Genomic DNA, 72089 nt, shown 5'->3' with positions numbered 1-72089 from the left:
ATTAAAGATTAAGTAAGTATATTCCCCAGTAACTCTTTTCTAATCTTACTGTTATAAAAGGCACCTAAACTTCCTTTTATTCTCATTGACACAGTCGCAATTTTTTTTAAAATTTCAGAATATTACAGGGGTACACACATTTTGGTTACACAATTTGTTTTTGTACAGTTTTAGTTAGAGTTATAGGTGTGTCCTTCACCCAGATAGAGTGCATTTTACCAGTTATGTATGAATTTACCCATCCCCTCCTCACCCCTCCCACCAGCTCGATTTTCGTTGAGTTTTACTTCCATATGTGCACATAAATGTTGATTGATCAGTTCCAATTTAGTACTGAGTACATGTGGTATATGGAGTACCACTCAGCCATGCAAAATGGTGATCTAGTATTGTTTGCAACAACCTGGATGGAACTGGAGACCATTCTTCTAAGTGAAGTATCACAAGAATGCAAAAATGTTTAAGCAAAGATGATGTAGTTCCTGAGAATTCTAGAAACAATGGGACTCTTTCTCATTGTCTTAATTTATGTTTCAGTTTTCCCAAGAATGGAGGGCTAGAATATTATGAGATTTATTATAAAAAAAAAAGATAGTTTAATGATCCATTCGAGTTAGTCCTAATATTTTAAAAATTGTGTTGCTATAAAGGCTGACAGAAATCTAATAATTCATAAAAACACTAAATCAGATTTATTGAGGATGGCTATTTTGTTCAATTGGCTAAAATTTGTTAAAAAATTTTTAATAAAATTAATTCTTTAGCATTTTAATTAACATACAATCTAATTGCAAATTCTGGGTATATTTTAACAAATAATTTCAGTTTTCAGTGAGTACACAAAATGTCTAAAGCTTTAGTAAATAAGTCTTCTATATTCTGATTTAAAATACTCATTTGCTTAAGAAATCACTGTTCTTTTGACTTTTAATCTCTGTAAAGATAAATTTTAGCCAAGGCAAATGTTTATATATAATTTAAACTACTGGGATTAGTAAAGTCATGTATTGAAGCCAAGCAATACCACAATGCCTTTGAAGTATGCATGATTACCAATGGTAATAGTTGATATTCATGCGCAACTGTACATGCCCACCCATATACACACATATGTGTGTGTGTGTGTGTGTGTGTATGTATGTGTATACATATGCCAACCTCACAGCTTTACTGAAAAGCAGGTTTTATCATTCCCATTTTACAGAAGTGGTCTTAAGGACCAAAGAGATTAAGTGACTTGGCCAAAGTCACATAGTTTGTAAGTGAGGGAAACAAGACTAATCCCAGGTCTTTGTAGTTTTTAACAGCCTAAGTCTTTTCCATTATATCACAGTTCATATGTATATATGTGTGTGACTATCTCTAAGAAAGGGTATACCCTCACCAGAACATCTTTGTTAGTAGCAATGTTCTATTTCTTGACTTATGTGTAACACAGTTGTTTGGATTATAATTATTATTCTGTATAATTTTCTGTTTTTCTGTATGTGAAATATAATTTTATAATAAGATGGTAACATAAATAGTGCATATTGTAGAGAAAGGTCTTTGTGACAAAGTCACTTTCCTATTGGTTTGATTTAAAAAATAATTTTCTCCTAATAGATAGGGATGCAGCCTCCAGCCTCAGCAAGTCATTGGCTATTGGAGGAAAGCAGAGCATTGTGGGAAGACCTCATTTCTGTTAATTTGAGAGAGGATCTGGGCTGAGTAACATGGGGAGTGTGTGAAAAAGGGAAACATTTATTGATCATCAATAGTATGTGTCTAAGTGCATTATCACTCATTTAATTCTCAAAATAACCATTAACGTCAGTTATTATAAAACCCATTTTAAAGACACAGAGGAGTTTGGTACATTTCCTAAAATTACGTGGCTAAACTTTGATTTAGATATAGATCTGTCTACACAGTTATCGAGGGGAGCAAGGATTCAGGAATTAAAAGCTATCAAATAAGTTGACAGATAAATGGTGGTGAGCACCAGGCATTGGCCCCAAGGCAACCATACTGCATTCCTCTCTGAGATTTTACCTACCAGGGATCTGAAAGCCCTGTTATATGGAATGGTGATGTGACGTTAAAACAAAACCAGTGGCAGAAAAGATGGCTGCAAAATGATGCTGACGGAAAAACCGCCGTCTGTATCTGGGCTGCCACTAACTCATGATGGAGTATAGTGGTCATTTGGGCAAACTGTGCTGTATGATCAGCTCTGTGTCCAAGTTCCTGTGTGGCTTTGGCCACTTCAATGAACTGCCCTGGAAGTTAGTTTCTTCCATATTTAAAAATGGGAGAGGACTGCATGTGAACACATTTTGACAATGTAAAGACCTTTGCAGACACTAGACATTCTGATTTTAGGATTATAGCGCCCAACTTGCAACAGGGCCAGCCATTTTAACTACATTGTTGCTTTTCTAATTGATTTGTTGAGATTCATTTCACTTGTGACTGCTGCCCAGGTATATAAAAGATAATAAAAGGAAAATGGAGCTTCATATATCTAAATTAACTTTGGTGTAGTCTTGAGGAAATACACACACTGGCTATAATGAAGAGTTCAAATATAAAATTTAAAAGCTAAATTTCAGATTATGTATCCAGCCTTTCATTTGCCTTACATAGTTTGCCAATTTGATTTAGTTCAGGTTTATTGAGTATTTGGGGAGAGAATTTCTGGATAAGAATCCAATATAATGGATACTAAGGTCTCTACTTCACTGACCTATTCTTATTTATAGTCTGTAGAGTGGTTTTTCTTACTAGAATAGCATCATTTTTCATTATTTCTTTACATTCCAGCTTATTCCAGACAGGATGTAAATAGAGCTCTTAGAATATCAATTGAGGAGAAAAGAAATATGGAGTGACCATCTTAAGTATTTCTTCTGTCATTCAAAAACTCTAGCCAAAGGAAAGTGACTGCAAAAATGGTTATGTTGTTTGTCACCTCCCTTTGACTCACTGCCTATGGAGAATAACCTTGCAATGTGACTAAGATGTCATGAAATGAAATTTAGAAATCTGTTTGTTCAAAACACCAACTGGACAGTAGGCTGAGAGTCATGGGCACAGATACCTGCAGAGCAAATTTGCTTTTTGAATCAGCAGCCAGCATTCAAATACACCAGGCTGTCTGAAACATCTCTAATATTTACACAGTAATCTGATTTGGGAGCCTCCTTACTTTTCTCTTTTCCACTAATTTGTCACCCACTAGCAACTTCACGCGTTCCAGCAGGGGTCAGGAGCCCCAAAAGCAATTTGTCCTGAAATCACAGAGAATCAAGATGGAAAGTCTTTATTGGTACAGCCAGTTCATACCCAGAGAATTGGGGGAGCAGACTGTTCACCATGACGTACTTTCTATTCCTTTGTGCAACCTGGGTTCATAAACCTCCTGGGAGACTGGCTGAATCACCTTCTTGGAAAGGGTCATCATTCTGGTAGACTTTCTTGCCAGGAAGTTCTATTTTCAACTGACATTTTGTTTTCTTCAGTTTCTGGCTAAGTCTCCTTGGATTATTATTATTATTATTCTTTTTTGGGTTTAGAGAAAGATGCTGGTATTCTTAATGGTTATGCCTTCCAGATAGATCTGAATTCATATTTAGCACCATGTTGGCCTTCCTATGCTCCAAACTACTTGCAAACATTTTTCTACCTGGAAGGTTTTCCCTGTAGTTTGGGTCTTGAGTGTTGTTATATTGGAAATAAACTTTACTAGTCTTTTAAACAAAATCCAAATTTTCTGGAACTTATTATTGTCAAGCTCTATGGGAATATATTGTTGCTATTTCCTTAATGGGATGACCTTACAACAACAGACCCTGTGCCTAGTTGCCTTGTCACATGTTAAATGTCTCCCCTTATCTCCTGAACATCCCCGTTGTTTTGTACTCCAGATTTGCCCTTTGTTTGGGATTTGTATTCTTTAGGGATACCCTAATAATAAATTGTCTTTTCCATTTCCACCCATTCCCAGGATGATGAATCTGAATAAAATTGGAAGAAGACCCATTATTTTTGAACAAAAGGAAGTTTAGAGCATAAGAGAAACAACCTATAGAGGGCTCCCACTATGTGTCAAACCTAGGGAATGGGGGAGCAATGGCTAGACAGCATCAAGGAGTTGGAGGTATAGAATTGAACAAGGCAGGGTCTCATATCATTTAATCATAATGATAATTCAAGATATTTATTATTATATTACCACTTGTTCCCCATTCTTTCCCCTTTATAGTTGAAGAAATTTAGCCATTGGTGCAAGACCATTCTGTTGCAGAGCTTAAACTGAATCCTGGATCTACCTTATTTCAAAGACACAGTTATTTCTATTATACTACATGGAGCTCACCTCCTTTCACTTTCAGGTAAGCAAAGCTTGAATGTGGTGTGCCTTCACCTTTCCACGTCTGCTGAGTATTCGTCCACTCTAAAATTTCCTTCAGTTCTCACTAGTCCCATGTGTTTAGAGGAACCTCTAGGCAATTGTTATACTCAGTTGCCATATGCTACTCTTAGGTTCTGAGCCATTTTGTTCTGCTTCCTACAGTTCAGACCTAATCACAAAAATAACACAAAAAGTTTTCAGGGGAAATTATACCTGGATTTAGAATTTCTTAATATATGTTACATATAAACTATAGCTTATATTCTTTTCTAGGATGATTCAGAGTACCCACTTGTATCAGCTCAAACAGAGACATGGAATAGATAGTGTGGCAAAACCTAATGAACACTGGTCAGTGAATCAGGACTTCTGGGTTCTACACAGGGAATGTATGAGCAGGGAAAGTTCCTTAACTTCAATTGGGCTCAGATGAGGTGGTTGGATATTACTATTAGTAGTCATGGACCTTCCCTTGAATAACTGTTGATTCCTATGGTCCTAGATTTGTATCCATAATACAGGAAGTGCATTTGGAAAATTATATTGAAGCCAACAGATTTACCAAGTGACAAGAAAGGAGAGACAAAAAGTAAAACAGAAATGGGAATAGAAGGACAATCCTTAACATTTTGGCACAAAACTGTAATTACTACCTTTTCATTTTCCTAGAGCTTGGCTGGTATGGTTCCCTCACACAGTCCCAGAAGAAACAGCTCCTGTCATCACTTAAGCCACTCTGGCCTGGGAACCAAGGAGGAAATGGAAGAAAAAGCTATTGCTATTCTTTTGTCTAGGGTAAGAAAAGCTTTTGAGATAAGGACACATTTATTTTTACTATCTCTGTGGGTTCCATAATTTTGTTATTCAGTTATTGTGTACTTTTTATCATAAAAGGCGTTGGGGAGAGCTTTGTGGTTTCTGTGAAATCATGGAACTAGTTTTAATTTAAACTCGGTCCAAATACAACTTGTCAAAATAGAGACGTGTTTCTGCCAACACTTCTTTTTATTTATTGTGTGTAGTCAGAGGAAAAAGAAGATTAGATGACTTTGACAAAACAGTCATGATTACAGGTAGACATTAGAGAAGAATAAACTTTCCCACTTGAAGATTCAAATGCTCTTTCACATGAATTATGAGAGGATAAAACTATACTGACTTAAAGAGGGAGAGTTAATGGGATTTGGCTAGTTGATACATGTGCCTCCTTCAAATTGTTTTGCTTTTAGTTATCTACATCATGGAAAGCCACTACAAGGTTTGAGTTATGCATATATAAGTAGATACCAGTACAAATATATATGTATATATGTCTCTACATAGAGACCTATACTTATTAGTCAAACAGTAAAAGAAAATCCATTCCAGTTACAAAGTGCTCAAGCCAAATTTGTCACAGAGTTGAGGGCTTACTTTATTCTTTGAATCATCCCTGAATGACCTGTGTACAAATTACAAAATCCTAAAGAGTTAAAAGTGTTTGTTTCACAGGAAATTGGAAGAAATTTATGTGCGCAAGTGAAGCTGAAAGGTCGAATGTGTGACTCACATCTATTGACAGATGGAATGAGCATAACATAAGCAGACAGTGACTAGAAAACAAGCCGGTTGTGTGAAAGTATTTTTGGAGACTAATTTCTACCCAGCTGTGTCATCTATGAATGGGAGAAGTTTGAGAAAGTTACCTAGGGGTGTCTGAGCTCAATCAACTGAAAGTTAATGATTCTGATTTGGCTTAAATATTCACTTCAAACTTTGATATGCAAATGGAACTAGTATTTGAACTAATTTCCAGGGAAGTTGGATTGTTCCTTTATCAAAATGACATAATTCTCTGTATTAGGATCTCTCATGATACCTGAATTTTTAACAACATAAACAATAATGGCTCATATTTATAAAATACTTCACAATTTTGACAACATTTTCATATACCTGTGAAGTATATGGCAGTGCTAATACCATTACCACATTTTAGAATAGAAAGCTAAAGTCAAGGGTCCCTAAGTCACTGACAAAATTCAGAATGCTACCAAATGGTAGAAGTAGTATAAAGACCAAGATATACTGGCAACTAGTGTAAAGGGCAATGTTTAGGTGTATGATCTCTTTACTCAGAATTCCTGGTATGAATTACAGCTAAGCTACTTAATACATAATTTTGGATACTTTAGTAAGAATTTCTATGCTTCAACTTTCTGTTCTTATTGATAAATTGTGAATAATAATATATGTTTCTCTCGGAGTTATTCATTGATGAGCCCTTCCTAAAGGTCACGCATTTTTCTAGGTTAGGGGATAAAAATCCCTGCTCTCATGAAGTTTATGTTCTAGTTGAGAAGGAATAAAAAATAAATAAATGAATATATGAAAATAAATATATCAAATAGCAATAGATGCTATGAAGACAAATAAAGCAGAAAAGTGATTTATTTATGGAAAGGACTACCCAGGGGGTTGTTGCAATTTTAAATCAATTTGAGAAATTGATACATGCTATATTAGTAACAGTAAAGTCCATGGGAATTAATATTTACCTCTTTAGTGGGGTCTGGGCAGTTCAGGTAATTTATCCTCCAGGCAACAATGATTGATTAAAGAACAAGAGCCTAAAGCCAAAATGCTCCCGTTTCTGTGAGTTCTCAGAGATGTACTGGAGATACCCAGAAGATTCTGGGAAATCTGAATCTTGAATAACTCATGACTGAAGGCTTTGGCATCTGTGTTAACGCCTTGTGGAACCTGAAAATAAATTCAACATAGAGACAAGCAGAATCAAGAATAGAGGCTATGTTCTTATGACACTGAGTCTCCACCTCAAATCTTACCATATTTGGTCTTTTTGGTTATTTAAAACAATAGGCTCCCTTTATTAATTACTTGAGTTTGAGCTGTGTTTTCCGTCATTTGCTATCATAAGAATCCTAACAACCATTAGCACAATGAAGAGTGGGCAGGATTTCTGGGCAGATAGAAGATGCATCTCAATCATGTCAAGTAGATCACTGATACTACTTGCAAGGAAATTGATTCATATTTCCAAATAGGTGGCTCTAGAATGTGGGTAAAACCTCTTGGCTTTTCCCCCTTCATCTCCAAGTTATGTCAGTAGACATTTCAACTTAATTTAAAGAAGACTCTAAAATGAGAAAATATTTGTGCTAAAAGGGAATTAAAATTATTAAGTCCAACATACTCTTGCTTCAGATTAGAAAACTGAGACTTAGAAAAATGAAGAGACATTTTCCCCAAGTTACAGGGCTATGTTGTAGCAAAATATGCCTAGCTTTCTGTCCTCCAATGCATTGTTCTTTCTACTTCAATATTAATTCTGCCCCCATTTTCTCTCATATCCACCTCCCTATTACAGCAGTATATGATTATATTTCACTTACTGAATTATATTTCCATAGAAGGAGGAACTTTGAAAAGATAAGACGATGAGTAACTACTGATATCACTACTATTACTTGTCACATTATCTTTTATAATATAGTCTTCAACTAACTTCACTAGTAGTGTATGTCTCCATATGATTCTTTATCTATTTGATTAGCAATAAACTACACCTTCTTCCTTATATTTTCTTCAAGAGAAAAAATTTGAAAGTTCTATGATTTTTCTTCTTTATCACATATTTTGTGATTTTGGAAACTTACTCTGTTTCTAAACAATAAGATATTTAACTCCATGTCTTTAAGCTTAATAAATCAAATAGTCACGCTCATTTTTTTATTCTTTTATTTAATAAATATGAAGTGAGATATGTTTGAGAGAGAAGCAATATGAATTACATTCTTCTCCTAACAGTTGTCTGTCTGCACATGCTTGTTAATGCCTTTGAGGTTCAGTTTCCTCATCTATAAAGAAAAAATAATCATGTTTTCCCTACCAATCATTTATATTTGCTATTCAGGTGCAAAAAAGAGACATTATATAAGATAGACTTTCCAGTGCTATGCAAACTCAATGCCTCATTGTGATTAATCACTGCAAACTTGTTAATTTCTTACCATTGTTTTGAAATTATGAATGGCGACTGAGGTCTTGAGGAGCCTCTGAATAACATAGCAGAACACTTTAGTACCTGCGTAGAGTGAAATCTCTGTGCTGATGAATTTTTGATGAAGAAAGCACCTCAGCAATTACTTTTTCTCACATTTTATAAAAATCTATGTCCCTTGGAGCTCTCATAAGTTGTTATAGTATAGGAGGTGAGGAGAAGTCCAATAGAACAGGTTATAGGTACCTTTGCTTCCCTTTCAATCAGTGTAGCTCTCACTTTAATCTATTTTTTCCCTTTTGGATTTCTCTTGAGATACAGTTAGAGGAAAGAACTTCTGGATATTCTCACACATGCACACACACGCATGCATGCACCAAAGGTTGAAAACTCTGCATGGAGTCTAACCTCTTCATTTAACAGATGATAAAACTGAGCCCCAAAGGAGATGAGTAATTTTCCAAAGTTAGCCAAGCCCACTTTCAGTGGCAAAGTGAGGATTAAAACCTAGGTCCTGACTCCTCTGCCTTCACTATCTCATCACACAGCCTCATCCTGTGACTCAGAAAATTTTCAAATTCAAGAGTATCACTTTTGGTTTTGGGGGACACAGTAAATGAGCTTAATTATAGGATTGATCCACATGGGACTAGCAATCCCACAAATTTGGCCTCGAATGATTCTCCTCTCAGTGTTATTTGCTTTTACTAAAATAAATATGTCTAGTTATTATGCAGGTCAAAGCATCAATCTAGAAGTTTCTATTTAGGAAAGATTCTTCAATATTAAAATTCAGATAATTTATTCTTCTGTATATTATTAGCAATTTTCCCCTCTCTTTTACACAAAAGCTAAAATCATATAGAATTTAATTTTTCACATTAAACTTCCCCAGTCCCTTACTGGAAAGGTGGCCATAGAAAGTATTGTCAAATAAGGACAGTTTTAAGAATTAATAGAACTACAACTAATAATTACTCTGAGAACATTGGTATAAATTGAACCTCTTCTGAGAAAACTGTTAAGTTTGAGCATTTTGTTCATTAACCCTCGTATAGATGTGTTTGAAATCAGTGAGGGTGAAATATCAGTTAATTGAACATGATTTGCAACTATAAATATTTAAGAATTCATACTAAGTACTTTTCTTTTCCAGAAAGAATAGTGGATAACAGTTTCAGAACTAAAACACAAGAATAATAAGTTGATTCATATCTCTCTTCCTCTCCCCCAACCAATCTCTTTCTCTTTCTCTCTCTCTCTCTCTCTCTCACACACACACACTCATTTCTGAACATTGCTCCTCCTCATTTTGGATACAAACTCTAAAAGCCATTTATTCTGAGGAGCAGGAATACTTTTCCTTTAGAAACAAAATGTTATCAAAGAATACCCTTGATGCAAATTATGTAATCTGTTGAAACAAAGACTAAGATACAATTGATAATATCTCCACAATTATCCTTTCAAAAGTATAATGAAACAAAACAAAACAAGGCTGGAAAATATAGGTAATAACAATAAATGATGATGGTGACTCATAATCAAAGTTTATGAGTTGATGCTTTGGCTGAAAAGTTCTTCTCTATAGGATTATCAACTATTTTGCTGATATTGATTCATTTCCCTTAAACTACTTCATAGTTTTTTAACAATAAAATGAAGCAAAAAGATGTTTATATAACTTCTTGGTCTATCAGAATACATATACATACACACACAGTGTCACTCTTGCCTACTTGATGACTGCTTTGATATAAAATATATGGGATAATAAAATTTATGTGCACCAAGAAGTAAAGAAAAAAACCACTTGAAATATTGCACAAGTATTTCTTCTTGTAGTTATTCTCTGCACTTGAACTTTTCAATGCAAACTTCTTGAGAGTAAGGAAATTACCTGTTTTGTTTACCATTGCATTACCCAGGTCTGGAGTGGTGCCTGACAAGCAGGCAGTCAGTAAATATTTGATAAACATATAAAGACGTGAATGAATGACCATATTAAATAGCTAATTCATATGTTCTCTTTCTGAGGGTCTCACTAATCCAACTGGATCTAGAGTAGAGTTGATTTCATCTTGGGAAAGACCAACTCACTAATCTTTCAGTCATGGTCTGGCAGTTTTTTTAGACATTTCTTCCAAATGTAGAACAGCTACTTAACAGCAAGTTTTAATCTAGGAGACTCAGGCCAATGTTTTGCGTGATAAGTAGGTTGGAACTAGACATAGGTCACCACAGACCAATTTTAAAATGTTTTCTCATGTGAAAAAGGCCATGAGGAACACTTTCAACTATATGTAACATTCACTGATGTCTTTTCTCCTTTAGCCCTGGACAGGATTCTCTTATGGGCTGAGGTGCCAAAACTCACCATACGATCCCCATTGGTAAATGCTCACGCAGAATGTGTCCTAAAATATCCCAGCAAATGGGAGATCCAGTAGGAATGGCCTTTCAGAAATAATGAAACAGGAGCTGTCCACCACCATTTTAACTATTTAGCTGCTTTCAAAGGGTTGCTTTTATCTTTTCTTCTACCTCCTTTCCCTTATACAGATATGAAGAAGAGAAGAATTGACATCTCTAGAAAATTTGGCTTTATCACTTAAACGTAGGGCATCCTGAAGGGATAATAGATCCTTTCTGTGTTATCTGTAGAAGGAAAGATATGATCTATTTTAGAAGTAAAATAATTTTTATTGACAAATAGTACCCTAATTTTAACCAGTTTATAAGCAACAATCTTATTTGATTAATAATTTTTATTTTTCCTGGTTTACAATTTGCAATTTTTATCTAGAAGTCTCTTACTATAGTTTAGAGAAGTAACTTCCAACTTTTTTGACTGAAAACCAGGAAGACATATTTTTAATTCATAACCAAGTACATAGACATACACACAATTGAAACAAAAGTTCATTGAAGCAATAGTTACCTTATTGCTTATAACTTCTCATGAAGAAAGCATCCCAATATTTCCTATTTTATTTTAACATATGACATTTCAATTATTTAAAGTACTGGTCTTTAAGTTGCCTGCTACTAAACTAGGTTATGATACATTAATGAGTCATATAAAGCACATATTTAGGGTAACTCTCCTACCTATAATCTAAAATAACAATAAAACATTAATTATATTTATATATTACTATACTATATTAATTATTGTTAAGTCCTTTAGTCTTGCCAAGAAAATCCAGCACAATAGAATTCTCATAAACAAAATATGAGGAAAATAAAAGACTGTAATCTTCAGTTTTTTCTGTGGGAGATTGAGTTTTCCAACTTGGTCACAAGGAAATATCTCATTCTCCATGTTCTTCTGACATTGTGACATTCACATCCTGCTATTAAGATATGGGGTCTCTGGTCCCTTGGGTCTGTGTAGGTCTACATCTATGGCAACAGAGACCATGTGACGAGGTTATAAAAGGAGAGAGATACAACTTCTGCCTGGAAGCTCCCTCTTGGAATCCAGTCACAAGGCTGGAAAGACGTTGACATGGAAAGACCACGTGCCCCTGGTCTGTCTGACAGCTCCCATGAATTCCTGTCAAGAGCTGACCTCAACACCTAGACCTTTGAGAGGATGAGCCCTCAAATGATTGCAGCCTAACCTTCATGTCACCTCCTGTCTTTGAGTCTTCTCAGACACTGTAGAACAGAGATGAGCCATCTGCACTGTGCCTTCTTCAAATTCCTGACTCACAGAACACATGAGTGTAAAAAAATGATTATCGTTTTATACAGTTCAGTTTGGTTTTGTTTGTTATGCAGTGATAGCTTACATTAAGAACCTCTAATTCTATTCTATTCTCAAAGTATTATATATTGACAGTCTTTCCATAATAATATTATTGGAATGTGTAAGGAAACAATTACTACATTGAATCAAATTTTAGGAGTAGACCATGAGCTAACTATGGCCAATTTTTAACTGTAAAATATCCTTTTCATAATGCTAAATTTTCTTATTTGAATTACCCAGTTATCATTAGAAGAATCTTCTAATTTTCCTTAAATAATGGGACCATAGAGACAATTAGATGCACATATGTGTGGTGAAAGAGTTAACATATTGCCAATATTACTGCTGGAAATAAAATGTTTATGTACTCCTATGTTCTTAGTATGGGCATACAGAAAGAATAGTTGGTTAATTCAAAATCAAGAAACTGTGTCTCTATACACTTTGAAGCATAATCATTGTTAATTTAATAATGGCCTGATTTTGATTGTATGAGGGATTAGACTGTGTCTTATTCACAACTATATGCTTAGTAACTAACACAATAAATATTTACCAAATAAATGAGGAAAATGCTGCCTGAAGCAACCCACAAACCACTTCTCCCTCTCCCCCAACACTGGCTTATTTCTGTAAGGAAGTGTGTAACATAGCTAAAATACAAGTGTAATCCCTAATCATTTTATGAGTACAAGTTATTCTAAAGAAAGCATGATACCTTTTTTGAAAAGTGAAGTTTGTTTATCTACAGATGTATAAACAAGGCCTCAATTAATTTTTCAGCTATTTGTAGATTTATCTTTCTTTTATATTACTTGGCTTAGTCTTTTCCTCTCTATACAGAAAAAGCTATAAGCATATTAAGCATTTTGACATCCACATGTCCTCAAAATCAATCATAGTTTACTTGTAACTTCAGTATTTAAAAACAAAACATTGATATATTTATTTTTTAAAATATCATTCATTTGATAGTAACTCAACATATACTGATTTATAAGTATAAACACTTTTAGAATATGCAGAAATCAGAAAGTACTGTGTATTATTATTAATACAGTGTGTCAATAATCGCTGATGTTTTTCAATCCTTAATTCCTACTATGCAAATATATTGGACTTTTAGTTTATGTTGAAGAATATTTTTGAATATGATGGGAAATATGAAAACACAAGATGTTACATTACAGAAATACTCCATTTAAAGCATCTTTGTGGATTTTAAACACTGTACTTTCCTGTACAGTTTGTGTATTATACAATTCTGTTTATAGTGACTGTAGAAGGCTATTTTAACAACCATGTTTTCTTTTCTCTACTGTAAGTCTTTGCAGTGCCCAGTATCCAGTATAGAATGATATTTGGAAAGAAATATGTCTACCTGACACCAAGAAGTTTGATTGCTTTAATTAATCATCTGGATAAGTCAATGGCAAATCAGTCACTTCAGAAGAAAATATCACACCAGCTTGTTCAGCTCCTGATCTCATTGACCAGGTAATTGAGGGGAGGGAAAAGATGAGAGGAAAGTTCAAAAAGAACTAGGTCAACACAACAGTGGATGTTGATTAAATAATTGTTTTTAAGTGGTTGTAGTCAAATTGATTTGCTTTCTTACATATAATTTAAAATAAATTCTTAAGCATTGCATGTTTGCATGCAATGCTGATCTAATGCTCATCCATGGCTTGTATGGTATTGTTCAATAAATGAAACTTCCTCAAACATTTCAGAATAGGGTTAACGAGAAATAAACTTCAAAATTATACAGCATGTTCCATATGTAACAAAGGAAGTTAACAAGAATGATGTTATATTTCTAAAGGTCAAAGAGGGAGAAGATGAGCTGGACAGATAGAAGGGAGTGCTTTGAATAGGGGAAGCAGGCAAGGTAGAAGTTGTCATCCCAAAGCGGAAGTTTTATCCTCTTCTTAGATTGGGGAGAAGATAGATGATGGGATGGCAGAGACTGGTGGCATGCCCAGCACCCTAGATAAAGGAAGAGCTGTTGGACATCAGGTCAATAGGGGGGTTTCTACAAGGATCATCTCAGAGACAGCTTAGAGCAGCAGTTTTGTTCTGTTTTTTTTTGCCAGCTTAATTGATGTATAATTGATAAATAAAAAATGCACATAGTCATATCCTACATAACATTTCAGTCAAACTCCGCACGTTTGATGGTAGTCTCATAAGAGTTTAATACCATATTTTCACTGACCTTTTCTAGTTTAATTATGTTTAGATACACAAACACCATTATGTTACAGTTGCCTACAGTATTAGGTACAGTAACATGCCGTACATATTTGTAGCGTGGGAGCAATAGGCTATACCAGATGGCTTATGTGTGTAGTAGGTTGTGCCATCTAGGTTTGTATAAGTACGTTTTATGATGTTTGCACAATGACACAATTGAGTAATGACAAATTTCTCAGAATGTATCATTGACACATAATTGTATATTTAAAGTACAATGTGATGTTTTGATACATATATATATTGTTAAATGATTATCACAATCAAGTTAATTAACATGCACATCACCTCACATACCTTGTGTGTGTGGTAAGAATCCTTAAAATCTACTCTCTTAGTAAATTTCAAATATATAATACATTACTATACGTAGTGACTATATTCACCATATTGTGCATTAGGTCTCCAAAACTTATTCATCTTGTACTTAAACATTTGTATCCTTTGACCAATATCTCCTCAATTTACCCACCTCTCTGACCCTTAGTAATCAGCTTTCACTTCCACTCTGCTTTTATGAGTTGGACTTTTTCAGATTTCACATGTAAGTGAGGTCCTGCAGTATGTTGACATTCTGTGCCTGCTTTATTTCACTTAGCATAACGTCTTCCAGGTTCATCCACATTGTCACAAAGCTGGAAGAACACCAGCAGCTTTAAAGGGCCAGATGGCAATGACTGCCAATTGACCATAGCCTCATGTGGTCAAAGATGCCACCATTAACATGACAACCTCCACTGATTAACACTTCAGTCACCTCCATGTATAGATCATTATAGGTAAACAAGCCCTCAAATCACTCAAAGTCAAATCCTATACATCACTGCCAAGAGCTCTGAGATACTAAATCTACTTTTAAAAAAAAAAGAACTATGATATCTCTTGCAACTTTTGATTGTGAACTAAAATTTATATACCTGCTACATATATTTACATGCATATCTACATCTGTACTTCTCTGAAAATATGATTAAAAGATATGTAGATATATATCCCTAACCTTAGAGTATCAAAGTATAGGTCATTATTAATAATGAAGATTCTTCAGAATATAAGTGTAAAACATACAGCTCAAGTCATAAGTTTGGTCATTTTTTTTTCACTGTGTTAAAGTTACTTCATTTTATCTATAACAAAACTATTCATATTTCTTTAGAATTTATTTTAATATGATATAAGGAATTCCACTTGTCTCCAACTCAACTGTGTCAAGGCAACTTGGTTCTATAATTTTATTTCTCCAGGGGAGCTATTAGGCTATCAAGACCACCAAGAAATTAGAATTCAAATATCATACCAAACTGCAAAAATATGAAAATGTTGTTAATTGATATATGCATCACACTTCATATGTCAAATATAAATATGTTTTTCAAACTCTAGTTTGGAGAAACAAAGGCAGGAACCCTGTCTTGTTTATGATTACATGCTCAGCTGAATGCCTTATATGAGTAGATGAATTAAAAATTACTCCAATTTCAAAAAGAATAAATTATTCTCTACATTTCTAGAATGTTAAAATTGCAAGGACCCATTTTATAGTAACCAACACTTGCATCCCTAGGCCTTTGCAACCCTTAATTTTTCACATGTGCTTTAACAACCTGAGGCTTCTTTAAACACCCAGAATGGGGATTTCCACAGGTCAACTCCCAAGTGAACATCTGAAACTGTTCCACGCAGGTGCTGTTTTTCTGGCCAATACAACAGTTTGATCAGTGTCACCAACTTGGGCTATGTTGTCTTTGTCATTATTTAAATGCTTCATTCATGCTTTGCCCTTAAAAAGAGTTAAAGGAAGAGGGCAAGTTGAGGCTAGTGTTGAAAGAGTAGGTTTCCTTAATAAAACAGAGACAAAGGTGAAAATCATTAGGCTTCCTGAAAAAGGTGATTCTTTAGCCTCAATTGAACTCTCATTCAACTTACCCTGGTTGACAGTGTTCAATTTGGGATCAAAAGAAGAAATGAAAACATTTATTAAAGAAGTGTTACTGAAAGTTAAAGTCAAGTAGAGATTCTACATTTTAATTCTATACACACAGAAATGCTCCAATAACATGCACGTCTGTTGTCTTTTTGACTTTACTCCATGCTTTTAAGACGTTCGGGGAGTTGAAGCTGCCAGTCTCTCAATGTATCTACCTTAACCTAATAGATAAAGTATAAACAATAAGGGCTTTGAAGTCAGGAATAATTTGGTTGCAAATCCTGACTCTTTACTCATGTGAGGTTGGCCATCCTAGAAAGTGTCTTAGTAGCAGCTTTTCTAGGAGTTGTGGGGATTATAGGAATGTTTTTAAAATGGATTGCATGGTACTTAATTGTTGGTTAAAACCAGTATTCTCTTTGTACTGCAGACTTATTTGTGTTTCAGTGAGAATAGTGTTCCTTCTTCCTTTCTGTCTATCTAAATATTACCCATTTTGAAGGGATTCAGGATCATCCTGAATCCCTCTGTTTTAAAACACATCCCAGATTACACACACACACACACACACACCCCTTTTATATGTGTATATATATTTATATATTATATATATTTATTTAAAATGTTCTTGCTATTCCTATCACATTGTGTATATACTCTCAGAATCAAAATAAACTCTTTTATTTAATGGTTATCTTTGAAGGTTGTATGTTAACATATCTTATCTTACTGAAAAGACTATTCATTCTTTGAACGCAGTACCTATGTCTTGGCCAATGACGTGTCTTAGTCACTCTGGCCGACTAACACCAGCATTAAACATGGTAGTCGAAGACAGAAGAAAGCTCTTTGGGGACCCAAGGACTTCCTGGGGGGGAGGGGAGAAAAGATACTCTGTGCAGACAGATTGTTACTCACCCAATAGTGGTGATTTGGCCAGAAGGACACATGGATAATTGCATGGATTCTTTATTGAGGAGTCCCCATAGCATGCTAACTATTGTCTTGGGTATAGTTTCTCCCCAATGTAGGCACTAAACTGGATAGCTCTGGAGAGAGACAAGAAGGTCACAAGGCTGACTTGGCTAATTCATTAAGAAAAATTACAGTTAAAATAATAATTTTCAAAAACCCTGATTTTTCTGGCTTATTTATCTACCTAGGCAATGTTCATAGGAGGCCCCATGCAGGGCAGATGGACAAGGAGGCAGGGATGTGAGTTTAGATCTGATTCTGAAATGACTCAGCCCCAACCTCAGCCTTGGCTTTTGTGGCAATGCTGAGTGACTCATTTTTCTGGCACTGTCTTTGTTAACTCCTGGGATCAGAAGAAGTGTCCTGTTTACATAGCCTCACATATGGCTGCTTGCTTCATTAATTTATTTTATTTTTTTTTTTAAAGGTGCTATCTGCGTCCATCCTGCGACTGTTGGGTGGTGTCATGGACCCAAGAAATGATTGGCTGTGCTCCCCTCCCACTCCGTGACTTGCTCCCCCTCTTGCCAATCAGCTGACCTTTCCCCACACTGTTTCCTGCAATCCCTCAAGGTAAAAGTAACTATTTTTTTTTCTTTTCAAAGAATGTATTGAAGGTTTAGATTGTTTACGTTACCTCCTGTAGCGTGTTCTTAGTATGTAATTATTTCCTAAGATACAGAGGTGGATATGAACACAATTTCCAATTCTTGCAGTCTGAAGAGTATCATTATTTTTTTAGGAATGATTCCTAGGCTTTAATTCGGATGTCATACAAACTTTGGACCTCTACTAAAGTAATATTCACTCTGGGAAGGAGTAACAGGCTGGTAGCATTGGAGTCTCTAAGGACAGCCCCATCAAACAACCTAGTCAGGGAGAATATTTAAGATCCCTCCCCCACTCCTCCCCTGACAACCTGCTCTCCCCGAAGCATTCTGAATTTGCAGTTCCTTGCTCCCCCCGCCACCCTAACAGAATAAAAATGACAGGTAGGAAAGTGCTCCAAGGCCCACCCACCTATAGCGAACTGCCTCTGATCATTCTAGCTCACTCTCATCCGACAGTGGTCTTTGGGGACTCTCTCCCTATTGCAAAGTCATTATTCGAGCCCCCTGTTGCAGCGTTTCCAAGGTAAAGAATAGCTTTCTCCCTGACGCTTTGGACAAGCTGTCCTGATTCAGCAGGAGAAATCTGAAAATCGTGATGTTTGTGTACTTCCTAATCCATTATTCAAATCCATAGACACTCGTAGCATTTAGAGAGGAGCTTCCTCCCCGCGCCCTCTGGAGAGAATCACTCATTCAAGTGACTGATGTAAAAATCAATCCCTTCACTCTTTTTAAAAGATGTCATTTATTCCCCTTTCTGGCTTCCTCTGCATTCTGACGGTTGCCAATTGCAATGGGTTAAAGATAGAAATTAAATAACATGATGTGTTGGAGGCTATGGGATACCCTGACATTCTAAAATCCACTCCCCCGCCCTGCCGCCACCTCCAATGGCCCTTTAATTAAAATGCAAACTGTTATGCTCTATCAGAATAAGAGAGTGCAAGTGCTAATGACAGCCTGGCTTCAGCATTGAAATCTGAGGGATAAAGCTGCAAATGTGTGATCACACGGCAACTCTCAACAACCCCGGCATTGTAAAAGGAAAAATAGATTATTTATAAAAATCAGGCTTCTGTTTAAATTAGTCTTACCTATGAATATACCTTGTGGAGCATAGTAATGGTCAACTGCCATGTCACTGTAAGGGTATTCACATGCAGGCACACGCAGACACACACACACACACACACACACTTACACAGAGCTTTGGCATTTGCTAGGATGCTGGCTGGTGTACTTTCAAAGAGGTTAAGAAATAAACAAAAAAAATGAAAGAAGGGAAAAAAACACAGTTATACTCTTACCTAGCCATGGAAAATGCCACCTGCTAATTAATGTGAAACCAGGGTGGGTTTCTTTTTTCTGTGTGTGCAAGAGATGGGGTTTTGCTATGTTGCCCAGGCTGGTCTCAAACTCCTGGCCTCAAGAGATCCTCCCAAAGTGCTGGAATTACAGGTGTGAGCCATTGTGCCCAGGCTTGACTCTCATTTTTTAAAGAAAAATGTAAAAATTGAAATCTAGCTTTTGACTCTAAAACATGTTTTTGACTCTGAAAGGGTTTCTTTAGTATAAATTTAGAGTGAACCATTTCTCTCTCTCTCCAGCCCAGCTCTCCCAATGGAGGGGGCTGTGAGATCTTGCGTTAGAGCATGCATAGACAAAGATCTCCTGTTTAACAACCTAAGGTTATGTCGTGACCCTGTTTCTCTTCACACTAGTCCTAGTGCCTTTTCCCTGGTCACTCATTTTTCTAGAAAAGATTATACATCCCTAAAGAAATGACAGAGGGTCACCTGTTAGACCTTGTCAGGTCTCTCCTGCTTCTTACCTGATTATTTACATTTTTATTAGGGTGACCAGCTCTTGCAGAAGGAGAAGTACTGCCTTCTCTGCTTTAATGATAATAATAATGACATTTGCTTTTTATTCATTACCGCAACCAACTCGTGTCGAAATAATTAAATGTCTTGCTTTTACTTCACTGACAAGCATTTCTCTTAGCAGACTGGGCAGAGTAGATGCCCTCCCTAGTTCTGGGCAACTCCCAGGAGGAAGGAAAAGCTTGTATGTCATATTTATTTCCTGACTACAGAGAATTTGGTAGTTTGCTCTTCATTTCACACACAGGCTTTGCTGACATGAAACAATCGTATTTTCTTGAGAGGAAAATGAAGACAGTGATAAAAATTGAATGCTGTAATTACACTCACTCCATAAAATGGTGCCCTTCCCAGTGACCTGGAGAAACCTGAAATGTTAAAGGTTGCCTGGTAGAACTAAAAAGAGCACAGTGAGAACGTGTACAGCGAGACTGTATGTATAGGTGTAAAAACAGACACATGGAGAGTCTTGTGTTTTACAACCCTCTATACACAATGGTCAGGTTTTTGTTGTTGTTTTTCAATATCAGCTGAATATCAATGTCAGCTTACTTAGCGGAATAGGTCTTGCTTATGAGAATATGTGAATGTATCATTATTTCTGTGACTAATTTTTAAAAATCAGGCAGTTGAAATTTTTCCTTTTTCAAGTGTTCCATCCTCTTGACTATTGTAAGGCCCAACCTGGACATACTGTAGAATTTTCTCATTTTCTAGTTTAATATCTTATCATACACTTTCTTTAGTATCTAATTATAAACTTAATCCTTATCTAGCTGAGGTAATTTATGATGACCAAAATAATAAACACACACACACACACACACACAGACCCCCTCTGATTTTGTTATACTATCTAACTGGATGAGAAAATAATAGTTGTGGACATGGTAAAATCATTTAGCTAAATTCTTGCATCTTTTTGTTGCTCTTTTCTTCCTAGACATTTTGCAAAAGCCCCTCCCTTCCATTGCTCCTGTCTTCTAGGCTTACTGGGAGGCTTCTAGGCTTACTGTGTTTCTTCAAAGTCATATGTTTCATGTTGAAGTTTCTTTTATTTAAAGAAAAGAGAACCAGAATAGAAAAGATAAGGGCTTAGGGAAAGTGGCTACAAATAGAAGTTGAAAAGAAAATTTAAACAATCATTTTAGAAATGGTTAAACATCCAAATCTGGCAGTGGTGCAGAAAACAGCAGTCTCATTCCTTGCTAATGGAAATGAAAATTGTTAAAGAATTTCTGAAGAAAAATGTGGTAATCCATTATCAGTGTACTGAACTTGCATACCTCTTGACTCAGCAATTTTTTTCCTAGAAATCAAAGAGGGAAGGAAGACTTTTGGTATACAAAAATATGGCCATAAGGATATTCTTATAGTTTGCTTCTTACAATAATGAAAACAATGAAATTAAATTTAATGTACAGTCATAGGAAATTAATTATTTAAATTTATGATGTTCCATATTAGGCAATATCATGCAGCCCTGGAAAATTATTCCACGAAAAATATGTGATGGCATGGAAAGATAAACACTGTATATCTTATTCACAAAAAACAGTTTACAATATAATATTACTGTTTTATCCAGTATTATAAATAAAAAGGTTACCTTTACATAAACGAAAGGATGGAATGATATAAATCAAAACAAAATGTTAGTGATGTCTATTTTTCAGTAATACATATATGAACAAAATTTAAAAAATCATATCTTTATTTTTTAGTTGTTAAATAAAGAATTCATATTATACCTATAATAAGAAAATGCAATTTTTTAAGTGAGGAAAAAAAAGAACCTTTTGAGTAGCAAAAAGTTCATAGGTTTAGGTTTTTAAGACATAAATTATTAGTATAACATGTTGGTCCTTTTTATCATAAGTATACATGTAATTATTTCAATTGCAATAATTATACACTGTGCCATCTACCTTAGAATTATATTAACATGCATTTAAAAATGCAATGTTAAAACAACAATGGAGAATATGGATATAAAGTATCACTTATTAACACTTGACACTAATGAATTGAACCTTGCAGGTACTCCACGAGTATTACATATACTTATGTATGTTTTTAAATTGGAAATATACTTCTGAATCCCCCATCCTCTGTATGAAGCAACTGCACCGGTTTCTAATTTTCTAGATTTGTTTTCTTTTTACTCATCTTACTGTGAGTATATTTTTTAAACATGGCTCCTGTTTTGCATCTCAGTGGCTTTTTGGTTAGCATCCTGAGCAATGAGAAAATCATATGTAAGACATGTAGCTTTGGAGCAAACTAAATTAGGAAGTTGAATCACATTTGATTGTTTGGATTTAGGATTTATGTGGGGATAGGGTAACATGAATCTGAACGAGGATCCTAACTCAATGTGCTCCATTACTTTCATGATAAGGTCTAAACTCAAAAGGACCATGGCTCACTAGTAGCTACATCATGGTCCTTTTGAGTTTAGATCTTACCATGAAAGTAATGGGTTTTAAGCCCTAGAGTAATAAGATCTTATTTATATTCTAAGACTATCATTCTGTCTACAGAAAGGAGAATCCTTTGATGACTGAATTGAGGAAAAACCAAGAAGGCTATTGTCTTAGTCAATTAGGGCTTGTATAACAAAATATTAATACTATAAACTGAGTGCCACTGCCTTGACCATGGACTTTCCCAGCCTCCAGAATTGGGAGAAATTAAATTTCCACTGTTTATAAGCCAGATTCCATGTCTAGTAAGGACCCACTTTCTGGTTCATACATGGTGCCTTCTAGCTATGCCCTCACATGATGGAAGGGATGCTCTAGCTCTCTGGGGTTGCTCTTATAAGGGCACTAATCCCAATAATCAGTGCTCTACCCTCATGACCTAATCACCTCCAAAAGGCCCCACCTCCTAATATCAACACCTTGGGAGTTAGGATTTCAACTTATAAATTTTGGAGAGATACAACATTCAGACCATAGAAGCTATTAAATGGAATAAAGCTTAAAAATTATGGACCTCATTTAAGGCAATACAAATTGAGGTAAGGATACAGATATGAGAGAAATTAAAAAGTATCATTATATGCTTTTACATTCTACCTGATGTGGGGTGATGAGGGAGAAGAAGTTTAGATATAATTGCCAGCTTTTTGGCTTAGGTAAATAGCTTGGATAGATGGGAAATCTTCTCATAGTCCAACTTGTTTATAAATATAATTTTAAAATGATTTAGGATTATATACCCTCTTGATTTTCTACTACAACTTTTGTTAATACTAAGCCCTATGTAAATTCCAATATTTACATTATGGAGAAAATTTAAAAAACTAGATTAACCAATTATACAATATTCGTGCTCCAAATCTAGGATATTAGTGCTTCTCAAAAGCATTTGATTTAGCTCTCAGTGACTCTTCATTCACCTCACCACAATAGCTACTCCAAACTCCTCCTTCTCTCAGATTGCTAACTCCAAATTCCCCAAAATAGTTTCTATATAACACAAGTTTCACAGGATGCTTTGCAAAAAAAGAGTTCTACGGTAAAATAAGTTTGAGAAATACTTTATACACAATGAAATATAATGACATGCCTGGTAACTTTTAGAGAAATTCTTATCTCACAGATATTGGCTTATCTCTCTTTTCCAAAATTATTTAATTTCAGTCCTTGTATATGTATGTACATGTGTATAAATGCATATGTGTATAAATATGTATGTGCATGTTCAAATGTGTGTATCAGTTAGGTTTCTTCAGAGATATAGAATCAATACTACACACACACACATATCTTATTTATGATGATACATATAGATAGATGGATGGATGAATAGAGAGATTTTAAGGACTTGGCTCACTTAATTGTGGGGGCTGGCAAGTCTGAAATCTGAAGGGCAGGCTGGCAGGCAGGAAACTCAGGCAGGGGCTGTATATTATAATCTTGAGATAGCATTCCTTCTTTTGTGGGAAGGTTAAGTTTTTGCTCTCAATGCCTTCAACTGATTGGATGAGGCCCACCCACATTATTGAAAATAATCTTTAAAGTCAGCTGATTGTAGATGTTAATGGAAAAATATCTGCATAGCAACATCTAGACAAACATTTAACCCTCACAGTGTATGTAAATGTATATACAACTTATATCTACCTTGTGGGAACTATTATTTTGTAAAGCACAATTTAGAAAAAATACAATTCAAACCCAACTGCATCTTCATGGCAAAAGTCAGTTTCACCTGTTCAGGTCAAGAACTTACAGTAGAAAATGTGTTAGTTTCCTTCTCACTCTCAAAACATTTCTCTATTATGGTATTTTCATTTGTCTTTATCTCTTAAGATTCACTTTCCCATTCTTTCCTATTTCCTTGGGAATTCCTATAGAATGTGAACAGTGGCCTGACATGAAATTTTCTAAATGGTCTGCTTGAAATATTTATCAAGTAGGTCATTTTCTAGAAACAGTTTCTTACTTTTTAACTAGGTTAAAACTGCTGAGACTTATCTGATGATTTCAGATATTCTCCATCATTAACTGTCATTCACCTAGGGGGAATGGGCCAGGATGTATGCAATGGTTATCTATTACTGATAACAAACCATCCAAAAACTTAGCAGCATAAATGACACTATTTTATTATATGCATGGACTCTGTGGGCCAGAATTCAGCTTAAGCACAGTGGGAATGGTCTATTTCTCATCCACAATGTATGAGACATGAATTAGAAAGTCTAAGAGGTAGAGTGATTGACATGGCTATGAGCTGAAATGTCTGAAGCTAGGGGATCCATGTCCAAGTTGGCTTCTTTACTCACATGAGTACCCCCTGTGCTGGGATTACACAAAACTGGATAATATGTTGATCAGAGCAACTACCGCTGACCTCTTGATGTGGCTTGGGCTTCTCACATCATGGATACTGGATTCGCAGATGGAACATCTCCAGAGGGGAGCATCTAGAAATGAGCATTTCGAGAGACAAAGCAGGAGCTACATGGCCTGTGACTTAGTAACGTAAGTCATATGGCATCACTTCTGACAAATCTATCAGTCAAAACAGCCACAAGCCCACCCAGATTAAAGGGGAGGGGATGTAGACCCCAATCTGAAGGGAAGACATCAAAGAATTTAGATCTATGATTTAAAACTGAGTTCCCAACCTGGGTAGCAGACCAGAGGCCTATTAGGGACCAGGCAGCAGAGCTCCACCCTTCCTCCTCCCATCCATGGAAAAATTGTCTTCCATGAAACTTAGGAATGGGGCAGGTAGGGGATGGTGGTGTGGGCAACAGCAGGAGGGTGAGCAGCAGTGGGCAAGCCAGCGAAACTTCATCTGTATTTACAGCTGCTCCCATCGCTCCCGTCACTGCCCAAGCTCTGTCACCCCTCCTCCATCCATGGAAAAAATTGTCTTCCATGAAACCGGTCCATGGTGCCAAAAAGGTTGGGGGCCACTAATTTAAAACATCCATACTTATATTCATTGACAATAAGTTTGAGGCCAGACTATAGATTAACTAAATAGGAAATCTGCTGAAGGAAGAAGTTGTTAGGAGAATCTGAAGAGTGTAAGGATCCTGGATCCTTTAGAAAAAGGATTAGAGGAATCCTTCAATATAAATTTATAACCTGTTCTTGTAAATGTCTTAGCTATTGAATTTTCAGGTATTATAAATTGGAAAATAATACAGTATTTCCAACCCATCCAAAAACCCTAAACAATTTCCCCAAATGGTACTAAAACTCTCTTCAACACTAGCATCGAATTATCAGATTATTTAACATTTCATGAACTCATGTATCCATGCAGTAAGTTACAATATTGTATAATAGCAGATATTAGTTAGGTTTTCTTTTTTTCCCCTGCACTGCAAGGATATTTAAGGAATTAAAAAATGTTTATGTAAACAATGATATAATATTAAAGATACGAAAGATATTATATAAATTGGAACTGGTTGCTAGTATCCTTAGGCCTGGCAGAAATAAAACACCTGGTACTCTGAAGAATAGAGTCTTGAAGGAAGAGATGGAGATGCTGATAGCAATGATACAAACATGTTAAACAAAAGCTTTCCTTGGGAAAGCAACAACTGAGTTATGACTGCAGGGGACTCAATATCCTCTTGTCTGAACTGGAGGGCAACTGAAATGTTTTTTCTACTGTGACCATGTGAATCTATTAGGGCTGATTTTTCATTTCAGATAGCAAATATTTAATAAGAACTTTTACAAATATTTATAGTGATTTTTTTTTAAAAAAAAAATATATTGGCCGGGCGCGGTGGCTCACGCCTGTAATCCTAGCACTCTGGGAGGCCGAGGCGGGTGGATCGCTCAAGGTCAGGAGTTCGAGACCAGCCTGAGCAAGAGTGAGACCCCGTCTCTACTAAAAATAGAAAGAAATTATATGGACAACTAAAATATATATAGAAAAAAAAATTAGCCGGGCATGGTAGCGCGTGCCTGTAGTCCCAGCTACTCAGGAGGCTGAGGCAGTAGGATCGCTTGAGCTCAGGAGTTTGAGGTTGCTGTGAGCTAGGCTGATGCCATGGCACTCACTCTAGCCCCGGCAACAAAGTGAGACTCTGTCTCAAAAAAAAAAAAAAAATATTGAGATATATCTATATTAGATTAAAACCTGATTTTCCACACATACATCTTAGCAAGGCAACTTAGCAGATATGAGTTTTGGCACAATATCTTATCCTAAGTTCTTCATTTATAAAATAAGAATAGCAAGGATTTCTTCCTGAGGCTCCCTGTAATATACGTAAAATATCTTGGCACACAGTATATAGTCATCAACTATTTCACAAACTCTCTCTTTTCAGGCTTTAGTTTTCTTATTAGTAAAAAGGGAGAGCATGATCTCTAACACTTGTTTTAGTCCCAGAGTCCAGGGCAATAGCACAAAGAGCTAAGTCTTGATGAGGACAGATCAGTGGTTCTCAATGGAGTGATGTTGCTGCCCAAGGAGACATCTTTGATTGCCAGGGGCAAGAATGGTGGTGCTACTGACATCTAGTGGCTAGAGGACTGGGTACTGCTAAACAGTCCACAATGCACAGAAAAATCTTCAACAAAAATTGTCCGATGCCAACTGTCAATAGTGCCGAGGTTGAGAAACTCTTGGTTAGGAAGTTCTTCATAAGGAATCTAGATAATGTCTAAAGCAAATTTGATTTTACAAATCTGTGATTCATACGTATTGGCATAGTCTCCTGATCCAAAAAGGTGAGTGGATCTTGATTTCGATCTTAGTTCTGCTTGTTTCTAGGCTTTCTCTTTTAACATCAAAGCTTCAGTACCTGCCACCAAGAAGGCTGGTGGTGATATGCAAAGAGGCACTAATTGAGTCCTCTTTATGTTCTTATTAATTTGTGAATGAAGTAGATGGAAACCAACAAGGCAGAAAATGGTTGTAAATGTAAATGCCAATGTGCTTAATGATCTGGGGAAAGAAGTTCAATTGCAGCTTGTCAGACAAAAATTATTCTGTTGGTTGACCAGTCCATAAACAAAAAAAGGCTGGGAGGCTGTGGAAGGCTGGCGAAATACCAACACTAGCTGAAGAATGACTTAATTAAGTAAATGAATGTAAATTCTGAGTAATGAATCTTTAAAGTGATGAAAATTCCCTGTTCAAGTGCTGGTCTAAAAAGCAACTATGGAGTTACTGTTACTTGGAAGAACTACTGGCCCCCTATGTGTCTTCTGGCACAATGTTAGAGAAAGAACATAGGTCTTAGAATGAAGGACCTGGATTCAAAATCCAGGTAAATATTATGTTATTAAGTATGAAATGTCTGATTTCCTTAAGTACTAAGTTTGACAGTTGATATTTCTGGCATTTCACTTTGACATTTCTTTTTTTTTTTTATTGTGAAGATACATTCTAAGTCTTGCTGCAAACACAAGTTGTAGCTTGTGATCATCACATTTTTTACAGCAATTTTTGTGAAACCATGGATAAGTCAAAAATTCATGTTGTTGTCAAATATGAGTTCCATCACGGAACCAATGCAGCCCAGACAGCTCGAAATAGCAAGGTGTTTGGGAAGATGTGGCTAATGAATGCACAGTATGTCAGTGGCTTGAGAAGTTCTGTTCTGATGATTTTAATCTTGAAAATAAGCCATGTGGGCAACCTGAGATCAAGGTGGATAATAACGAGCGGAAAGCTGTAGTGGAAGAAAATCCATCTCAACCTATGCGTGAATTAACAGCAAGGTTTGACGTTACTACTCCAACAATATTGGACCATTTGAAACAAATTGGCAAGGTAAAGAAGCTGGATAGATGGGTTCTGCATGAATTAAACAAGCATCAGAAGAAAAATCATCTTGAACCTTGCCTTTCTTTGCTGTCACAACATAAAGGCAATTCACTTCTTCACTGTATTATTACGTGTGATGAAAAATGGATTCTTTTTGACAACTGCAAGCATTTGGCACAATGGTTGCATAAAGATGAAGTGCCAAAACATAATCCAAAACTGAATATTCATCCAAAAAAGCTAATGGTGTCTGTTTGGTGGTCCAGTACTAGTATTATCCACTACAGCTTCATGAAACCTGGTCAATCGATTACAGTGGGTGTCTACTGCAACCAATTGGATGAAATGATGAGGATGCTTGTGATTAAGCAGCCGAGATTGGTCAATAGAGACAAGCCAGTCCTCTTGCAAGACAATGCTCCACCACATGTCAAACAACAACACTGCTCAAACTACAGCAGCTGGACTTGGAAACTCTGTCATCCATCTTATTCACCAGACCTTGCACCAACTGACTACCACTTCTAGGCTTTGGACCACTTCAATTTTCAACAAGCTGTGGAAAATGCCTATTGCAATTTCATTGTCACTTACTCTCCAGGCTTCTTCATTGCTGGCATAAACAAGCTACCATTAAGATGGCAAAACTGTGTCCATAGTTTAGGTGCGTACTTTGAGGAATTGTACTGCTTTTTGTTTGATATATAATAAACTACACTTTTAATTCAAAATTGGACATTTCATATTTAATGACTTAATGTTTCATGGCACACAATGTTGTAAATATGGAAGGATATATTAAATGTAGAATGCTTAGCACTTCTCATGTTCCTGGCCCATAAAAAAAGAGTTAAATAAATGATATTATCTCACACATATCAGGTGCTTCATGAATGTTAATTCCATCCTTTTCTCTTAGAAACCTTATTCCCTCAGGTCCCAAATTATTAATTTAAGGTCTTCAGATCTGGCTATAGCTTTTTAAATTTTGCTGGGGTGATACATTAAAATATTATCATTTAATAGTTTTTGCTTACTTCATTTATTGAGGAGTATGTGTACTTTGTTCACCTACTACATATTTAAAAGATGAATGTTTTTTAAATTCAGTTTTGTGTAGGCTCAGAGACATAATCTTACAGTACTGTATCAGAATAGTGGGAAAAGCATAGGTTTTGAAGTTCCAGAGATGAAATTTCAAATCTAGCTCCACATTTAATTAACTCTGACTGCAGATCTAATTCTGTAAGTTCTCTGAGCTTTCCATTCATAAATTGTGGATAACATTTACTTCATAGTGTAATTGTAAATATTACAATAGATTAAGTATTCAGTGTGCTGTGCTCTGTATAGTGTTAAGCATAAGAGAGATGCTAAATTAGCATGCTTTCATTAATTGTTGTGGGAAACAAAATAAGATAAAATATATGTAAAGCTTCTAAAAACATCTGATGTCAAGTAAGGGTTCAAGAACTATCAATTCCTTTTTCTCCCTTCAACTCTAGATGTTATTTAGGGCACACTCTAGTTACTTTATATTTTGCAAGTTAACAACAAGATGAAAATAAATCTGTGGCTGGGTTTATACTGTGACAATGCAGCCAACCCATAGACTGGGTGAATCCAGCAATAGTACAAAAAAATTAAAAAAATAGTGTCTTTAAAGGAGCTCATCAATTGACTAAACTTTTCCCACTGTAATCAGATGTTTTAACATCCTATCCACCCAGCTGAGCATGGTACGTTTCGTTTAAAATTATTTTTTTAGTATTTTATTCAATATATAGCACTAGAATCATTGTATTTTTTTTTTCAAGGGTTTTAAAACCAAACAGGAGAACTAAACAAAGCAATAAAGAACTAATTAAATAAGTAAAACAACCCACATATAAACCAGGGGGTATCCGACAAGAAGAAATGGCAGAAAAATTCAAAATGCCTCACAAATATGGAAGTGAGAATATGAGAGACAGATTTTGAATGTTGTATTTCCTGAGCATCTTAATGAGCCCATATTACCCAGCGACAGAGGAAAGCACAGAATTTATTTTAGACAATTGCAACCAAACTTTGAAATATCGAACTATTAGAAACTTAAGACAGCCAGCAAGGAGCCGGTTGCCATACTCTGGCTAACAAGAGAGAAGTAAAACAGATAATGGAACATTTGCAATGTATTTTTAGGAGAGATAGGCATCAAATATGCCAGAGGAGACCTAAAATGCCCCATGTGTAAAACGGATCAAGTTTGGTTTCTCTCTTTCTTTTTCTTTCTTCCCCTCTTTCTCTTCTAGATTGAGGCTGGGGAGAAGGTACACAATCTGTCCCAGAATCTGTCACTCTGCTTCTCCTTTGTTCCATGTTTTTCTGTTTTCCTTCAACCTTGTGAGTTGTAAAGCAGTTTTTACAATCTCCCTTAGTCCTGGAAGTAATTTATTAACCTGCTGCATTTGTGTTAAAGAACAAAGCCTCAGCGAGATACCTGTATTTCCTACCTTTGCCTTCTTATGAAGAGACATTGGAAATGAGATGGAGTGAGGATAGCTGTGCTCGGAATCAGCAACTGGAACAGAGTCCAACAGAGCTGGTTGGAAATCCTGGCTTTGTCACTTTATAGCTGCAGGACATAAGTAACTTTCTTAACCCACCTAAGATTTGGTGTCCTTATTGGTCATCTGGTGGAAAGAGTACCTAGCTTCAAATTTTATTTTAATGAATTCAAAGAATAAATGGAAATAGTCTTGTCTCATAATTACAACAGAGCATATGCTAAATAAAAAACGTTATCTTTTTATATGATAAGTGATTAATATATTTTCATTTTAATCTTTAAATAAATCCAACAATATTTATATCCAAATTATAGTGGAGCTAGTCCCTGAGCAGCTAAAAAAGAGAATGGTAAGGGTCATCAAAGTGAGTGTGAGAGTTAAGGAATTAACAACCAGGTGCATTTGTTTTCAGGTTATGCTATGTGTCCTACCATTTTATTATCTGTCTACATTGGTCTAGTAACTAGTTATTTGCCCTAAGTGGAGACACAAATACTACTCTCTCTTTCAATTTCCATACCACCCCCTCACTAAAAAACATTAGAGAGACATTTACAGGCAAATATTGAAGATTTTTAAAAATATATCAACTGGTACAAGGCTACATTTTTGGAGGGAAATGCCTTTGTCAGGAAGAATGCCTGGCTAGGTGAGTTAAGATGTGGAATTGTGGGTTGATCATAATTTTAAAAACTAAATTTAAATGGTACACTGAAAGCACAAGTATGCATAAAATGCAGAGAGAAGAAGGTAAAAGAGGAGAAAGGATGAAAGTACAGTAAAACTCAGGTAAATGAGTCTGTAAAGCACAAGGATCAATAAATTTTTGGTGGTAGGTTGATGGATTTTTATAAAAAATAATATATTTAATTTTATGTTCTCTTTACTGCTTAAGAAAAAGCTTCTCCATTATTCCAAAACCTCAGCAAAATAGTCTATGCATCATGTCCCTTTTGTCAGAGATTTATACAAATATCACAAAGCAGCCAATTTTCATATCTGAGTTGGCACTAACCAGAAAGAAGAAAGCATTATTTCATGGAAGTGACAGAATCCAAGAGAATTAGCATCTCAAAGCTAGAAAACATCATGAGATATCTTGGAGAGGGCACTAAACTTCTCAGAGGAAGAGAAATAGGGTATCTAAGCCATTTTGATCAAAAACTTGAAAGACAGACCTTACCTGGCATCCAGAATACAGACACAATTCTGGGGAAAATGGTAATTCAAAGGCACCAGAGGTACACCACCCATATTTGGATGTAGATATTTACAATGGAAATAGTCTTGTATGTTTTCAACATTAAAAACAACTAATCTAAGAGCAATGTTTTTCCTGTAAAAAAAGTAATTAAATAGATTCAAATGGAGGTACAATGACATTGTCTAAACATGGGGAAGTTCTTTAAAACTAACTGAATCTAAAAATCTCTCAGTTTCAGAGGGGGGAATGCCATACCACATTTTCAAATGGGAATGATGATAGTGAATAACTTTAGGACCATACACAAGATGATCTGTAGCACATAGTAAGAGTTTAGTAAATTTTCATTGAAGAAGGGATGATGATTGCTTTTAGTTTTATCTTAATAAATGAAGCCCAAATCTATCTTTGGGAAGAATCCATACATATTTTTAGAATATCTTTATAGAATTTTAAAGTAGAAAAGGAGATCTTTAGGACAGAAGAATCTCATGACAAATATGATTAGAGGCTGTAGTGACAGGGGTTATAATCAACAGTTCTATAAAGTCATTGTATATCCAAATTCTTTCCATTTTTCTGCATAGTAAACTCAGGATGTTAGCCAGGTTTTTTAAGGTTGGATAATGGTTTTTTTTTTTTTTTTTTATTTCAGCATACTATGGGGGTACAAATGTTTAGGTTATGTATATTGCCCTTGCCCCACCCGAGTCAGAGCTTCCAGCGTGTCCATCCCCCAGTCGGTGTGCACTCTGCACCCGTTCGGTGTGTGTATACCCAACCCCTCATCCCCCCCCACCTGTCTGACACCGAGTGAATGTTGTTATTATATGTGCACTTAAGTGTTGATCTGTTAAAACCAATCTGATGGTGAGTACATGTGGTGCTTGTTTTTCCATTCTTGGGATACTTCACTTAGTAGAATAGGTTCTGGCTCTATCCAGGATAATACAAGAGATGCTAGATCACCATTGTTTTTTTGTGGCTGAGTAAAACTTCATGGTATACATATACCACATTTTATTAATCCATTCATGGGCACTTGGGTTGTTTCCATATATTTGCAATTGTGAATTGTGCTGTTATAAACATCCTAGTGCAGATGTCACTTTTATAGAATGTCTTTTGTTCTTTTGGGTAGATGCCCAGTAATGGGATTGCTGGATCAAATGGTAGATCTACTTGTATCTCTTGAAGGTATCTCCATATTGCTTTCCACAGAGGTTGTACTAGTTGGCAGCCCCACCAGCAGTATATGAGTGTTCCTATCTCTCCCCATCCACACCAGCATTTATTGTTTTGGGACTTTTTGATAAAGGCCATTCTCACTCAAGATAAGTGATATCTCATTGTGGTTTTGATTTGCATTTCCTTGATGATTACAGATGTTGAGCATTTTTTCATATTTTTGTAAGCCATTAGCCTATCTTCTTTTGAAAAGTTTCTGTTCATGTCCTTTGTCCACTTTTTGATAAGGTGGTTTGATTTTTTTCTTGCTGATTTTCCTGAGTTCTATATAGATTCTAGTTATGAGCCCTTTAGCAGATGTGTAACGTGAATATTTTCTCCTATTCTGTAAGTGGTCTGTTTGCTCTCATGATAGTTTCCTTGGCTGTGCAGAAGCTTTTTCACTTGATCAGGTCCCATTTATTTATTTTTATTGTTGCTGTGATTGCCTTTGGGGTCTTTTTCATAAATTCCTTGCCTAGGCCAATGTCTAGGAGTTGTTAATTTTTGTCAACTATTAAAATAGCCTCTAACTTCTCTACACCCTGAAAAAAAGACCTGTATCAGCTGTGTTTTCTTTCAAGCAATATTTCATTTAAATTCAAACAGTCTAATTATGAATGTGTAACAATTGAGAAATTGATTTGCTTATCAAAAGAGTTACTTTATCCCAATTTGAATGCATGAGTTTAAAACGGTTTTCTGTTTCTATGAAACCTCCAAAATGCGACATCAGGCTGAAGATCAAAATCAAGGGACAAAATGTGCTTACTACTTAGGTAATTACTAAGTTTTGTTGTGATCATCTTCAGGAATATTTTAATTTAGGGTCTTTTGGAGAAGGAAAATAACAAAACAAAAGCACAAAGCAAAAAGCAACCTGACAACGCATTGCTATTCACAGTAATAAGGCCAAAGGAACACCATAGGAAACACCCCTGCAGCTTAATCAATGATCAGCCCTTGCACGTAAGTCAAAGAGGCACTCAATTGCTCCAAATTAGGAATAACTGACGTCAAAAACTGGCTTGATTTCTTACTGGTTTCACACCCTGTTGCCTGCAGTGACAAAGTAATAACAAATTCTGTTCCTCCCAAGGCACAAACTTTATTTTGTGTTATTTTTGCTACTTGTATTCCTCCCTAATTTATGCCAAAGGCAAACAAATATATCCAGAGAGACTTTAACAGCAGGGTTAATCTCTATGTTGTTATTAGCTAGAGATGACAATAGTGTAGTAATTAATCTTGCATCATTCAGTTCCTGTTCTCTACGCAACTTGGAGCATCTGATGTTAAATATACTACTGTACCACAGAACAAAAATAGTTATTTCATATAAAATTGAATCGGGGCTTTAGACCTTTACGTATTATTTTCTTGATGTGTAGATTCCCTCATAATAGCCCTCCTCATGTCTTTGGATATTATCAATTATAAAAATGAAATAATGATTTCTTTTTAAAAGTTGAACTTCTGGAGCAATCTTTTAGTGACACAACATAATGGGAGTTGGGGGAGAAAACTTGTGTGAGATTCACTGATCTTGCAATAAGAAGGAAAGCATTATATATTTTCCCTTAAATATTTGTCCAGAATTGAATATGAAAATGTATGCCTTCATTTTCCCTGATTCTAAAATTTAAATAAGTGGCATTTAAGGCACTAATTTGATATCCCCCTTCCCCCCAAGTAAATAGTTATATAGCCAAAGAAGTTGTATGCTATGGAAGAAAAGTAGAATGTTAATGTATTCATTTTAATAGTTACTCCCTTAATAGTTTCTCTCAAGTTGCTGAGCAGTATTGACCAAAATAGGGGAAGACATTATGTACCGTGTTCTTCAGGGTAAGAATAAAGGTTTGCTTTAGGAGAGAAGTTGTTGATGTGAATTAAATGGGAATAGAGTATTCCATATAAACCATCCAAAGTGATTCTTCTTTCTAGTTGCCTTCTGTGAAATTTAATTCAGTAAGCCCAGAAATCTTAGAATGGGATTATTTATCATTGGAAGACTGATCCTATTTCATAGTTTTTGAAAGAAGTGTCTTGAGAAAAAGCATTTGAAGAAAGACAGGAGATAGCACAGAATCTAGCTTGAGAGTCTGACATATTCTTTCTGAGAAATTGTCAAAAGTATCAAAAGTTCTAGAATAAAACTTCTAGAATATCTATCAGTTAGAAAATGCTATGCCATTCTCCATATTTTCTATATATCAATCACTGATTCTCTTGAGATACTGAGTAGTTCCTATTTGTCAAACCAATTTGACCGTCAGTAACTGTGCCTTGGGTTTATGCCCTTACCAAGTTGTGAACTAATTGTGGTCAGGGCTACCTCATTCATATTTACACATTCCCAAATGATTATAGTTGTGTATAAAATATAGCCAAATAATATTTGTTGAGCAAATAAATGTTTGAATGAAGAGGGGAAAGTTTGGTAAATGTTAAGTAGAACTTTCATGTTGGGTGTAGCTGATGTATTCCTATTCTTGGAAGGCTGAGAAGACTTATATAACATATGTGGAAACTCAGTCAGAATGTTGCCTAACCAGAATGCTCCATTACCTTGCCAGATAACAAGAGTTAGACAGATTTCGCAAACTGGTGACCCACATGCTACATTTGGCCTACAGACATGTTTTGTTTGGCCTAGAGAGGCTTTTTAAAATTTTCAAATTAGTTGCCAACATGTAAAAATTGGTAGTTTTCATATTTTAAGGATCCATATTTCCCAGTTCTCTTAGAAAAATCAGAATAACTGGCAGGTCTGGGCTACTTTTCTGCATAGCAATAGTTGCTTGGAGCACCAGGACAACACACCCCTCAGACAGGTCATGAAATCCTGGGTTCCATAGCCTCATTCTGGCAAGCACTCACTGTTTATCTCGGTTACCAGCTTGTTTCATGTGGGCATCTGAGTTTTCAAATCCCTCAGGTAGAAGCTATATATATATATATATATATAATCTTTTACGAAAGTGGTAGTGGAGAAAGGAAGGCAAAATGGAAGATCAATTTTGATTTTGCAGTATCTGTTCAAAAAATCGAATCCAACACTGACTCAAATTGTTATATTTACGAATTCACTTCAACATATATGTTTATTCCATTGTTCATTGCTTCTCACCTAGTAAAGCTCTGCTGTACATTTAGCTTGGGCTACACAGAAATCCCCTAACTGGTGTTTCTATTAATATTCCTGTTTCTTTCCTTTACAAACTATTCTATAAAATAGGTCTTTCCACAGGCCCTCAGAGATCCCTATTGCTGATTAAATTCATTTTATAGTGCATGGCTTGCTATTCAAGTTCTTTCATGATCTGCCTTAACCTATGTTTGCAACCCTGTCACCTGTATGTCTTCACATATATCAGTGGGGGAACTATCCATAGTCTGTATGGCATTTTGCTCACATTCTTTTATCTACCCAAAGGTCTTTTCTTGACCTTTACATTTGGCATGTATCAATACTCTCCTACTTTCTTGAAATCTTTCATCATTTTTCAGCCTAAAATAATACTTTTTATAAGACCCTATGGTTATTTATCTATAGATCTCTATTGAAGTTCACTATTTTCTGTTTTGTATTATATGTAGATTATATTTAATGACAATAATGAGAATGACAATTTTTCTCACTTAAAAGTGAGAGAAAACACCTACATAGCACTAAATTATGGGCATCATTGTAAGTTTTTGCATATATTAACTCATTAAGAACTCATAATTTCCTTGTGAGATTGATGCTATAATATTTCTTTATTTTATAGAGGAAAACCTTGAATCACAAAGAGGAAAACTGTCTTGTTCAAAATCAAGAGGTGGAAGTGATTTGACTTCAGATTCTCCACTCTTTACCACTAGAACATAATTCTCATTCTCTTTATAAACATCACCTAATGTGATTTTCCATACAGCTATTAATATAAGGGCTCCATCCTAGAAAGGCCACTAGTTGCCCAAATGCTCAGAATGTTAAATGATAGAGTTTGGATTTGAACACAAGTCTGGTATCATGAATTTAATATAAGTTCTTTAAGATAACTTTGTCTATTGCCTCCTTTATCCAAACCTATCATATTTTAAAATGAATAAATAAATAAACAAATAAATATATAAATACCTAAAAAAATCTTAGGGTGCCCCTTGCTCTTGGATGACTGAGTGAGCTAGAATGGAAATTTTATCTAAGTGTTTTGGACTTTAAAAAGTTTTCCCTCACATCTCACTCTTCCTTTCCTAATTTCCAGCAGTATCTGAAGATTGTGGTGGGGAGCCTTCATGTCCATTGGCTTTCAATCTATGGTGTAGGTTTGATACTCATTTCTTTTTCTGATGCTGAGAGGTTAAGAGAATCTGCTGGTTCTCCAGTATCAGCTTAATTCTTCCCAGCTACTTGAGGAACAAAACCACATCACATAATTTTTGAGAAGAAATTATAGTTAATAGGTAAGGATGGGTGAGTACGACAGATCAAATTTTTATGGCAACAGTACAGCATAAGAAAATCTCTGAAGTCAAGAATAACACCCTTGTTTTTATTTTTTTATTTTTTATTATTTCACCATATTGTGGGGGTACAAAATTTAGGTTATGTATATTTCCCTTGCCTCCCCACACCCCTGAGTCAGAGCTTCAAATGTGTCCATCCCCTAGACAGTGCGCATTGCACTCATTATGTATGTATACACCTATCCCCTTCCCGCCCCTCCCCCCGCTACATCTGCCCAACACCCGATTAGTGTTATTCCTGAATGTGCTCTTAGGTGATGATCAGTGAAACCAATTTGATTGTGAGTACAAGTGGTGCTTATTTTTCCATTCTTGGGATGCTTCACTTAGTAGAATGGGTTCTAACTCTATCCAGGAGAACATAAGAGATGCTATATCCCCATTATTTCTAATGGCTGAGTAATACTCCCTGGTATACATATACCACATTTTATTAATCCACTCATGTATTGATGGGCACTTGGGTTGTTTCCACATCTTTGCAGTTGTGAATTGTGCTGCTATAAACACTCGGGTTGAGATGTCTTTTTTATAGAATGTCTTTTGTTCTTTTGGGTAGATGCCCAATAATGGGATTGCTGGATCAAATGGTAAGTCTACTTGTATCTGTTTAAGGTATCTCCACAGAGGTTGCACTAGTTTGCAGTCCCACCAGCAATGTATGCGTGCTCCTGTCTCTCCGCATCCACACCAACATTTATTGTTATGGGACTTTTTGATAAAGGCCATTCTCACTGGAGATAAGTGATACCTCATTGTGGTTTTGATTTGCATTTTCCTGATGATTAGAGATGTTCAGCATTTTTTCATGTTTTTGGCCATTCTTCTGTCGTCTTTTGAAAAATTTCTGTTCATATCCTTTGTCCACTTTTTGATAGGGTTGTTTGATTTTTTCTTGCTGATTTTCCTGAGTTCTAAATAGATTCTAGTTATCAGTCCTTTATCGGATGTGTAACATGTGGAAATTTTTTCCCATTCTGTAGGTTATCTATTTACTCTTGTGACAGTTTCTTTGGCTGTGCAGAAGCTTTTTAATTTAATCAGGTCCCATTTATTTATTTTTGTTGTTACTGTGATTGCCTTTGGGGTCTTCTTCATAAATTCTTTGCTTAGGCAAATGTCTATAAGAGTCTTTCCCACATTTTCTTCTAGAATTCTAATAGTTTCATACCTAAGGTTTAAGTCTGTTATCCACTGTGATTTGATGAAATGAGTGGGTCCTGTTTCAGTCTTCTACATGTGGCTATCCAGTTTTCCCAGCACCATTTATTGAATAAGGATTCTTTTCCCCAGAGTTTTGTTTCCTTTGTCAAAGATTAGATGGCTATATGAGGACGGTTTTATATCTGGATTCTCGATTCTGTTCCACTGGTCTGTGTCCCTGTTCTTGTGCTAATACCAACCTGTTTTAATAACCACAGCCTTGTAGTATAGTTTGAAGTCTGGTAAATTAATACCTCCCAATTTGTTCTTATTGCCTAAAATTGCTTTTGTTAAACGGGGTCTTCTCTGGTTCCATACAAAGCATAAAATTATTTTTTCTGTATCTGTGAAAAATGATGTTGGTAGTTTAATAGACATTGCATTGAATCTGTAGATCACTTTGGGCAGTATAGACATTCTAACAATGTTGATTCTTCTGATCCATGAATATGGTATGGTTTTCCACCTATTTATGTGCTTTGTGATTTCTTTCCTTAGTGTTTCATTGTTCTCCCTGTAGAGGTCTTTTACCTCCTTAGTTAAATGTATTCCTAGGTATTTTATTTTCATTGCTTCTATTGTGAAGGGTATTGAGTCTTTGATTTAGTTCTCAGTTTGACTGTTATTGGCATATATGAATGCCTCTGATTTGTGTGTATTGATTTTGTATCCTGAGACTCTACTGAATTCATTTATCAGTTCCAGGAGTCTCTTGGTTGAATCCTTGGGATTTTCTAGATATAATATCATATCATCAGCAAAGAATGAGAGTTTGATCTCTTCTGTCCCCATTTGGACACCCTTGATTCTGCTCTCTTGCCTGATTGCTCTCGCAAGGACTTCCAGCACTATGTTGAATAGCAGTGGGAACAGTGAGCAACCTTGTCTGGTTCCAGTTCTAAGTGGGAACGCTTTCAATTTTTCCCCATTCAGTATGATGTTGGCTGTGGGTTTGTCATATATGGCTTTTGTCATTTTTAGGTAGGCCCTGTCTATGCCTATTTTGTTAAGTGTTCTTATCATAAAAGGGTGTTGAATTTTGTCAAATGCTTTTTCTGCCTCTATTGAGAGAATCATATGGTCTTTGGTTTTGCTTCTATTTATGTGGTGTATTACATTTATAGATTTATGTATTTTGAACCATCCCTGCATCTCTGGGATGAAGCTCACTTGGTCCTGATGGATTATATTCTAGATAAGCACCTGGATTCGATTTGCTAGAAATTTATTGAGAATTTTTGCATCTATATTCATGAGGGATATTGGTCTGTAGTTTTCTATTTTTTTGCGTCCTTTCCTGGTTTTGATATTAGAGTTATGTTGGCTTCATAAAATGTGTTGGGGAGGATTCGTATTTCTCGATGTTGTGGAATAACTTTTGTAGGTTAGGCACCAGTTCTTCTTTGTAGGTGTTGTAGAATTTGGGTGTGAAACCATCTGGTCCTGGGCTTTTCTTTTTGGGAAGGTTTTTTATTGCTGTTTCAATATCAGTTCTTGATATTGGTTTGTTCAGGAATTCTATTTCTTCTTGGTTGAGCCTAGGGAGGTTGTGTGTTTCTAAAAATTTGTCCATTTCCTCCACATTTTCCAGTTTGTGTGCATAAAGGTTTTTGTAGAATTCATAGATGATATCTTGTATCGCTGTGGCATCAGTTGTAATTTCTCCTTTCATGTTCCTAATGGAGGTTATTAGAGATTTTCCTTTTCTGGTCTTAGTCTAGCCAAAGGTGTGTTGATTTTGTTTATCTTTTCAAAGAACCAACTTTTTGTTTTATTAATCTCCCGTATAGTTTTCCTGTTGTCCATTTCATTTAGTTCTGATTTGATCTTATTAATTTCACTCCTCCTGCTGGGTTTGGGGTTGGTCTGTTCTTCTTTCTCCAGCTCTTTGAGTCTGTTCATTAGGTTTTCTATTTGTAAATTTTCTGTCTTTTTGATACAGGCATTTATGGAAATAAACTTTCCTCTCAGAACTGCTTTAGCTGTGTCCCACAGATTTTGATAACTTATGTCTTCTCTGTCATTTAGTTCAAAGAATCTTTTGATTTCTGTCTTGATTTCCTCATTTATGAAATGATCATTCAGGAGAAGATTGTTTAGCTTCCACGACTTTGAGTAGAAATGAGAATTTCTGTTAGGGTTGATTTCTACTTTTATCCCACTGTGATATGAGAAGATGCATAATTTCTATTTTTTTAAATTTTTGAAGACATGCTTTGTGTACTAGCATATGATCAATCTTAGAGAATGTGCCATGAGCTGATGAGAAGAATGTATATTCAGTGGAGTTTGGATAGAATGTCCTGTAAATGTCAGTCAGGCTCATTTGTTCTAGTGTTCTGTTTAAGTTCATTATTTATTTGTTTATTTTCTATTTGGAGGATCTGTCCTGGGCTGTCAGCAGGATGTTGAAGTCTCCTGCTATTGTGATGTTGCTGTTTATCATTTGGTTTAGTTCAAGTAGGGTTTGCTTTATGAATCTGGGCTCACCTAAGTTGGGTGCATACGTATTAAGTATAGTTATGTCTTCTTGTTGAATTGTACCCTTCACCATTATATAGTGAACATCTTCGTCTCTCATTACTTTTGTTGATTTAAAAACTAAATTATCTGAAATTAAAACTGCCACATTAGCCTTCTTTTGGCTTCCGTTTGCTTGAAATATCAATTTCTATCCCTTTATTTTCAGTCTAAATGCATCTTTGCAGGTTAGATGAGTGTCCTGAAGACAGCAGATACTTGGCTTGTATTTTTTTTGTCCACTGGGCCAGCCTATGTCTCTTGAGTGGGCAGTTCAAGCCATTCACATTTATTGAGAGAACCAATAGGTGGGGCAGATTTGTGTTCATTCTGTTGGGTAGAACTTCATTGCTATGTTTTCTCTCTTGAGCCATTGTGGTATCTCGCCTTTGATCTTTAGCTTTTGAGGATTTTTACATTTGTGAGTGTTTCTTGTGCTGGTCCATGTGCAACTCTGTTTTGAGTACTTCTTAGAGGGCTGATCTTATCTTGGTGAATTCCCTCAGTCTTTGTTTATCTGAGAATGTCTTAATTTCTCCTTTGTATACAAAACTTAGCTTTGCTGGGTACAAGATTCTAGGCTGGGCATTATTCTGTTTCAGAAGAGTGAGGATGGGGCCCCAGTCTCTTCTTGCTTGTAAGGTGTTAGTTGAGAAATCTGGCGTTATTCAGATGGGCTTTCCTTGGTATGTTACTTGTTTCTTTCACCTTAAAGCTCGAAGAAGGGCCTCTTTAGTGGCTACTTTGGTCAGTCTAATGACTGCATGATGTGGTGTCTTCCTATTTGCAATGAATCTCCCAGGGGTCCTTTGGGCTTCTTGTACCTGTATATCTAGATTTTTAGCAAGGCCTGGGAAATTTTCCTCAATTATACCTTCAAATAGCTTATCCAACTCTTCCCTATTATCTTCTTCACCCTCAGGAATGCCCATAACTCTCATGTTAGGCTTCTTCACATAATCCCACATTTCTTGCAGACTCTGATCTTTTGTCTTATTTCTTTGCTCTATCTCTGTGACTGACTTATTTAATTGGAATGTGTCATCTTCCATCTCTGAGATTCTTTCTTCTGTTTGATTTATCCTGCTCTTGAGGCTTTCTGCTGTGTTTTGTAGTTCCCTGAATAAATTCTTCATTTCCAGGAGTTTGGTTTGATTTTTCTTTAATATTTTTATTTCTTTAGTGAATTTTTCTTCCAAGTCCTGGATTTTTTTGTGGTTTCTTTGCGTTGGTTATGCATTTTTTCTTTCATATCGTTCAGTTTTCTGATGATCCATGTTTGAAATTCTTCTGTCATTTTGGTGTTCTGAGTTTGGTTAATGTCCATTGCTAGAGAGCTGGTGTTTCTCTTTAGGGGTGTGCTTTCCATTTGATTCTTCATACTTCTGGAGTTCTTTCACTGATTCCTTCCCATCTGGATCAGCTGTTACTTCTTACCTTTAGATTTTTGTTTGGATAATGACACGCCCTGTTTAGTCCCTGAGCCAGTAGGTAGTGTTTGTGGGTGAGATTCAACCACACCCTTTATGCTTCTTGCCTTTAGATTTTCATTTGGATGATGACACACCCTACTTGGTCTCTGAGCCACTAGGTGGTGTTTGTGGGTGAGATTTGACAATACCCTATATGATGAGTTAGTAGATGCAGTAAAAGGGTGTGCAGAATGACCTCCCTGTTAGTAGGTGGTGCTTGCTGGGAGGGGCAGACTGCAGTGTTGTTTTTGGGTCCTATAACCAGCTCTTGTTCCTCTGGAGAGGCACTCTAGTGCCTCACTTGGTGGGTGGGGCCCTGGGACTTCCAGGTGTGTCCTTATTCTGCACGTCAGTGGGGGCAGGTTAGGGAGTGAGTTTGGGCAGAGCTGGGTTGGGTGAGCCTGCCCTCAAGCTCCACAAATGCTGTTAGCAGGGGTCAAAGGTCTGTTCTTTGCCTCTGGACAAAGGTGCTAGGGAGGGGCTGGAATGGCCCCTCTCAGCAGAAAAGTCTGCGTGTGGGGGGTGGGGCTGTCTGAGACCTACAGTCTGGAGCAGGCCTTGCTCCTTTCCAACCTTTCCTATTCCGCCGTTTGTCCGGGGCCTCTGTCAGCAGGGAGGACCTCAAGCCCATGGATCTACCGTGGCTGTCATGCAGACCAGGAGGTTCCCTGCCCAGGATCACAGACCAGGCTGGGCGCATGGCCTTCTTGTGAGAGGAGGGTTGCCCCTCAGGCACGCTGATCTGCCCCTGAAGGCACACACTCAGCAGGGTCCTTCACAAATAACCCTTCTGTGCCTCAGGGCAATGCGATTGAGGCCTGGGAGTGCGGCATCTGGTCTGCAGGCCTGTCCCCTGGGCCCTGGAGATCAATCCCTGACCCTTCCAGGGAGAGGAGTGCTGGTCTCAAGTCACCCACAGGGTGCCCAAGCTAGATCGGTGTCTCTCCGCCTCAGGATTTGCCCCGCTTTCCTGGAGTCACCAGGCAAGCAGTACCTGGGAGGGCTAGCAGGTAGGGAGCTCACAATCTGAGTACCCCGTAGTCTGCTGTCAGTCCCCAAAAGGACAGGTCCCATTCCATGCAGATGCCTCCAGGTGGTGGCTAAATTGTCTCTGTCGGCAGTGGCTGGTAGGCAAAGGGGGAGGGAAGAATGAAGCAATATGGCGCCTGGCGATCCGCTCGGGTTTGTGGACTGGGAGGTGTCCCAAGGGAGATGGGAGCCTGGTGCTCTGTCGCCAAGAGGCTCTTGGCTCACTGGTGGACGTCTCTGGGCTGGTGTGGGCAGGTCTCTCTGCTCAGGAGCCCACTCGCAGTCCAAAATGCAAGGGAGGGGAAATGTAGCTGCCCTCCAAGCCTCTCAGGGGCCTTTCTCCTTCCAGTTCTCCTCTGCAGCTTCTTCCTGTAGTTCAGGTCCGTGTAGTTCAGGCACTCTTCCTTCCGACCCTCGTCTGATCTATGTTCATCTGCCTGATTTTTTTTTTTTTTTTTTCACTTTCTTCTAAAAATCTGTCTTTCTTGTAGAGACCCTCTGGCTGGCGGTTTTTCTCATCCGCCATCTTTATTCTCCTTCAGTGGTTCTAGCACTCTTGTTGATTAATCAAATGCCTTAAGACAGAATTAGCAGAAGAAATGTCAAAAATAGTATCACAGAGAGGCATAGTTGTCTGATACGTACCTAATATAGGTCCTCCTAACCATCAATCCTTCCCTAACTAAATAAAACAAAACCTTTAGAAAGGTATTCCTTATGATTTAGAACAGTGCTCCTCAACCTTTTTGGCACCAGGAACCGGTTTCATGGAAGATAATTTTTATATGGACCGAGGAGTGGGGTGGGAAGGATAGTTTTGGGATGATTCAAGCTCATTACATTTATTGTGCAGTCAAACCTCTCTGCTAATGATAATCTGTATTTGCAGCCACTCCCCAGCATCACCACCTCAGGTCCACCTCAGATCATCAGCATTAGCTTCTCATAAGGTACTCACAACCTAGATCCCTCACATGTGCAGTTTACAGTAGGGCTCAAGCTCCTATGAGAATCTACTTCCACCACTGATCTGAACAGGAGGTGGAGCTCAGTCAGTGATGCAAGTGATGGGGTCTGGCTGTGAATACAGATGAATATTCCTTCGCCTACTTGCCTGCCACTCACCTCCTGCTGTGTGGCCCTGTTCCAAACTGGCCATGGGCTGGTACCAGTCCAAGGCCCAGGAGTTGGGGACTGCAGCTTTAGAAGATCTTTGTTCAATACAATTATCTGAAGAGATATTTAAGACATTCTTAACAATTGGCACAGTATAAGTTAGTAGAACATGAGGGAAAGAGATTGATTTGGCTCAGAGCAGCATTTTGGCATGTTGGTCTTGTGAGAAGTAACACTGAAGTAAGGAGGGCAGGCATTGGGAAGACAATGCATGTTTTATTTGAGGAGTGCCATAAAGTTGAGAAAATGGGTGAAAATTATCAGAAAGGACGCTAAAGTAAGGCTGGGTGATTTTTCCAATTTTGCACAAATCTGTGGAAGTTTGCATGTGAGCAAGTTGACTTCTCACTTTCCTACCATCTTGACCTTTCAGAGTCTTTAGTTACACATGAAAGTATATTCTATAATATTTTAGTGTATTGTAAAAGTTAATACTTTAAAAATAGAAACTTATGATTTCTTTGTTTTCCCTTGGATTCATATGTGAACTCAGAAATCACACATCGGCCGGGCGCGGTGGCTCACGCCTGTAATCCTAGCACTCTGGGAAGCCGAGGTGGGCGGATCGTTTGAGCTCAGGAGTTCGAGACCAGCCTGAGCAAGAGTGAGACCCCACCTCTACTAAAAATAGAAAGAAATTATATGGACAGCTAAAAATATATATAGAAAAAATTAGCCGGGCATGGTGGCGCATGCCTGTAGTCCCAGCTACTCGGGAGGCTGAGACAGGAGGATAGCTTGAGCTCAGGAGTTTGAGGTTGCTGTGAGCTAGGCTGACGCCACGGCACTCACTCTAGCCTGGGCAACAGAGTGAGACTCTGTCTCAAAAAAAAAAAAAAAAAAAAAGAAATCACACATCTTGGTCCTTCCCTGACTTCTCACCCATTCTTAATCAACCAGGTGGGAGCTCGTTACCACCTTGAGTGCTTGCTTTTTAACAATTTATGCAGATAGGTCACTCATGATTCTCTTTGTTATTTTTGCTGGTGCTTTTCCTAAAGGCAAACAGAGAACTTTGGGGATTTATCATGTGTAATAAACCTGTTGCCTCTTTGTCACAGGTTTAAATGTTGCCCAGCCTCTGGGGGAAGGCAATTCAGCAGCAGCAGATGCTGCTGTCAGCCTACTCATTCCAGTTTTGACACATGGTTCAGAATATGTGCCAAATATTAACCATTAGCTCACCCCATTTCCAAATCAATGGTAAAGTCATCAGAACTATACTCTTCATTTAGCAATCTTTTGTTTAAAGTCTGTTCCTGTGATCTTTACTGGAAGAAGGAGGAAAGAGAGCTAGTAAGTCCTTTTGCTTTCCTTTTATACATTGCAATGTTGTTTCCTTAGCATTCTGTCAGTTTCTACCATGCAAACCTATACTTTAAGTTTATTTATTCCTTAATATGAAAGAAACTTGTATGTAGAAAAGTATAGTATTATCTTAGATATTAAATTATAGGTCAAATGGAAAGACGTAAAAGAGTAAGAAATAAGACAATCCCACAACCACAAGTTCTCATATGGTAGTGTATTGGATATATCCTATTTTCATCTTCCTCTTCTCTACTATGTACTTACTCACCAAGCTCTGTGCCCCAGGAGGCTCAACCTTATGGACTGCTTCAGTGAACTCATTTGTCTCTAAGCTTCTTCTTGGGTGTAGTCATTGGAAAGCATAGGCATAGGATCAGATGGTTGGAGGACATTTGGTTGAGGTAATTGTTTCCATGGAATTCTCTCTGCTAGTTTACCATGGGAGGATAGCTGTATCCCTCTCCTGAAATGGTATCTATAATAGCTAGATTTATGTAATAAATATATTTATTTTCCTTGTTAAAACATATGCATCACTGTCTCAAAATCTTGCTTTCATCTACCTATTTAATTGGGAAGTTATTTAATAAGCTAATAAATTACTGCCCTATAATGGCTGAATTTTTTTATGTCATTAATTAGTTATATGGCCTTAAGAATGAAGACTGACTAGCTAACTTTTGAAGGAGTAGGGTCTCACTTTCTCAATGTAAAATTTAAGAGTAGGATAGAAGAGTTTTTGGAGAGTTTCTCATTTTTTCAAGTATAGAATTTAGGAGTAGGAGAGACCCTTTCTAAACTTTCTAGCATTAAAGCCATGTGGTTCTTGAACAGTGCCTATGCATGCAGTCATCTGAGTCCATGTACCATGCTAAAGCTATCAGAAAAGAAAGGCATAAAGTTGGGTGTTACCAATAGGATCCTCTTGTTACATTCAGAATATGAAGATGGAGAATTCCTAAGAACATTTGCCTTTTTGTATTACTCATGAGAAAATGGTTAGTTGAGGACATTTCTTGGTAAGTATTGTATCTGGGCTTTACTTCATAGACACTCTTCAAACACCCCAGGCAAAATTCAGTGGACTGTATGATAATCCAATTTGTTGATTACAATATGGATCCAGTGGGAAAACATTTGATAATATAAAAAAAAAAGAGTGAAAAATACAGTCTAAATTTTGGAGGAACTCATAGTTATCCTTGCTGTAAAATTGGCTAGTAAAGGGTAATTTTGCATAGGTTACAAAAATACAATTCTGTAATTAATCCTGATAATAATCCTCTCCCGAAAATAGACATACTTACTAGATGTGTAAGAAAACACTCAAATTGATTTTACCGGTTTATGTAAAGATTTTGGCAAATGGATTACAATATTAAAAAAAGCATTGGTGATATCAAAACAGAATATAATTAACTCTTGCAAAAGATTGGTTATTAGCTACTAAAGATGATTCTCAATAATGGTATATAAAGATTAAAAGCTCTTATTATAATCTAAGGCAATGATCATTCTAGTATTTGAGTATCTTTTATACTATCGCTTTTCAATGGTTATATTCTATGAGCTTATATAAATCAAATTTGAAGAGAGCTCAAAATCAAAGTTTGTAGTGATGGATCTTTTTAGATAGAATATATATGTGTGGGTGTGTATGTATGTGTATATATATATATATATATACACACACACACACACACAGATACACCAGAACTTCTGGAATAATCTTAGATCAGTGCCATGTATAATCAATAAAGTAAGCCAACTGAAATTGGATAGATGTCAATTTGGTCTTCCAAATTCACTGTAAAGAATTCATTGAAAAACATAATGGCAATTCATACCTGGTGCATTGGAGAAGCGTCTGTCTGTAAATGCTATTCAAATAAACAAATGCCCATGACTAAGAGAAAATTCAAGTATTATAAATGAAATAAGAATACATTTGTTATTTTATAAGCATTCATTTCTTTTGTACATTTGATCATGTTTTATAACCAAAGTATAAACCCAATCCATCTTTTGGGGTGGTAGATCATACCCAAATCTGCAATATTGGATCTAATTTAGACATAATTTTAGTCATAATCCCCTACATTCCTTTTTCAATGTTCTACATTTCTAAGCTTCAGTTGTGTCTTTTATGAAATAGGCATATCAAATAGTAACTACTTGACAGATTATTCTAAAGATTAATTGTGAAATGCACACAAAGCTCAGAATATAACACTTGGCATGTAACAGATTCTCGAATATGGAGAGTTGCTGTTTTTGTTTTTAGTTAATGTAGTCCTAGTAACATAAGAAGATTTGTTTTTAAATAAACTCTATTTTTTTGAGTAATTTTAGGCTCCTAGAAAATTGAGCAGAAAGCACAGAGATTTCCCATATTTACTATTCCCTCACATGTGCATAGCTTCTCCATTACCAAAATCCCCCACCAGGGTGTTACATTCTTTACAACTGGTGAACTCATTGACACATCCTTTTTACCCAAATCCATAGTTTATGTTAGTGTTCACTCTTGGTGTTGTGTAGTCGATGGGTTTGGACAAAGATATAATGACCTATATCTCCTGTTATATTAATAGTACCATACAGAATATATTCATTCTTCCCTCCTCCCTAATTTCTGGCAACCACTGATATTTTTACTATCTTCAAAGTTTTGCCTATTCCAGATCATATAGCTGGGATTATACAGTGTGTGGTCTTTTCAGTTTGGCTCCTTTCTCTTAGTAATATCCATTTAAGTTTTCTCCATGTCTTTTAATGGCTTGATAGCTTATTTTCTTTTAGTGTTGAATAATATTCAGTTGTTGGGAAGTACTACAGTGGTATCCATTCACCTATTTAAGGACATCCAAGATTTGACAATTATGGATAAAACTTCTATACACAATCATTTATAGGTTTTTGTGCAGATATATCTTTTCAACTCTTTTGGGTAAATACCACATAGCACAATTGCTAGCTTGTAGGGTAAGAATATGTTCAGTTTTGTGAGAAACCCCCAAACTGTCTTCCAAAGTGCCTGTGCCATTTTGCATTCCCTCCAACAATGAATGAGAGTTCCCATTACTCCACATCTTTTCTACAATTGGTGTTAATGTTCTGGATATTGGCCATTCTAATAGGAGTATAGTGGTATCACATTGTTGTTTCAGTTTGCATTGCCCTGATGACACGTGATGTGGAGCATCTTTTCATATACTCACTCGTCATCTGTATATCTTCTTCAGTGAGGTGCTTGTTTATATCTTCAGCCCATTTTTTAATCTGGTTACTTGGTTTCCAATTGTTGAGTTTTAAGTGTTTGTATATTTTGAATAACAGTCCTTTATCCATACCTGTGTGTTTTGGAAATATTTTCTCCTGGCCTGTGTCTTCTCTTTTTAGTCTCTTGACAGTGTCTTTGAAAAGCAGTTTTTTGTTTTTTTTTTAAATAAAATCCAGCATATCAATTATTTCTTTGATGGATCATGCCTTTGGTACTGTATCTAAAAAGTAAGCACAAAATCTTAGGTCATCTAGAATTTTTTCCTATGTTACTTTCTAGGAGTTTTATAATTTTGTATTTTATATGTAGGTCCATGATCCCTTTGGAGTTAATTTTTGTAAAGAGAGTAAAGTCTTTGTCTAGATTCATTTCTTTTGCACGTGGATGTCCAGTTATTAAAGCATCCTTTGTTGAAAAGATTATCTCTTTGACATTATATTGTCTTTGTTCCTTTGTCAAAGATCAGTTGACTAAATTAATGTGGGTCTGTTTCTTAACTGACACTATTCTGTTCCATTGATCTATTTGTCTATTCTTTTGCTAGTACAACACTGTCTTGATTACTGTAGCTTTATAGTAAGTCTAGCAGTTAGGTAGTGTCAGTCCTCCAACTTGGTTCTTCTCTTTCAAGATTTGTTGGGTATTCTAGGTCTTTTGCTCCTCTATATAAATATTAGACTAGATTTGTCAATATCGATAAGACAAACTGCTGATATTCTGATTGGGATTGCAGTGACTGTATAAAGCAAGTTGGGAGGAACTGACTGACATCTTCACACTATTTAGTCTTCCCATACATAAACATGGAATATTTCTCCATTTATTTAGTTATTCTTTGATTTTTTTCATCATAATTTTGTAGTTTTCTTAATATATAACCTGTATTTTTTTTAGATTTATACTTAAATATTTGAGTTTTTGGGTGCTCATATAAATGGTATTGCAATTTTAAATTCAATTTCCACCTGTGCATTACTGATACATAAGAAACAGATTGAATTTTGTATATTAACCTTGTATTCTGCAATCTTCTTATAATCACTTATTAGTTCCAGGAATATTTTGTCAATTCATTCAGTTATTCTACATAGATGATCATGGCATTTGTGGACAAAAACTGTTTTATTTCTTCCTTCACAATCTGTATACCATTTATTTCCTTTTCTTGTCTTTTTGCAACAGTTAGGACTTTAAGATTGCTTTTGTTATACAGGGTCTTCTCCAGTTCCATATGAAGTATACAAATTATTTTTCCTAGATCTGTGAAAAATGATGTTGGTATTTTAATAGGGATTGCATTGAACCTGTAGATCACTTTGAGTAATATAGACATTTTAACAATGTTGATTCTGCCAACCCATGTGCATAGCATAGTTTTCTATCTGTTTGTGTCCTCTATTTCCTTCCTCAGTGTTTTGTAGTTCTCCCTGTAGAGGCATTTTCCCTCCTTAGTGAAATATAGTCCTAGGTATTTCACTTTCTTTGTTGCTATTGTGATCCTTCACAGATTAAGATCCTCCAAAGATTAAGTCTTTGATTTGGTTCTCAGTTTTACTGTTGCTGGCATATAGGAATGTTACTGATTTCTGTACTTTGATTTTGTAACCTGAGACTTTGCTGAATTTGTTTATTAATTTCAGGAGTCTCATGACAGAACCTTTGGGGTTTTCTAGATATAAGATCATATTGTCAGCCAAGAGCAATAGTTTGACCTTTTCTACCCCCATTTGGATGCCCTTCACTTCTTTCTCTTGTCTGATTGCTCTGGCTAGGTCTTCTAGCACACTTAACAAAATAGGCATAGACAGGACTTACTTACCTAAAAATGATGCAAGCTATTTATGACAAGCCCACAGCCAACATCATACTGAATGGGGAAAATTTGAAAGCTTTCCCACTTAGAACTGGAACCAGACAAGGTTGCCCTTTATCACCATTTCTATTCAACATAGGGGAATACTCTTAAGAAAGACACAGGAAGAGAGAACCTTTCTTCTCCCGCTTTTTGGGAGGCGTAGATGTGAATTGTAAAGGCATCACTCCCTTGCCCCCTCTGAGGATGAACTCAGAACACTGAGGAGAGAAGAGTCAAGGAATTTACAAGAAATAGTGCCAGAGCCACTGGAATAAGTGAATTTTAACATCAGGTCTACTTCTCAACTTTCTGTTAAATTAGCCAAAACATTCCTAATTTTTGAACCAGTTTTATTTGAATTTTCTGTCACTCACAGCCAAAAGCCTTCTAACTAGTAGACACAGTCATGCCCTAGGGGTCCTTTCTTTATAAAGCACATAGTTGGATTGCCTTGGAGCCACTCATGGCTACCGTCTTTCTTTCTCAACCATTGCTGTCTAAAGTTGACCTCATTTTCTAGTTACCAGCTCTCTTAGCCAAGAGGACAAAAAGAATGGCCATTGGGATTTTTTCTGAAAATATACCTTTGTCCCAGTCATAAAAAATTGCCAATTTGAACAATTTTTAGTGATATGTATGTGTTAGATATCTATTTTGGTACCATGGGCTATGGTTTGTCAGCTCCCATACTTTTGTTGAAATTTAGTTGCCACTGGAACAATATTAAAAGGTGGGACCATTAAGAGGTTATTAGACCATATGGATAGAGTCTTCATGGGTGGGATTGGTGCCATTATAAAAGAGCAAATTTGGTCCCGTCTTGTCTTTCCTTGGCCCTTCTGCTTTCCACTTTGGGATGATGCAGCAACAAGGGCCTTGCCAAATGTTGCCACCTTAATATTGAACTTCCCAGTTGAACCAATAATTTTTTGTTCATTATCAATTACTCAGTCTGTGATATTCTATACTAATAGCACACTGAGTTGATGCTGAAAGGAGTTAAGGCTTTTGGGGCTGGAGCTGTTGGGATGGAATGACTTATTTTGTATGTGAGAAAGACAATTTTGGGGAGAACAGGGATGGAATGCTATGGTTTGAATGTTTGCCCCCTTTAAAACTCATGTTGAAATTTAATTGCCTTTGCAACAGTATTAAGAGGTGAGACTTTTAAGAGGTGATTAGGTTATGAGGGATCCTGCTCATGTGAGAGATTGGTGCCATTATAAAAGGGTGAGGTCACCTCCTTCTTGACCCTTTTGCCTTACACCATGGAATGATGCAGCACCTTGATACTGGATTTCCCGGCCTCCAGAACTGTGAGGCAGAAAATTTCTGTTCATTATAAATTACCCAGTCTGTGGTATTTTATAATAGCACAAAAATCAACATACGGCATCATGTTTCCCAATGAAGCTTTGGATAAACCAAATTGGCATTTGTCAATGTTTTCCTCAGGGAGATTGAGCTGCATTGTCCTTTAATGCAGCGGAGTGTTTATGAGGTAAAGTAAACTCAAATGAATTCCATCTTACCCAGTTGCTAGCTATGTGCCCTGAGGAAGTTATATATTCTTTCTATTTTTAGGAATATCCATGTTATCAGTGACAACAGTACCTACTCCACATGATTGCATTAGTTTAAGTGAGTAACATTAAGCTTAACATCTCAGATCCCAGCACGGGCCATCAACTGTGTGTTCCCTTTTCTTCTGTCTTTGCTTATGAAAAAAACCCATATGAATCTCATCATCTTGTTATGCCTCTACTTCAGAAACATAAAATCTACAGTTGATACAGTCTTCCAAAATTAGAAAATCCAACATTTGATTTCCATATTTTTTGTGTTTACACAACATAATTCTTTCTGAACTTAAGGTAAATTACTTAGCACCATCTCTTGGGTTTATTTTTCTATGGAAACTCCAAAGGAGTTCTAAGGCCTCACAGACGAAAATATTTTTTTGAGCAGTCTAAGTAAACAGAAGTGATCAATAGAGAAAAACCTCCTCCTATCACTACCCTTTGACAACAAAAATCAAATTCCCAAGACCTACCTACATCTGCAAGGTATAAAGATATTTACATTTTTCTGTCTTGTTTTCAAGAATCTGAATCCACCTAAATACTGTTTTTCAGGAATATTTTGCATATTTATGTGCAAGTCCTAAAGTTTCCATGACTTTGCAGTTTGCTATTAACATTTTGTGTAGACTTTGTCCTAGCTAAAGATATATGAACACGTTTTACATACAGCCCAAATGCTAACCAGACCTTCCTTATGCATAAAAGACAGATCTTTCCCTTGGAAGTAATTTTCCCCTATGATATATTACAGAATGTGTTACATTTTTCCTGGCCAGCAAGCAAACCGCACTCTATTCAATATCAAATGAGTGGGTTGATATACTAAGAATTTTCAATAATCGTGAGTTTCCAGACTAGTAAGGAAATGGAGCCATTTTCAATTTCTAAAAATCTACTCAAGTTTCCAATCTGGAATATAAGAAGCTTGAAAATTACTACTCCATCCTAACAACGAATAGAAAGATGAACAAACTGAAAAATCAACAACTCATTTCAGATCTGTGAGAGAAGTAAGGTCACAGTGCAAACCACTGTCCTCAAAATTGGAAAGACACACAGGAAAATACAGAGAATCACCACTTACCTGAACAAAAACTCACAAGCAATAATTTCTGTGGGAACTGGTGTCAAGGTACGAAAAATGAAACCGTAACTGATGAATTGCTGGAGGTTCAGTGTAATAAGTCTAAAAGTTAAAAACTCCAGGGGGACCCAGTAATAAGGGGGTATACTTTTTTGAGTTTTACCTCCAGGAGCTTGACCAGGTTCTCACAGTAAATATCAGAGGAAAATCTCTCCATGCTTTTGTCAGGGGAAAAGTAAAAGGAATCATTCTGAAATACACCAGAGCATTCTTTCCTTCTTAAGAGGGTGTGCCCTTGGAAGATACCCTTTAACCAGAACCTAAACTCCTGAAGTTTTATCAGAGCCTAATTGACTGGGAGGAAGGTAAATACCCAATTCGAGCCTTCTCTAACCACCATGTCCTACATAAGGAGGGGATGAGAAGCTGAGAAGCATGTTTAAAGCTCACAATCTAGAGGCAAAGGCTGACTAAAACACTGGGGCCTAACCATTAGATGATAAAATGCTTTCCTTTCCCCACACACCACCAGCACATGACTGCAGTTTGTTTTACCCAATATATCATGATCAGATAATCAAGAAAAAAATCATAAGACATATTAAAAGGCAAAAAGCACAGTTTGAAAAGGCAGATCAACTATCAAAATTAGACTGAGATATGAAAGAGATGTTAGAATTATCAGAACATTTTTTTAGAATTATGATTAATATGCTAAAGATTCTAGTAGATAAAGTAGAGGGCATGTAAGAAAAGATAGACAATGTAAGCAGAAAGATAGGAATTCTAAGAAGTAGCCAAAAGGAAATCTTAAAGATCAAAATCACTGTAGCAGAAATGAATTTCTCTGATGTGCTTATTAGTAGACTGAACACAGCTGAGGAAAAAAATCTCTGAGCTTAAGAATATATCAATAGAAACCCCAAAAACTGAAAAGGAATGAGAAAATAGCTGAAAAAAAAAAAGAATATCCAAGAACTGAGAAGCAACTACAAAAGGTGTAACACACCTGATAGGAATCCTACAATGAAAAGAATGAAAGGAATAGAATAAATATTTGAAACAATTACTAAAAATTTTCTTCAAATTAAGAAACCAAACTACAGATTAAGATAGCTCAGACAACACTAACTAAGCAGGATAAATTCCAAAAAAACTAGATGTAGCCATATGATTTTCAAACTATAGAAAATCTACAATAATGGAAAAAAAAAAATCCTGAAGGGAATCAGGGAAAAAAAACACCTTACCTATTGAGAAGCAAAGGTAAAAATTACATCTGACTTCTCCTCAGAAACCAGGCAAGCAAGAAGAGAGTACACGAAAACATTTTAAAAGTTGAGTAAAAAAACCACTGCCATCAACCTAGACTTTGGTAGCCTGCAAAATTATTGTTTAAAAGTGAAGGAGAAATAAAGATTTTGTTATAGAAAAACAATAAATTGATTTATTGCCAGTAAACCAGACTTGCAGGAAATATTAAGAGAAGTTCTTTAAGGAGGAAAAAAAAATGATATAGGTCAAAACTTGGATCTGCATAAAGAAAGAAAAATGATCAGAGAATAAGAAGTGAAGGTAAAATAAACATTTATATTTCTTATTCTTCAATGATCTAACATATGACAATTTGTTCAAAATAATAGCACTGATGTATTGAACTATATATGCGTGTGTGTGTGTTTGTGTGTATATATGCTTACGTATAAGTAATATGAATGACAGCAATGATACAGGGATGGGGGAAGGAATTAGATTATTTTGTTATTATAAGGTACTTACATTACCAGTGACGTAGTACTGTGTTATTTGAAAGTGGACCTGGATTATTTGTAAATGTGTATTGCCAACTAGGACAACCATTTAAAAAAGTAAAAAAAAAAAGTGTAATTGATATGCTAACAAAGGAAAGAAAAGGGAATCATGTGAAATGCTCAGTTAAAACCACAAAAGACTAAAAAAGAGTGGAAGTTAAAAATGGGAATGAAGAGCAAAGGCAACAGAAACAAAGCAACAACAATAATAATAAATGTCAATGATCAATAGTATCATAGTAATAATCAATAAATGTCAATTATCTAAGTGCACTAATTAAAAGACAGAAATTGTCAGAGTAAATAAAAAAAAAAAACAAGACCCAACTATGTTATCTTAAAGAAGATCCAGGAAAAAAATTCACCTCAACATACCTTGCTATAAATCATCAAATTTGAAGCCTTCCAATTAGACCATGCCAAGCCACATTCCTAAATCCTTTCCCTTGTCCTGTGAGTCCTTAAAACTTGCCCCAGCGCCCAAACTGGGGAGACAGATTTGACCCTAACTCCTGTCTCCTTGCTGGTTGGCCTTGCAATAGAACCTTTCTTTCTCAAAAACTGTTGTTATAGTATTGGCTTCTGTGTGCATTTGCAATGAACCCATTTGCTCAATAATAATAATCTTTTAATTTTAGATTTTAAAATTCTAATTATTTATACTTTTAATTTTACAAAAATTCTAAATATCTAGAAAGAGAAGCTAAAATTAAAATATATAGCTATCTTACCATCCAAGATATAAGTACTTGATAATATTTTGAGTACATTTTTAACTATATTTTTCTTTACAAAGAAACTTCAATCATACTTTATATTTGCTTATTTTCTATTTTGTAAACTTAACAATTATGGTCACTTTTCCCCCCAATAATAGTATATTTTAAAATATATTTTAATTATTGCAGAGTTTTTCAATTTGTCTCTTTTTTAGAGCTATGACTAGAGTCTCAACATCACAGAAATTGACTTGAAATGGTAAATCCATTTCTAAGTAATTTCTAAGAGCCACAAGGTACTGCCACTTATGATACCAGAGGGCAGGTCACATTTTCTATATAAACTTATTTAAAAAGTCTAATTGTTAGATTTTTTTCCCTCTCACCAATAGGGTGGAATATTAGCACTTTCATCTAAGAAACATCGATTCTCACTCACAGCTCCCTGAAGTTTGAAAACAATCAAGTCATGGTGAATAATTTTCATGTTTATGATGTTTTATAAATGTAATTTAGTAATGAGAAAATAATTTCTGAACCAAATTGAGTATTATAAACTCTTTTTCAAATCAGGACCAGCAGATATTGTCATAGTGTATTCTGTATAAAAGAGTTTTCTACTACGTAATTTATTTGATACACCGAGCTCATTTAAGACACTTCATCCAAAATGGAGTAACCTTAAGATAATATGTTAGTTATACAGCTTTTCCACACCTCATTCTAATTCTTTATTTCATCCTATGCCCAGTGTCTGTTCTTTGCAAGTCAGCAGTTAGGAATATTTTTGGAATCTTAGCACCTTTTCATCTTTTATAGAAAAAAATGTTAGAGCTTCTAATGGAAATATTTAGCTCTTTCTTGACTCTCAGACTGATTCTAGCCATGAAAACATTGCTTTCAAACATAGTAAAATTAAATGTTGTGACATGGTTATTCATATTACATCCCAACCAATGGAATACTACTCAGCATTAAACATTTATGAACACCTGATACACAAAACATATGTAAGAATCTTCAGAAAGATCATGCTAAATGAAAGAAGCCACACACAAAGGATAATATATTGTATGATCCCATTTACATATCATTTTATAAAAGGCAAACTATAATGACAGAAATCAAATTAGTAGTAGCTAGGAGTTGGATCTAGCAGTAGGGATTGACTTCTGTAGGACAATGAGAGAACTCTGTGGGTAAAAAAATATTCTATATGTTGATTATGGTGGTGGTTGTATAAATATTTGCCTAAACTTATTGAATTATACACTAAAAATTATTAACTATTATTGTATGAAAATTATATTTCTATGAAACTATCTTAAAAACATCAAGGAGAATGAAAAAAGAAATATTATCAACCACCTTGTCTAATATAGTTAATATGACTGAATATAACATTTATCTCCAAGCTTCTTACAGTCAAAGTAAAAAGAAAAGCAATATGTCAATAACTAATGTATGATACAAAACTATATTCTACCCATGAAACCAAGTTAGGAAAGAAATTTATCACGTGAGTTTTTACAGACTTTCACAATGATTTAATATAGCATTCTTTGTATGTTACATATCAACCCTTGATAAAAGCAGAGCATATTATTAACATGTAACTCCCCAATTTCCTCATTCATTAAAGGATTGGAATAGATTTGAGTTATATGTTATTGCAATTTCCAGAAGAACATTTTGTCTCAGAATACATAGATGTGTCAACAGGAAATATTCCTCAGAGTCTACTTGGAATGGGTATATTATAATGGCTATTTGAGGTGTGATGCCATCTCCAATGTGGTTGCATTGGTGCTTGCCATTATTTGAGGTAGCTCTGGAGTTTTCAGGCCCACAGGATTTTTTTTTTATTTGTCTTGTGAATGGCAGGAAGGAAACCCCCAACCCTCACTTTTGCAATCACACCTGTAGTCAATTAAAAGGGGCTTTTTTTTTTCCAAGAGCAATCACATCTTAGTTTCATCTGCCTGGGCAAAGTTTTGAGTGTGTTTAGAGTCCCTGAACTATTGTCACAATTTCCAAGACAAAAGAGAAAAGTTTGTGCTACATTTGGAAAATTGCTTTCACCTATGACCCAGACCTCATTAGTAGCACTACATAAACATCTTCTAATAGCCATTTCTCCTTCCTTGTTCCAACCAGACAATATCGTGTTGGCAAGAAAAAAGAAGACCCAAATCTGACCCTGACTTGCTTTTTCAAATTCCACTAGTTGGTTTTCACTTTAATCTCTGTTTTCCATCACTTCATGTAAATAAAATTCACAAAACAAACACTTTCCACTCTTGGGAAGCAATTTCATCTGTATTCATTCTTTAACTTTTGCTCTTCTTGCCTTTTGTTCTTAGTCAGCATTCCTGGAAAGTCACAGATTGATATATTAGATATGAACTGTTGAATAATTGATTCTTGCATTTGGCAAATACGTATTGACATTGTATGCTCTATGCTGCATATTTAAAGATAAATAAGACAGTTACTACCCCTAAAAACCAGGTATTGTAGTAAGAGAGAGAGACATAGAAACGAATAATTAGGAGACCACGTTGCAATGTTCTGAAATATACTTTGAATACCAGAGTGCTGATAGACAAAAAGCTATCAGCACACAACAACTAAACCAATCCACAATTGCTGAGGGAGCTAGAAGTTTCACGGTGTAGATAGCACCAGAGGTCTTGAAGTTTGAGGTGGTGGGAATGGCTCTCCAAGCAGAAGCAGCAACTTGTGTGCAAATAACAAATTAGAGAGGTACCTAGTATGTTCAGAAAATAGTGAAAGCTAATGTGGCTGGAGCTCATGGTACATTTATTCATTCATTTATCCAACTTTATCCAAATTTATTGAGCAACTCCTGTGTTTCAGGCATCATTCTAGCCACTATTTTGCTCACTGCAGTGACCACAACATAAATGTCCCTGCTCTTGTGGAGCTTGTATTTTAATTGGTGGTGAAACACCATAAACAAAAATACATAGAATATGTCATATGGTAAAAATATCTATAAAGAAAATTTAAAAAGGGAAGGTTTATAGCCAGGAATGTTGAACTTTGTGAAGAAGATCGTCACCAAAGACCATGTGAACGAAGTGACATGATCAGAAGTCTGGAGGAAATGAGGGAATGCGCTATTTGGCTATCTTGGGAAAAACATGCTGGGTAGAAGAAACAGTCAAAAAGTCTTGGGGCTTAAACATACTTATTGCATTGGAAAAACAGCAAAGGGAGCAGTATGGCAGGATCAGAGTGGGAGAGGGAAAGGAGGGGGAAGAGAGTGGTAATGGGGACCAGATAATGAGGGCCTTGGATGCTGTTGGAAGGACTGTCTCTTTTAAGGGAAAGCAATTGGAGTGTTTTACACAGAGATGTTTACAGAGAGGACTAAATGATCTGTCTGTTCTGTGGAGAACAAGAATACAGGGGCAAGGAGGCCTTGTGAGGCAAGAAGCTCCAGTGGCTTGCATCAGGGTATACAAGGGTAGTAGAAGTGGAGGTGGCAAAGCAATTTTGGACTTTGGATTCCAACTCCACATTTTTTTTTTTTTTTTAGGTAGAACTGTCAAGTTTTGCTGCTGGATTATTAAAAAAGTACTCAAGGATGACTAAAGTTTTGGGACTAAGCAACTGGAAAAATGAAATTACCATGCTCTAAGTTGGGGAACACTTAAGGAGATACAAATTTTGGGTGAGGTATGTTTGGCTTTGGGCATACGATATGAAATTCTTGTTGTCTACTAGAGATCCCAGTTAAGATACTGAGCAAACAATTAGATGTAAGACACTAGAATTTAGAGAGATTGATGGGCTCAAGGTACAATTTTGTGGGTTTTCAACATTTTAGTGGCATTCTAAGTCATAAGTGTTGGTGAGAGCATTATGTGATATGAGAGAATGACAGTAAATTAATAGAGAATGAGGTACAGAGTGGATATGAAGAATAGTTTGTACCAAGCCTGAGTGACCATAATCCCACTGAAAGTGTGAAATCAACCAGAGCTTTAAAGGGAACGAGTGATATGGCATGAGCTACTTTATTTTAAAGAGAAAACCACTGGCAATGGGACTCAGGGGAGAAACCTGGAGGAAGGAGATAAATTTACTGCAATTGTCCAGATGTGAGATAGGCAGGGTTAGTAGAGATGGAGCACTACTGGGCCCAGGTGTTCATTCTGAAGTAAGATCACAGGCTTTGATGGCTGACTAGATGTAGAGACGATGTTGTAGAGAAGTAATTTGCAAATTACTTAGCATTCCATGGACACAACTTAAGGACAGTACTTGGAAGGAAAGTAGGAGGCTAAAATGATGAGGCTTTGAGTCCCCAAAGCCATAATGGGAAGTTTTATTCTTATCTATTTACTATGTTGGTGAATATTATGTTTGAGAAAAGTATCTTTAAGAAAATGTTTGAAAACCACTTGAGTAGATGATATCTCCAACAAGTTCTAATTTTGAAACTGTGCTTAAGGTGACAGCATTGACAAGGAACACATTTGGGGTTAGATGGAAAGGCAGTCGGCATTGGTTTTGTACAGTGTAAGTTCCAACGGGGCGTTACCCTAGACATATGCATGAGGAAGGATACCAACTGATATCCTAATTCAATATGGTTCAGGTGGTACTTCACAGGAAGTTTCCATGACTTATTGTTGGGAGTCAGAAAACAGAAGTAACCAAAGATGATTACATGAAATCCTATGGAGGAAATACTTTCATTATGGCTCTTCTCTAATACCGGATACCTTGTCCCCAAACTATTCAAGGTAATTTTAGCATGTGACTGTCCAAATTAATCACTATTTTCATCTCATTTGTTAGAATCGACAAGTTAACTACCATACCAATGGAAAGGTAGGGAAAGAAAAAGTGAAAAGCAAAGTGATAGAACACGCTTTTTAAAATTTATCAGGATACATGTATCTTTATACCAAAGCATGAAAATACAGCCTTAGAGGCTTTGCAAGGGAGGAAGCTTATTCAGAAGGTATTCTTAAAATAAAAGAATGATGTTTCTTGCTGTCTCGAAGTTGAGTAGCACAATTGGAGAGGAAAGGGTGAGGTAATGCATAGGCCAAGAAATGCTGTAGACATTACCAGTGATATTTGTTAACTTAGCACATACCAATAACGGTTCTTTAAAGAAACAATTTGGGAATGGTAACTTTAATAGGTTTCAATCTTCAGGCATATTAATTTATTTTGGTTGATGTTGTTCGAGGCAATATAAAATCTGAGTCTCCTGTGCCCATTTAGTAAGCCAAAGCTTGACAGCAATTGGTTTTCATCTATGATTACATATTAGAATCACCAGGGGATCCAAAAAAAAGAAAAAAATATCTGTACCTGGGCTGTCAAAATCCACAGCTTTTGGGCGTTGGGGATGGGGTGGGGCAAAGCTCCCTAGATGCTGATGATCTGTAGTCAAGTCTGAAAACAACTGCCCACTAAAGCAACTCCTCAAGTGACTTAATCAGAGTGTGCTGAGTATTTGGCTGGTTTGGTTGCAGCTGTTCTCCATTTATTAATTCCTGTGTTAATGATGATAGGGTGAAGGATTTACCCAGTTTTATCAGGGAGTGGGAGAGTAAGGAAATTCACAGAAGAACCATCAAACCAACCTTCAAAATTTTCAGTGAGTCTCCTTCATGCTTACAAACCTGAACATCTAAATGCAAACCCCATTATTACCTGCCTTTCAGGTCAGTGCGTATGTGTGTGTTTTATGCGCACAGATGTGGCATGAAGCAGGCAGAGAGAACAGATCCAGACAGAAGGGATGTGTCATGGCCTTTAGAGACCTGAATTTTCATCTCCAAGGCTAGAAGCAATTTCAATTGGTTGGCCAACTTCCTACCAATTCAGATGACAGCTGATGCCCACTAACTGATCCCAGGAAGGCTTGTTCTTTGGAAAGGATGTGATTGAAACAAAGTCAATGCAGCTAAAAAGAATCATGTTGTCAGTGGTATGCTTCCTTTGGAATTTTTCTTTTTCTTTTTCGCAACAGGAAAAACTATATCATCTTATTATTTTAACATGATCTGGCACCCACAACCTTATGATTTCATTTCCTATCACTGTCTCTCTGATACTCCAGGCTTACTGGCCTCCTTGTTTTGGCAAATTTACTTTGCTTCACATTGAAGGCCGTTATCTATGTCTCTGCCTAGAATCAACACCTCCAGATGCCTTTTTCCTCAACGTGCATCCTCTCACCCTCCCTTGGATGTCTGCTCAAAGTCACCTTATTGGAGATTATTTCCCAGATCATCCCATATAAAATAGTAATTCTCCAACAACCCACTATTCCCTTTCCTCATTGTATTGCTTTTCCTTTTTCCCCTAACTCTTATTATCATCTGACATGACACGTATTTATTTTTTCACTGATTTTATTCATTACAATATAAGCCTCATAGGGTTAAGGATTTTCTATGTGTGTCTGTGTGAGTGTGTGGTTATGTGTGTTTTACTGTTGAATTCCAAGTACTGGTACATAGTAGGCATTCAATAAATATTTGTTGCAAATGAAATCAAATAATAAATGCGTTGTTCGAACGTTTTAGAAATAATAACATGTATCTGTGACAGACTATCCTTTCTAAAATATGGCCACAAATAGGTACTCTTTTTACATTGTGGCCTGGATGCTTCTCCCATCCAGAAATAAGGTCTTCATTCCCTCCTATTGAAACTGAGCGGCCAAATTGACACCATGTGACTGCCAAAGTTAGATCATAAAAATCAATACATTCTCTACCAGGTTCACTTGTGGTAAGAAAGTCCAGTACAGCCCCGGAGAGGCCCGCAGCCATGCTGGCGTCCTCAGATGACAGCCAACAAAACTGACCAGCCATGAGAGTGAGTTCCAACTCAGCTGTGCCTGCCAAGTGCTGGCAAAATTTCAGGTTTATGAACAAAATAATTTATTCTTAATATTATAATTACTATGTTTGGGGTAGTTTTTATATAGCAAAAGGTCATTAATATAAAATTTGATTATTGATGAGAGAAGAACACTGAATATAAATTAGCATTCTTATACACACGCACACATTATGGTACATGCAGGTTGAGTATCCATCCAAAAATCCTAAATCCAAAATCCAAAATGCTCCAAAATCCACAACTTTTTAAGTATCTACATGACACCACAAGTGGAAATTTCCACACCTGCACCTTATGTGATGAGTTGCAGTCAAAGTATAGTTAAAACTTTGTTTCATGAACAAAATTATGAAAAATAATGTACAGAATTACCTTCAGGCCATGTGTATAAGGTTATATGAAGCATAACGAAATTTCACGTTTAGACTTAGGTTTCATCCCCAAGATATCTCATTATGTACATGCAAATACTCCAAAATCTGACCAAAAAAATTCGAAACAGAAATAATTCTAGTCCCAAGCATTTTGAATTAGAAATACGTAACCTGTATTTAGACATCTAGCTTCAGTGTTATATATACACTCATATAGCCAGTGTTTTATATTCACATTTATATCTACAATTATAAAAATGAAAACATAAATGCATAGATATGGATGTGTCTTATGTAGTGAACATATATATACATACAAATATTACTTACAAAATGGTGCAGCCTCTATGCAAAACAATACGACAGTTCCTCAAAAAGTTAAAAGTAGAATTACCATGTGCTCCAGCAATTCAACTTATGGGCATATAACCAAAATACTTGAAAGTAGGGACATTAATAAATGTTTGTATATCCATGTTTGAAGGAACATTACTCACAATAGCCAAAAGTTGATAGCCGAAAGGTTGTAGCAACACAAGTGTACATGTACAGATAAATGGATAAACAAAATGTGGTATATAAATACGATGGAATAGTATTCATCCTTAAAAAGGAAGGAAATTCTGGCACATACTACAAAATGTGTAAACCTGGAAGACATTATGCTAAGTGAAATAAGCCAGTCACAAAAACAAAATACTGTATAAATCCACTCATATGAGATACTTAGAATAGTTAAAATCATAAAGACATAAAGTAGATTTGTGGCGTGGGCTGAGAGTAGGGAGGAATGAGGAGTTATTGTTTAATTGGTAAGTGTTTCAGTTTTGCAAAATGAAAAAGTTCTGGAGATAGATGATGTTAATGATTGTACAACAATATAAACGTACTTAACACTACTACACTGTACGCTTAAAATGGTTAAAATGGTAAATTTTGTTATGTATATTTTACATAATTAAAAAATATTTCTGATTGTTCCATATTGGAGCAGTCTGTTCTCTACCTTCCTTGAAAGGAAAATTTATTGTCTTTGCCTAAAAAAATATTTCAGGCAAAGAGAACATATCTGCAGTGTTGTGTACACTTTCTGTGTGGCATATATTTATACATGCATCTCTAATATTATAAACATGGTCACACATATCTTCAGTATTGTGTATATCACATGCTTCCAACATTGAATATAAATATAAATTCACATGGATACTATTTACAGGGTTAACATGTAGGACTTACATATATATCTCAGATGTTTTATGTATACTCCTGTATAATAAGGGGTATATCCACACCTACATTTTAATATATCTTATACAATCTATTTTCATTGTATATATAGTATATATTAATGTCTACTGAATATATACATTATATATAATTTACATTGTAAATTATATATAAAATATACACAAACCATTTGCACACATCCACGTAGAATTTTTGAATATTGTGAAAATGCACATATAAATGCATGGTAGTATGGAAGTGTAATATACATATACACACACATATATATAACTGAAGTCTCAAGTTGGACACATAACATATATGAAATATTTGACAAATGGATGAAACTTCAGTTACATGTATATATATTTATATATGCACAGCCCTGCATATGTTTTCATGCTGTAAATGAACACATCTCTGGCAATTACACATAGATAGCTCTCCAGTAGTCTACTCAAAAGACATACATCTCCAGGATCAGCATAGTCTAACTCTAAAAATAGACACACAAATCTCAAATATTGAATACATAAAACACAGTTTTATAAACACACAGCTACATTTCTAGTGTTGTATATACACATGCAACTACTATGCTGTCCACATGTACATGCGTATTTCTTTAGTGTTGGATATACACACATGAATCTTCAGAGTTGTTCATAATATCACATACATGACATATACTCAATCATGTATACATATTTCCTATATATCCATAAATTTTTAGAGATGTATATGTATATACATGTCTCGTGTTATACACTCACATTTATGTCCACTATAACATATAGACACAGCTGTCTCCAGGGTTTCACACACACACACACACACACACACACACACAGATGACTGATCTCATATACACACAGAATCTGTGTCATGAGACTCTTTTCCTCCTGTGATTTGTGGTCTGAGCTTCATTACTTTATAATCTTAAACTGTGTACATATAAATTCTTTACCCTGTGGCAAAAGGTTTTATTTTAATCAAAACCTTGGAGATTAAATAATTAAACCTGCCACCATCCACAGTTTTCATTGCTAATTAGTCATGGTGAGGTGCCATTGTCATAGGATGCAGGATTTCTAAATTTAGCAGTAGAATATTACATTGATCACACACAAAAACAGCCTTGAGTCTCTGGGGATCAACAGTACGTCAGCAAGTGCGTTGTGGTTGAGTTCACCCTTCACCCACTGAAGGGGTGCTCCTCGAGTTGTCAGGAACAATCTGCTTGTTCTCTGGATGCACATAGCAACCACAAAAAAAGAAATCTACCATCCTTAACCCTTTGAGGATCTTACATTAGCAACTTGGAAGGGGATGATTTTCTCGATCAACTCTGTGCTGTTTACCTGCCTGCCTTGCTAAACTACAGAGCCGATGTCCTGAAGAAAAACAGCTGCTTCTCTGTCTAGAGCCACAGGTTCTCTCCCTGCCCCTTTCTGACACGTTGGAGACAGGGAAACAACCAAGCATGTTTCCTTCTCAGTGTGCCAGGTTAGGTGCTTCTTTCTGCTCTTCTCCGAGGAAAGAATAAGTACAAAACATAATGTGAGGCTTTCTGACATCTAGCTGCCATATTCCTGTGTATGCCTTCTCTGGGCCTGAAGACAGGTCTGCTAAATATCAATATTAATTAACACAGTCACAGATTTTTTTCTAATCCTCTTTCTTTCGCTGGGCTTCACCCTAGGAGTGGCATTCTCCTGCACCTGGGAAAGAAAGGGCTTTGGGGACATGCAGACTCAGGTTGAGAACCCAGCTCTGTTACTTAACTAGAATTATGATGTCTTATTTTTTATTCTAGCTAAAATTTCCTTATTTGTAAAACAGGATGCTGTGGGCATGAAATAGGTTTCCACTGATTGTTTATTCTCTTCCCTTTCCAATCATGGTGGGGGCAGAGGAGATGTCTTTCTTTGTTATTTTCTTATCTGTTTCTTGCTTCTTGAGTTGGAGAAATTTGATTCTGTTCCCCAACTGCTGTCAGTACCATTTGGTGGTGGGCAGCCCACAGGGGCATCGGGATTAGTGACAACAGTTGAGCCAGCAATCATAGCTTAGGTTCATTTAATTAAGGGTTGCAGGTGTCTTGATTTACCTTACAGGTAAAAAACAGCTACTGCAGAGATTTTAAAACTAAATATTTCTGAGTGTCAATGAGGCATTAACACAGGAAAGAGGATACCTTTTTTTAAATGTTATTTTTCTCCTGATACCAGAAGCATTGTGGAAGTGATGGGGGTAAGAATACTGAGTGAATAGGGAGGGCACTAAGGTGAGAGGGAGGCTGGAAAGGTGAAATGGCATCAGTCATTCTTTGAGATTTTTCCTCTCACATTCCTTTGCAGACACACCTGCTTTTAAGCGTCTGATGGTATTTCACACTGCCTGCGTACTCAAATCTCCATCATGCATAGCTTCCACTGTGGCACTGAGCACTTGTATAAATTTTCCCCATCCTTCCTACAGAAGCTACCATTTAGTGAGCTGCTCTCTCACCTTCTGATAAAACCCATTCATGCTTCCATGTGAATGACTACAGTCAACCATGTTCCAGGCACTATTCTAAGTGCTGGGCCTAAAGCAGTGAGCAGCATATCTAAGGGTCTTGACCTCATGGAACTTTCATCCAAGTCAGAGGGAAATAGAAGAAAGACAAATTCATGAATAAGGTAACTCTAGAGAGTTGTAAATGGCTACTAAGAAACAAAATAATAGAATGAGTAGGTGAGATTGAGAGGCAGTAGCAAGAATATGGGTTTTACTCTAAATGGCATAGGGATCCACTGTAGGCTACAAAAACAGAGTAGTGATGTGAACCAATCTGCATTTCTAAAAGATCTCTGGAACAAAGATGGTATGAAACACTGAAAGAAGGAGATAGTATTATGTCAACAACCATAAGGGCAATTAAAAAATAGTCTTTTGAATATTGGGTTTCGCCTCTTAACAGTGCACACTGTATTGAAAGATAAAACACACACAAAATGGATCACTATTGAGATATAAGTAAAGGAACCTATTTAATATTAGCAAGTTCAAGTCTCAGAAGGTGGTAGTAAAGAAATTGTAGGGAGTTTTGAAGAGCTATTAAAATGACTTTTTAAAATTCATCAACTCATTCATTTATTCTGAAGCCATATACTGTGATCTTACTCTGGGTTGAACTTGTGTGGACAATGAGAATTCATGGATGAACACAGCACATTCTTTACTCTTAAGAGAATCACACTTTGGTGGGAAGATGTACAGCAGAGATTAATTTTGAAGGTTTGGGACTTTGTCCCTGGATCCTGAAAGTAAACTTCTAAGTCCTTGGAATAGTCTGCCTAATAAGTGTGTCTTTGTGTAACTGTATGTCTTGGGCCATGTCACATAACCTATGCTAACAATATGTTTTATGGCAGGCGGTCTTGGGCCATGCCTTATCAGCTATGCCTCTGGAAGGGCTGGAGACTAAGGTCAGCCATTATGTGGTCGTCTGTGTTTACGTGGATGACTCCCAGTAAAAACTACGGACTCAAGGTTCAGGTGAGCTTTCCTGTTTGGCAATACTCAGGGAGAAGTACGTGCTGTCTGCACAACACCAAATGGGAAAGGACAACTGCAAGATTATGCCTGGAATTCTCCTGGACACTGCCCCACGTGCCTCTCCTGCTGCTGACTTTAATCTGTATTATTTTATTGTAATGAACCATATCTCTGAGTATAATGGCTTTTCTGAGTTATGTGAGTCCTTCTAGCAAATCATTGAATCTAGTTTGGTCTTGGGGACCTACTAAACCCTCTAAAGAACAGACATGGAAATGGCTGATTACAGGGCATATAGATACATTCCCTTGTGCCATAGGGTCCAAAGGAAGGGCATGTACCCTAGTCTGAATGATCTGAGGGAAATTTATTAGAACAAAGGAAGTATAAAGTGAGTCTTACATATGAGTAAATAAGAAGAAATGTTATTCTAGGCAGAAGGAAAAACAAAAGCAATGTTGGGAGGAGAAGATGGAAAAGTAGTGCATTGAAAATAGTTCTAGGGAACTGGATAAATTGATATAGGGTATAGCAAGAGAGGAGTTAAAAATGAGAGAAGGCAATAGTAGAGATCTTCAACATGTCTTGTCCCACAGGTGATAGGAAGCTATTATATAATGTTAAGAATGGAAGTGGCACAGTCAGATTGCATTCATGTAGACCATTCTTAGCAGCGGTGAGGAGTAAAGATGTTAAAGATGTGAGACAAAGACATTACTCAGGAGGATATTATAATATTTTAGGCTGGAATGGTGAAGGCTTGGATAAAGACAGTGGTCACAGAGATATAAAGGAGGCAATACATTTAAGAAATGTTTACAATAAGGAAATAACACATCTTAAGCTCCAATTGGATTTAGAAATTAAGAAGAAGGTTAATTCTATGATGAAATCTACATGTGGGCAGATTGGGTAGAGGATGGCAATATCATTTTCTGAGATAGCAAATGCAGTATGAAAAGCATGTTTAAGAGGAACGAGAAGTTCTTCTTTGGAAGTGTTGAGATTTAAGCACCAGTGAGATCTCAGGTAGAAATGTGTAGTGCCACTTAAACATAGGGTGAAGAACCCAGACAAGTGGGCTAAGCTGCAGGACATGCCAAAAAAATGTTGACCTCAAAAACATAAATTTTATTAACTATTTCAAGGAATAATAAAATAATAGGTCTTCAGCATTAGAAATCAAACATCTCTGTTAAAAATGGCTGTGGAGTGGAGAGTAGAAAGCAGTTATTTGAAATGTGCAATATATTGTAATCATTGGTGATAAGGCAGATCTCAGTACTAACAAACCAGCAGATTTTAAAAATAATTTTGTTCACAAAAAGATCAGATGATAGAATGAAGATGGCTCAGGAAAGATTAATACCCATAACTAGCAAAGCAAAAATTCACATTGCAGTTTCTGTTGAACTAATGCTGCCATCTTAATATATCATCCTATCTCCCTCAAAACCAATGAATTTTTTTTCCCTGAAATTCTAGCCAGTTCCCATTTAGTAAGAAAGTGTGGTTTAGTGAAAAGAGGGCTGTTCTGGAGTCAGGAGATCTAGGTATTAGTATTAGGTGTCAGAAACAAAGTTCAAAGAACTGCAAGGCCTTTCTCTGGAGGAACCAGAGATTTATATCTTGTAGGAATTGGGATTTGGATCTGCAAGGAACAAGTTCTACTTGATTACTTTACTTTGAAGAGCCCAAAACTCCTGGTCTTCCCATGCTATGAATTATAATTATATAATCTACTATTTGACTATGGGTATTGCTGCTTTTCCTTACCCTACACTATTTTGTGTATTTGATTATCTAAACTTTTTATGTAACTTCATTTGATTCTTAGGGGGTAACGTCCAAACTCTTGCCTTTTGCTCCCTTGCTTTAGGATTTCTCACCCAGCTGTGATACTCATGGAGGCCTTATCCCTTATGTGGTCCAGTCAGTATGCCAGTTTAGCACTTCCTTCCTATATGACCCAGGGGATGTTATGTCATCTCCCCTGAATGTTTCTCATCTAAAAGAGATTTGGACCAGAACAATTACTGCGATTTTTTGCAGTTCTGTCATCCTATAAGTTCAGGACAGATGCAGTGATATAATATTTGAGTTGACACCTCAAGGATAAATTGAATTTTGCCAGAGTGAAAAAGGAACAATGATTCTGAATGGAGAAGCATTAGGTTGATATGATGTAAATAATAATATATGCACGATGATGTGTAAGTGAAAATCAGTGGACCTAGATGATTGAACCTAGATACAGGGTGAGGGTGAGATGAATGGAGATATGTGTTGCACTTGGGCCATGGTAGAACATGAAACTCCCAAATCACCAAAGATCCAGATAGGAACCCAAATTTCCATACCAATCCACACTCAGAAGTCCAAGAGATCAAGGCCAAGAATTGCACTAAACAGAGGCATCCTAGGATATTTCACACCAAATAAACAAGTTCAGTGGCCAAATAAACCTGGGAAACAGACATTCATTATCTTCCTCCTAAAAATGAAAAATGCACTTCGATGTTTTTTAAAGAATAGAGAGAATTTCTACAGTGGAAAAGCCCATCAACTTTGTTTAGCTCAGCATTTCCCAAATTATTTAGCCTTGAACTATTCCCTCTCTATTTATTTGCATTCCGTCAATTAACACACGAGGGCATGTGCTGTTTTAGTGTGGTGAAAAGTATACTTATGTTTATAGAATCTAGGACATCAGAAATGTTTGGATGCAAAATCGAGTTTCAGGTGTTAACACAGAGAAGGTCCATTGCCTTGTTGTTCAGGACTTTCTATCAAAGGTAAACCCTTAAAGGTGAAAACCCACCCAAGCGAGTTTCTTCCCAAAAGAGAGCCTCCTCGATTCTCTACCCTTATTCCTTTTATCTTCCCAGTTAGGGATGTCATGACAGTTCAGAAGCCTGTGGATAAACAGAAAGTAGCATCAGCTGTTTAAAGAAAGGACTTATTGAGGATAAAGTGGCAGGTGGAGTCCAGATAAAAACATCTCAAGCCACCTTAGGCAGACCACAAAGAGAAGCCACTTTTTCAGAGTTTTAAAGTTTGCTGGCCTTTCTCTGTGCGATGCACTAACATAACAGGATTGACTCACCAGGAGATGACGCAAACAGCACTGGGAGTTTGAAAAGGCACTGCTTAACCTTGCTAAGAAATGCTGGTTTTAAGAACAGCTGGAATATTGCTTTCTGATCCTTGACCATCAGCCCAGCAAGGACGAGAGCTGTTTTGATGAAGAACAGAAAACTATATAAAAAAAAAATACTTCATTGGGCAAATAAATCTGGTGAATATTGACAGCATTGGGGAAAACAACTTGACTTAAAACAATCCTTTTGTATGTAAGTAAAGGTGGCACCATAACTGTAGGAATCTAGAGATGCACATTGTATGAAGAGACCATTTCAAAG

Source organism: Eulemur rufifrons, chromosome 6 (genome assembly GCF_041146395.1).
Source record: "Eulemur rufifrons isolate Redbay chromosome 6, OSU_ERuf_1, whole genome shotgun sequence".
Classification (NCBI taxonomy): Eukaryota; Metazoa; Chordata; class Mammalia; order Primates; family Lemuridae; genus Eulemur; species Eulemur rufifrons.
This window is presented reverse-complemented; position numbering follows the sequence as displayed.